At 36.8% G+C, this 72,089-nt stretch overlaps 2 protein-coding genes and 2 long non-coding RNA genes across 11 annotated transcripts; 3 read left to right on the top strand and 1 right to left on the bottom strand.

Annotated features, from left to right (window-relative positions):
• Nucleotides 1-20,541: 20,541 nt before the first annotated feature.
• LOC110808650 (replication protein A 70 kDa DNA-binding subunit E-like) lies at nt 20,542-24,267 on the top strand. The gene is made up of 2 exons (XM_022034214.2): nt 20,542-21,147; nt 21,814-24,267. The coding sequence occupies exons 1-2, from the start codon at nt 20,846-20,848 to the stop codon at nt 24,032-24,034; spliced, it is 2,523 nt and encodes an 840-aa protein (XP_021889906.1). The 5' UTR covers nt 20,542-20,845; the 3' UTR covers nt 24,035-24,267.
• A 960-nt stretch (nt 24,268-25,227) lies between these two features.
• On the bottom strand, nt 25,228-33,009 carry LOC110808651 (zinc finger B-box protein). Of its 3 annotated transcripts, none has more exons than XM_088216165.1 (4): nt 32,921-33,009; nt 26,770-26,935; nt 26,368-26,661; nt 25,228-26,044 (listed from the first exon to the last, which is right to left on the bottom strand). In XM_088216165.1, exons 2-4 carry the CDS (start codon nt 26,908-26,910, stop codon nt 25,412-25,414), a joined length of 1,068 nt encoding a protein of 355 aa, XP_088072291.1. In that variant the 5' UTR covers nt 26,911-26,935; nt 32,921-33,009; the 3' UTR covers nt 25,228-25,411. The 3 variants fall into 3 exon arrangements, with proteins under 3 accessions (XP_088072291.1, XP_088072292.1, XP_021889907.2); XM_088216166.1 differs by having other exon boundaries at nt 26,770-26,892; nt 32,921-32,957; XM_022034215.2 differs by lacking the exon at nt 32,921-33,009 and having other exon boundaries at nt 26,770-31,465.
• Nucleotides 33,010-53,627: 20,618 nt separating this feature from the next.
• On the top strand, nt 53,628-68,950 carry LOC110808655 (uncharacterized). Of its 6 annotated transcripts, none has more exons than XR_015817891.1 (5): nt 53,628-54,222; nt 54,337-54,416; nt 56,306-56,454; nt 56,781-68,592; nt 68,772-68,950. It is a non-coding gene; the product is annotated as an uncharacterized LOC110808655 (long non-coding RNA). The 6 variants fall into 6 exon arrangements; XR_015817890.1 differs by having other exon boundaries at nt 53,651-54,222; nt 56,781-57,804; XR_015817892.1 differs by adding an exon at nt 54,499-54,665 and having other exon boundaries at nt 53,651-54,222; nt 56,781-68,950.
• Nucleotides 68,951-69,031: 81 nt separating this feature from the next.
• LOC110825028 (uncharacterized) lies at nt 69,032-71,567 on the top strand. Its single transcript, XR_002541699.2, has 2 exons — nt 69,032-69,362; nt 69,505-71,567. It is a non-coding gene; the product is annotated as an uncharacterized LOC110825028 (long non-coding RNA).
• The last annotated feature ends 522 nt before the right edge of the window (nt 71,568-72,089 follow it).

The following is a 72,089-nucleotide window of genomic DNA, read 5'->3' as shown; positions in this document are numbered from 1 at the left end:
GTAGGACTTACCTACATTGTTGTAAAGATCATGGGAACCGACCCTAATATCGCCTCAACAATACTTACCGTATATGTGGGAGTGCCTAGCACTATGCGAGAGAGTGCCCAAGGAATTAGAACCAGGTCAGACCTCTTATCTAAGGCAGAGCATACAACCTCACTCAACAAGATGCAAAAGCCAACTTAGACGTGATACAGGACAAACCTAAGAAAGAAATTTATATTCGAGAGATTCAGATTATCGGATGTGTTTTTTGATGAACTACCTAGATTGCCCCTTAACGCATGAGTCGTGTTGAGATGGAAGAGCTGAGGAAATAGATCAATGAATTACAGGATAATAGGTTCATCCGACATAGTGTGTCTCTTTAGGGTGCTGGAGTCACATTTATAAGGAAGAGGGATGAGACATTAGGGTTATGTATTGACTATAAGGGACTAAACAGGGTCACGATCAAACAAATACCCCCTCCCCAGGATCGATGGCCTTTTTGATCAGTTGCAGAGTACCCAAGTTTTCTCCAAATTAGACCTGTATTTAGGTTACCATCAGATAAAGATCAAGACAGAAGACATTTCTAAAATAGCTTTTCGAACCAGGTGCGGACACTATGAGTTCCTAGTCATGCCATTTGGACTAACCAACGCACCAACCATCTTTATGGATTTGATGAACAGGATTTTCAGACAATTCCTGAATCAGTTCGTCATTGTATTTATCGATGATATCCTGGTATATTCAAAAAGTAGAGAGGAATACACTCACCATCTTATTTAAGTTTTGCAGGTTCTTAGAGAAAAGAAGTTGTATGCAAAGTTGAATAAGTGTGGATTCAGACTCGAGCAGACTACCTTCATAGGACACATCATATCAAGGGATGGAGTGTTAGTAAACTCCGAAAAAGTTGAGGCAGTGCTTACTTGGGAGAAATTGACCTCGGTTAAGGAGATGAGTAGTTTTCTGAGAATGATAGGTTATTATTGTAGGTTTATAGAAGAATTTTCTAGCCTAGCGGCTCTTTTGACTCGGCTCACAAAGAAGAACGTCAAGTTTAAGTAGAATGAGGACTGTGAAAGGAGCTTTTCAGAACTAAAGAAGTAGTTGATTACTACATTCGTGTTAGCCTTACTGAGTGGGACAGGTGGATATACAGTTTATAGTGATATCTCCTACCTGGAGTTGGATTGTGTTCTGATGCAGCATGGGAAGATCATAACCTATGGATCCAAGCAATTGAAGAGTTATGAGAAAAATTACCCCACCCACGACTTAGAACTTGTCGCGATTATCCACTCTTTGAAGACTTTGTGTCATTACTTGTATGAGGAGACTTTTCATATCTATACCGACCATAAGAGATTGAAACACATATTTACTCAAAAAGATCTCAACATGTATCAGAAACGATGGATAGAACTCTTCAAGAATTGCGATTGTAACATTTTGTATTACCCAAACAAGGGCAATATGATAGCTGACGCACTCAGCAGAAAAAGTGTAGGTATATTAGCTCACATAAGGGTTTCAGAATGCAGGGTAATAGGGGTCGCACAACAGATACGATTTCAGGACTTGAAGAGAGTTATATGTTTGGCCTACCTGACTGTTCAACCTGAGTTAATCCAGAAAATAAAGAAAACTCGATCCGCCGATTCCACTCTATAAGCTCTCAGGAAAGATGCAGAATAGGGAGTAAATTCAAAATTTTGAGTCTCTGTTGATGGATTGCTCAGATTTTAGGACAAAGTGTGTGTTTCATGTGACAGTGAGCTAAAAAGAAACATCATAATAGAGTCTCATAGTTCAAAGTTTGTCATGCATCCCGGAAGCACTAAAATGTATCAAAGTATGCGACCCCAGTTTTGGTAGAACAGGATGAAAAGAGAGGTGGCTGACTTTGTTTCCAAGTGTCTAGTGTGTCAGCAGGTCAAGACAGAGCATCAACGCCCAGGCGGGCTACTTCAACCATTACTGATTTCGGAGTGGAAGTGAAAACACATCACAATGGATTTTATGACAGAATTGCTTAGGGTACGCTCGAGACATGATGTCATTTAGGTAATTATTGATCAGTTCACCAAGTGTTCTCACTTCTTGGCCATCAAGATGACCGACTCCTTGGATAAGTTAGCAAGAATATATATCCGGGAGATAGTCAAGTTACATGGAGTGCCAGTGACAGTAGTATCCGACATGAATCTCATATTCACTTCTCGGTTCTGATCTAGTTTTCAGCAAGACACGGGAACAAAACTGTCTCTTAGTACCGTATTCTATCCTAAGATCGATGGACAATCAAAAAAGACGATCCACACAATGGAGGATATGCTCTGAGCTTGTATTCTTAATTTCGAGAACCATTGAGATGATTATTTACCCTTAATAGAGTTTGCCTACAATAATAGTTTCCAGGCAAGTATCGGTATAACTCCGTACGAGGCATTATATGGCCGCCCCTGCAGATCGCCGATCTGTTGGAAAGAGCTTGATGATAAGAAATTGTTCAACCCAAATCTTGTGGATGAGACTACAGCCAAAATAGTTAAGATCAGAAAGAACATCTAGATGGCTCAAAGGAGGTAGAAGAGTTATGCAGACACCCGAAGGAGGGATTTGGAATTTGAGGAAGGTGATCGAGTGTTCCTCAATGTCACTCCTTTCAAGAAAATCAGTAGATTTGGCAAGAGAGAAAAACTAAATTTCCAATTTATTAGGCTATTTGAGATCTTAGACAGAATTGGTATTGCCGCCTACAGAGTGACACTATCTCTAGAGCTATCCAGGGTTCATAATGTGTTTTATGTGTCCATACTATACAAGTACAACTTGGACCCTTATCACATCTTGGCCCATAAACCCCTTTCACTCTAAAAGGATTTGTCCTATGCGGAGATACCAGTGGACATTGTAGATCGAAAGAGTAGAGTACTCTGCAATCGAGAAATTCTCTTCGATAAGGTCCTACGGCAAAATCACACACAGAGAGAGGTCACATGGGAGCTAGAATCAAACTTTAGAGCCAGTATCCCCAACTGTTTGATTGAGTGAGAGGGAGACAAATTTAAGAGACCAAATTTCTTTTAAGGGGGAGAGTGTTGTGATACCTGGACCCGAAATTTGGCACAGAATTAATTTTAACATTTTAAATATATAAAAAAATTATTTTTAAATTAATTTATTTTAATTTTTGTTGAACTTATGGAAAACAAATAGGTTAGGAAAGAAATTGAAAACAATTTTGGAAAACAAACGGTGAAAATTTGGGTTCGAATGGTGCTTTTGAAAAAAAAATCAGAAACTAGGGGTCAGAGTACAAATAAGAAAAATTTTACCACGTAGGAGAGCCTAGTCATCAAACCCAACAAACCGAAGCATGTCGCGTGGTAAGGCACGCTGACATCGGTGCCACGCAGGCGATCTACGTGTCCCGTGATTGAATGGCTCAGGATCGATCTCGCACATGTGGGCGATCCAGATTTGTTCCTCCTTTAAACGCGATCAGACGGTTAAGATCAAATCATGATGAATGGTCCAAATTTATTTCTTCCTTAAATGCGATCGAACGGTCGAGATCAAACGTGATGAATGTTCATATTCATTTTTTCTTTAAACACGATCGAACGGTCGAGATCAAACGCGATGAATGGTCCGGATTAACATGAGATGGGTATAAATATTTTGTATCACACTGAACCCAAATCCTAGTCGCCAGCCTCCCGCTAGAGAATAAGCACTAGTCACTGGAGAAGGGAGCCGACGCCGTCCGTCATTGCAATGGAGCCACCATCGACCGCCAAAAATAGGTAAAAATTCTGCTAGCCACTTGGAATTCGATTTCGAGCAACCCTGTGGCCATATTGGAACAAAACGAATGGCTGGTTAGCCAAAAACTTTGGGCAAAGCCCAGCGACGGCACCACTGGCAAAACTCGCAACATCCTCTAATGGATCCCTTTCCGTTTCTCATTTCATATAATTTTTTCACCGTTGTGTTCACCATTTTGTTTTCTACTGATTGACAGATGAAAAAATCTCAGTCACAAAGGTGAGCTGGCGAAGCCGCTGCACTTGGAAAACCCCACCACCAGTAGGTTTTCGTTTTCTAATTTTTTTCGGCCAACCAAAGCCCCCTAACATGTTTTTTCGTAGGGATATGTATAAAGGTGGCCAAAACCAGCTAAAAATGGCCAGGCCGAGGCAAACTGCCGCCCCGAGTGGTGGTGCCGTCGCTGGAGCACGGTGGTGCCTTGCTGGAACTCCAAAATTGTCCGGAAAGGATTTTTGAACACTGATTTTGGATATTTGGGGTATTTTTAAATACATAAAGCATATTTTAATCTCCACAAGAAACTTCAAAAAATCTGGGGACCGCCAGTAGGTGCAGTAGAAAATTTGGTGTTTCGGGTAAGGATCCCTCACATTTTTCTCTGTTATGGCAAATTGAGACTTAATAATTAATAATTATGTGTTTTTAAGAAAAAATTAGAGAAACTTAAAAATAATTACATGTTACTAGTGGAGTCGGGATCGGTTAGTTCATAGTTGTTTTTATTTTTATTTTATTTTCTGTATTGCCTATATTTGTTTATTATTATACTGTGCTTAACTCAATTGATAGTTTTTATGGTTTTTTTTTGTTATTTTATTATTTATTTTCCCTATATTTTATACCGGTATTTTGGTCATTGGTTATTTGACTGTGTTAAACTATATTGTTATTTAAGTGAACGGTGAGTATAAAATGAGATATGGTTATTACATAGTTGATTGTTATGCTGATGGAAATCTGTTTAGGAAAGACTTACTGGGTACCCAGAAAAGGGTGGATGGGCCTGGTACATATGGAACCCTATTGTGAATGTTACCTTAGTTGAACGGGACTAGGAAGTCCCTTACCAATAAGGTTTGGGAGATATGGTTCACCCTCATACCAGACGGGGTATCGAGGTAGTAGCATATTTGGCGCCCATACCGGATGGGGTATGGAGATAGCCAGTTAACTGTTTAATTGGATATTGGGTTCATGAGTATGAGGATATCCCTATGGACCCCCAAGGGTACTGATAAGCGGGTAAAAATGTAAAATAATCGTTTTTTTTTATCTTCTATATGATAAATAATAGTGCATGAATATGAGTTTTCATAAATTATTGTTGGAAAAGACTTGTTACACAAATATGAAATAAATGACTTTCTTTACAGTAAATGAATTTACATTAAATTAAGGGCTCCATTGGTTGTTTTTATGATTTTTACCAATCTTCAGTTTTTCGTATCTATTATTAGTGTGTTATTCTTACTGGGGTAGTGTAGCTCACCATTTCATTAACTATTTTAGATCAAGAGAACCAAGATCCAAATCCGATCAACAAGGGAGTTATGAATAGTTCACAACTCGGACTCCCTTCAAAAGCTAGTGAAGGTCATTCTAGAGTTGTTTAGTTATTTGTCTTTCGTTTAGTCTTTAATTTTTGTTTATTCTTTTAGAATGGACATTCTTGTATCTCTATTGGACATTCTAAAGTATTATGCTATTGTTGATCGTCCTCATCGTTTGAAGTACAAACATATTCCCTTGCCTTTTGAAGCACAAACATATTCCCTTGCCTTTTGAAGCACAACCAACCTCAAAGTGAACCCCTAACCAAAAGCTGTTAGGTTCTCTTTCCTCCATAATTCTTTTTTTTTTTCATTTTAGCCTATGATATAATTTTTTTTTTGTTTAAAGCACAATTATCATAACATCATCATTTTAATGACCTTAAAACTCGAACCATGTGACCCATAAACCCAAAGTTGTTAGGATTTCTCACCTCTATCGTCTTCATCGCTTCATCTCAGTTTAAGGCACATTCTCTTTGTCATTTAAAACATAATCATTACCATGTGATCATTTCACTGACCACGAAACTCGAGCTACGTGACCACACCGAAGCCGTTCATCTCACTATCATCCTCTGCCACTAATTGTGTGACCACGAACTCTATCATTATCATTTCAGTTTCTTTATCAGTCTTTAGAAATCATCTTTCTCTTTGTTCTTGTTGCAAGTTTCATATTGAAATTTTTTTGGGGAAGATTTTAGTGTTTTAAATTAGTAAAAATTGTAGGTTTTTTGTTACTATACTATATTCCTATATTGTAGTGGCATAAAAGATTTTGATGATAGTTTCATCATTGATACTGATAAGAACGTTAGATAAAAGCACAAACCAAATCTATGTTGAGCATAGATTACCAGATAATGCCCTCCAAGTATATGTAAAAATTCCAATTTAAAGAACCACACAGAAGACTTCCGAATGATTACCTGTACATTTGATTTAGAACAAAGAATTGAGTGCGTGTTAAATATAAAGTGTCATTAGACATATATACATTTTTTAAGAGGCAAAATCAAAAGTAATATACAAAATTCATGTGACAATCAATACTATCAAAATAGGAGAAAATGACCAGAAATTAGAGATCTAAAAGATGTTTAAATTTTATATCATATTACTATTCAACAAACATAAATGTTGGAAAAATAAAATAATTGTTTTATGTTATGTGAGCATTCTTATATAAATGTTTATATTATCATTCTTATATATTGGTATTTATGCGAAGTTGTTTTGGCATTTGTAAAGTAACTCACTTTATGACATTAAACATGCAGCGGTTCATATTTGGAACCTATTTATATGTCAATTTAAGTTGTGGGATCTGTGTAAGGCTTCATTTTTCTGAGTTATGTTTGGGCCATACTTTATTTTTTTCATTGTGCTATATGGACCCAAAAGTGCTCATTCATTGTGGTCCAACATGTAATTTTATGATAACAAACATACTTATAATCCAAGATTCACCTGGATGATTCACAAAAGAAAAGTATTATTAGAATGACAAATAAGATGAAAACTATAACAATTTATTTTTTAGGGATGTCCAACATTGCAAATTAATTTGAACTATAATTGGGTATCTTATTTGTCCATAAGCTCGAAATTATTTTTGTCTTACTAACTAAATTTTATTGTAATAATTACTTAATTAATAGGTATGGTTGATGTGATAACTAAATTAAGAATTCACAATAAAGGAAAATTTTGATATGATGAAGAGTTGAAGTATGTGGATGGAGAGACAAACATTTATGATAAGGTTGATGTCCGTGAATTTAGATGGTTTAGGTTGAAGGAATTTGTGGTTGATTTAGGTATGGCATAATGGTTGTTACCTGATAGGACCATAAACGATGGTGGGTTGAAATTGTTAAATAGTAATGGAGCTCAAGAATGTGTTGGGTTCATTAACAGTGGCGACATTATTGACATTTTCCTAGAGGGATGTATTCCATTTGGACTTGGGGTATGTTTACTAGATAATATGTCATGAGAGACATCTATTTAAAGGATGTTTCTCATATTTTCATTTACAATGAAAATTTTGATTTTTGAGTTATAGCGAGCCAAAGGGACAAGTTGTATGAGATGATGAAAATTCTTTAGAGGAAATAAGGGTGGTCAGACATGAGAAAATGCTTCAACTTGCCATAAATGCATGATAATAACATCATAGAAGAATTAGTCAATGAAAGTTCTAGGCATTTGGATATAGATTTAGCATAGAGGGGGTACAAGAGCAATTATATTTACTCATCAAATATAGGGAGTTACCTAGGTAGTGATAAATATTCATTGAATGATGATGCAAATTCTATTCCTAGAAGGAAGAGTTCGTATCCATGGTATGATGCGAACATAATTTGCTTTTATTACCCTCTTGTATATTGTTCAAAGATGCAAATGACTTTAAGGAAGTTGTCATAAAGTTATAACAAAGGGGGTTTAGTTTAAGATATAAAAAGAATGAATTAAACAGGGTACAAATTATTTAAAGAAAATTTGCCCATAGGAGTTGTACACTAGTAGCTCCACATTAGATAAGTCATTCAAGATAAAGACTTATATTCCCCCAACATATGTTACAGGGATATCTAAGCTCTACAAGAGCAAAATTGAAGGAAAACCAAATATTAGATTACATGTGCTTAAATAGCTCTACATTGAATACTTGAAGGTGAATATGACAATCAGTAAATGCAGACAAACAAAAAAAATGGTGTTGGATGAGATTGAGGGCTATGATAAGTCTCAGTATGAAAGATTATATGATTATGCAGAGGTGTCGAATCTTGGGTCAACTATGGCAGTTAAGGTACATAAAAAGGAGATAGATGGAAAAAAGGACCAGTTTTCAAAGACTTATGTGTGTGTTTTATCATTATAAAAAATAGGTGGACAAGTGGGCGTAGATTAATTATAAGTATTAATAGGTGCTTTTAAAAAGAATGAAAAATTACCAGTTTTTATCTCTAATTGGTAGAGACACCAATAACTAGATATTCCAAATCGCATGAGGGGTTGTGATGTTGGAGTCAAAAGCCACCTGGAGATTGTGTCAGCGGCTGTTAAAGGTCAACATTAGTTCACTTGAGGGTGAGGGATTAACTCCAAATTAGATATGCAAAAGGTATGAATTGTAAATTCTATGGATTCCACTTACATTTATTATAAGTATTATAATGTTATAATATCTAATTCTATACAATGACAGGGTCTTATTCGAGATGTTCAAGAGTTACTAATTTTTGTTAACATAAACATTATGCTAAACATGTTTTATATGTGAATTTGCCAAATAAGTGGAGAGGTGATGAGCTATAAATGCAATTTTAGTTATGTATTCAATCGACATACAAGAAACTATTTGTACGACAATAAACATCACTTGATAAGATCGTGAAAGGATCAACTAGTGATGTGATCAATGTCCAATTAGATGGGTGAAGGTTTTTTCAGCATACCCCAAAATGTGATATTATTGATAATAACTTTGTGGAGACATTTAATGCATGGATTTTGAAAGCTAAGTATAAGCTAACTATTCATATATTGGATGAGATCATGGTGATGGTTGTGAATAAGTTACACATGAAGCATAAATCTATTAGAAAATAGGGCAATGACATTTTCCAAACAACAATGACTAGGTTAGAAAAGTCTAAAGTTAATTCATATAAATACCGTGTGGAGTGGAATGGTGACCAAGGATATGAGGTTGTGCACCAAAAAGATAAGCACATAGTAAACTTGAGCCAATGAACTTGCACTTGTAGAGTATGGGACTTATTTAACATCTCCAACATACATGTTTCTGTAATATATTGTGCTAAGAAGAACTCCAAAGATTATGTATCATAGTAATATAAACTAGATGATATGCCAATGGGTTCATATATAATATAACAATATAGGATGAATTATGAGATGATGAGATGATTTAATGTATACTTTGAATTGTGAACTATGCTTCTAACAATGGCACATTTATTTAGATTTTGGAGATGAGGTTTCGTATAATGGATTCAACAATTTGTGTATATTACTGTATTATCTTATTCCCCATTCAATTTTGACATGCTAATTTTATGGATTCAGATGACTAGATGATGAGATATATAGTTTAAAGTTTGAACTATGCTAATGACAGTGACATATTATATGGCTTTAGATGTATATTTTATGGATAAATATTTTATTGATTTAATTTGATGAGATGAGTTCAGGTATAATAATGGAATCATGAGGCAAATAAGTATCTTGATTTGTCATTTCCACAATGTATTTATGTATGATTCCTCTATTATTGAGTTTACTCTTTTTTGTAAGTATATACAGGAGGAGAAAATTATATTGAAAAAATTAGTCATTACATATTTATATTAAAAAAGACATTTAAATCATTTGGAGATTTGAATGAGTTACATTAATTAACAAAATATAAATAACTAAGCATGAACATAACTGTAATACATTGAAATGATTAGTATAACTGCCAAGTAAAAGTCATTACAAAAGCCCTATCATAAAATACAAGTCAATTTCTTGAATATAACTTTAAAATAAAACACAATCTAACACAAGCCTAATCACAACAACCACCATGCTCAATATAATCCAATTGGATAATGCCAATTGCTTATTTAGTATAGATGTAACGACCCCGAAAATTCTAAAAGAAATAAATTATAAATTTACTGCGGAAGTGAAATAAATAGTTAGAGGATCCTGGTCCTCTTGATCTGAAATGATTAATGAAAGAATGAGCTACACTAGCCCAGTAAGAATATCACACTACTCATCAACATAGAAATGAAGGTTGGTATAAATCATAAAAATAACTAATGAAACTCTTAATTAAGCAAAATCATTCATCATAAAAAAAATTATTTACCGTCTACTTACCGTAGCGAGATTTACAAAAATAACCTATAGAGTCAATAATATAACACATCATAATTCTATATGCAATCGGTTGGAATAATAATTTTCTCTTTTATCAGCCTACTGGCATCCATGGGATACATAAGGATGTCCCCAGTACGCGTGAACTATTTCTTTTAACATTTTTAATTAACGGATCATCCTTATACCCCGTCCAGTATGAGCGCCAAATTACTAAATCTCGATACTCCTTCCAATATGAGGGTGAAACGGGCCATCTCCATATCCCGTCCTGTATGAGTGCCAAATTATCAAACATCGATACCCCGTTCGGTATGAGACAACATTCACGGTAGGATTTTTTATGTACTCGGTCCGTCCACCATCTCCCAAGATATCTAGTAAGACTGCTGTTTCATCCATTCACTTAATCAAACAATTTTTCGTTTACCTTTAATTTCTAGTTTTCCAATTCAACCGTAATCACATAAAGCAAGCAATATATGCATTCAAACTATAAAATAAATCAATCAGGTATTATCATGCATTCAAACTATAAAAATCAATCAACAGGATCAACAGTGAATAACTTCCGGTTCTGGCTCCATTAGTAACTTATAATTAATTAAGAATATTTTTTAAATTACACAAAATATCGTATTATTATTAATTAGACTTCAATTCTATAACAGAGAATAAGGTGAGGGATTCTTACTCAAATTGATACTCGAATTGCTAAACTTGTTGACTGTGCCTACTAGCGATCCCCGAGTTCCCTGAATTTTCCTTCGGAAATTAAAACGTGCTTAAAGTATCTAAAAATATCCTAAAAAATCAAAAATCAGTGTTAGGACCCCTTTTTAGCCAATTTCAGAATTCTGGCATGGCGGCTCCGCCGTGCTCCGGCAACACCGCTGCCACCCGTGGCGGTGGTTTGCCTCAGGTCAGCTGTTTTTGGCCAAATTCGGCCGGTTTTGTATCAATTCCTGTGAGAAAATACGTTAAGGGGTCTCGGTTTATCCAAAAAAAATTAAAAACCAAAACTCACCGACGGCAGGGATCTCCGGTGCGGCAGTTTCGCTGGCTCACCTTTGCAGTTGGATGTTTTGCTTCGGTCAACCTATAGAGAAGGAAACGGTGATTACAATGGTGACAGAATTATGCAGAACGGGAATCGGGAAAGCTCTCATCAGAGGCTTTTTTTGTATTTTCCTGCGGCAGCATCGCTGGGCTTTGCCCGTAGTTTTCGGCCAATTCGTCAGTCCTTTTGCTTCGATTTAGCCATGAGGTTGTTTAAAATTGAATTTCAAGTAAAGAAATTTTTTTATACCACTTTTTGCGGTCGAAAATGGTTTCGGTGCATCGGCGATGGCGATCGGCTTCCTTCTCAGCGGCTGGGTCTTCTTCTCCGGCAGGACGGGGGAGGGGGGAGAGGGTTTGGTGGCTAGGGTTAAAGTTTGGTGTGAAGATGGTTATTTATATTCGTCTCTTTTTAATCTGTGTCGTCCATCAGGTTTGATCTGAACCGTCCGATCGCAATTAAATAAAGAGTGAATCTGTACCGTTCATTGCCATTAAATATGACCGTCCGATCGCGTCTGGTGAGGGAACGGATCCAAACCGTCAGTGCGCGTTAGAACAAATCTGGACTGTCCGATCGTGGGCACGCGGATTACTAGTGTGGCCTCCTGCGTGGCACCGCGTCAGCATTCCTTGCCACGCGACGAGCGGTTCGTCGGGTCTGCTGACTGGGTATCCTACATGGCACAATTTTCTTAAATTAAGTTTCGACCCCCAGTTTCTGAATTTTCTTTCAAAAATAACCCTAGAACTCAAATTTTCACCCTTTTTTTCCAAAATTATTTTCAATTTCATCATCCATTTTAATTTTCTCCATTTTTACATTAAATAATAATTTTAAAAATAAAATTTAAATTATATATAAATTTAAATATTACAAATTAAATTTCGGGTATTACAACTCTCCCCCCTTAAAGGAAATTTGGTCCCTCAAATTTGTCTCTCTCTCTCACTCAATCAAACAGATGGTGATATTGGGCTCTGAAGTCTGATTCTAGCTCCCATGTGGCCTCTCTCAGTATGTGATTCTGCCGTAAGACCTTAACAAAGGGAATTTTTTGGTTGCATAGTATTTTGTTCTTTCAGTCCACAATACCGACCAGTACTTCCTCGTAGGACAGATCCTCCTGGAGTGAAAGAGGCTCGTGGGCCAATATGTGAGAGGATTTCGGGTTGTACTTGCATAACATGGACACATAAAAGATATTATTGACCCTAGAAAGTTCAGGAGGTAGTGTCAGTTTATAGGCGGTGGTGCTAATTCTGTCTAAGATTTCAAATGGCCCAATAAATTAGGAATTTAGCTTTCCCCTCTTGCCAAACCTATGGATTCCCTTGAAAGGAGTGACCTTAAGGAACACCCGATCGCCTTTCTCAAATTCTAAATCTCTCTTCTGGGTGTCCGCATGACTCTTCTGCCTGCTCTGAGCCATCTGAATATTCTTCTTGATGTTAACTATTTTAGCTGTAGTCTCCTCTACGAGATCTGAGCCGAACAGTTTTCTATCACCCACTTCTTTCCAACATATCGGTGATCTGTATGGGTAGCCATACAACGCCTCATACGGAGTCATGCCAATACTTATTTAGTAGCTATTGTTGTAAGCGAACTCTATCAGGGGTAGATGGTAATCCTAATGACCCCCGAAGTTAAGAACACAAGCTCGGAGCATATCCTCAAGTGTGCGGATCGTTCTTTCTAACTATCCATCGGTCTGAAGGTGGAATGCAGTACTAAGAGACAATTTTATTCCCATGGTTTGCTGAAAAGTAGACCAGAACCAAGAAGTGAACCTGGAGTCCCTATTGGACACTACTATCACTGACACTCTATGTAATCTGACTATCTCCCGGATATACATGCTTGCTAACTTGTCCAATGGGTCAGTCATCCTGATGGCCAAGAAGTGGGAAGACTTGGTAAGTTGGTCAACAATTACCTAGATGGCATCATGTCCTGAGCGTGCCCTAGGCAATCCTATCACGAAATCCATTGTGATATGTTCCCATTTCCACTACGAAATTGGTAATGGCTGAAGTAGCCCGACTGGGCGTTGATGCTCTGCCTTTACCTGCTGACATACCAAACACTTAGAAATAAAGTCAGCCACATTTCTTTTCATCATGTTCCACCAAATCAAGGTCGCATACTTTGATACATCTTGGTGTTTCCGGGATGCATTGCAAACTTTAAGTTATGGACCTCTGTCATGATGTCCCTTTTTAACTCACTATCACTTGGAACACACCCCTTGTCCTAAAATCTAAGCAACCCATCGACAGAGTCTCAAAATTCTGGATTAACTCCTTATTCTACATCTTTCTTGAAGGCTGCTAGGGTGAAATCGGCGGACTGAGCTTCTTTTATTCTTTGGATCAACTCAGGTTGAATGGTCAGGTAGGCCAAATATGTGACTCTCTTCAGGTCCTGAAGTCGTACCTGTTATGTGGCCCTATTAACCTGCATTCTGAAACCATCAAGTGAGCTAATATAAATGCACTTTTCCTGCTGAGTGCGTTGACTACCAGGTTGTCCTTACCCGGGTGATATAAAATGTTGCAATCATAGTCCTTAAGGAGTTCTATCCACATTCTTTGATGCATGTTGAGATCCTTTTGAGTGAATATGTATTTCAAGCTCTTATAGTCGGTATAGATCTGAAAGGTCTTCCCACACAAGTAATTGCGGCAAGTTCTAAGTCATGGGTAAGGTAGTTTTTCTCATGACTTTTCAACTACCTGGACCCATATGTTATGACCTTCTCATGCTGCATTAAAACACAATCCAACCCTAGGTAGGAGGCATCACTATAAACTGTATATCCACCCGATCTGCTCGGCAAGGCCAACATAGGTGCAGTAGTCAATCGTTTCTTTAGTTCTGAAAAACTTCTTTCACCAGTTCTCGTTCCACTCAAACTTGACGTTCTTCTTTGTGAGCTGAGTCAGAGGAGAAGGTAGGCTAGAAAATCCTTCCATAAACCTGCGGTAATAACCTGTAATCCTTAGGAAGCTATGGATTTTCTTGACCGAGGTCAATTTTTCCCAACTGAGCACGACTTCAACTTTTTCGGGGTTCACTAACACTCCATCCTTTGATATGATATGCCCTAGAAAGGTAGTCTACTCCAGCTAGAACCCACACTTATTTAACTTTGCATACAACTTTTTCTCTCTAAGAACCTGCAAAACCTGAGTCAGATGGTGAGCGTGTTCCTCTCTAATTTTTGAATAAACCAAGATATCATTAATGAACACAATGACGAACTGATCTAGGAATGGTCTGAAAATCCTGTTCATCAAATCCATGAAGATAGCTGGTGCGTTGGTTAGTCTAAATGGCATGACTAGAAACTCATAGTGTCCGTACTTGGTTTGAAAGGCTGTTTTGGGAATGTCTTCTGCCCTGATCTTTACCTGATGGTAACCTGAATGTAGATCTATCTTGGAGAAGACCTGGACACCCTGCAATTGATCAAAAAAGTCATCAATCCTAGGGAGGAGGTACTTGTTCTTGATCGTGACCCTGTTCAAACCTCTGTAGTCAATATATAACTTCAACGTCCCATCTTCCTTTCTTGTAAATGTGACTCCAACACCCCAAGGGGACACACTATGTCGGATAAATCCACTGTCTTGCAATTTATTGATCTGTTTTCTTAATTTCTCTATCTCAACATGATTCATGTAGTAAGGAGTGACCAAAATAGGTGGGTGCCTGGCTAAAGGTCTATGGTGAATTCGACTTCTCTGTCTACTGACATTTCAGGTAGTTCATCTGGAAACACATTTGGAAAGTCTCGGATTATCAGAGTCTCTTGAATACAAATTTCCTTCTGGGGTTTGCCTAGTTAGAGAAAACAGCCAAATGAAAGTACTTGATAAAAAGAAAATTTGCCATGGGAGAACAAATGTTAAATAATTTTATTAATTCGTAAATGACTCCTCATTATGAGGGTTGAATATAACCTTCTTACAAAAATAATCTACGGTGGCGTGATACGTCGCTACCCAGTTTATTCCTAAAATTACATCAAAATCTCTCTGTCAATTTCTATTAGGTCCATATTCAATTTTCTATTTACTATATATGACACAAGCTCTATATATAACCTGCCACAGTAGTGTTCTACTTCCAGAAGTAGATGCAAACAACACATAATCAAGTTTTTCAGGTAATACATTTAATTTTGATGCAAAAACATGTGAAATAAATGAATGCGAGGCACCACTATCAATCAAAATATGTGCAAGATGGTTACAGATAGTGTACGTACCATGTACAACATCTGGGTTGGCTTCTGCATCCTGCTAAGTGAGGTTGTAAGTCTTGCCCTAAATAGGAGGTATGGTCTAGTTCTGGTTCCTCGGGCACTCCCTTGTATAATACTGGGCACTACCACATATGCGGCACGTGTTGTTGAGGCGATAGCAGGGTCGGTCCCCATGATCCTTGCTACAGTGCTGACAGGTCCTACCGCGTCCTGTTATTGAAATATGAGGAGGAGCCTGAGTCATTGGCCTAGGTCTTTTGTTTTATTAAATAGGTGTAGTAGGTGCTGGTTTGCAATGTGGAGCCGAGGGCCTGAGGTTCCCCACTGCTGGAGGGAAAATGCAAAAATTTCTCTCCACTAACTGTGCCTTGGCCAAAACAACCGAGTAAGTACTGAGCTCGAACACGTACAACTGCTGTCTAATTTTAGGACGGAGACCCTATTCGAACCTTCTTACATTTCTGCCTTCATCCATCATGCTCTCGGGGGAATACCTGCCCTACTCTAAGAACTTTTGAGCATATTCTGATATAGTCATGTCACCCTGGACCATATGTATAAACTCTATTTCCTTCATATGTCGGAGATGCTCTGGAAGGTACTCTACATTGAAGGCCATAAAAAATTATTCCCAAGTGACTGGAATAGTCAGGGTGGCCTGCTTGAGTTGTCACAAGTGGCCTGCCTCACCCACTATCATGTAGGTGGCAAGTACGACCCTTTGTTTGGGAGTCACCCCAAGAGTCGTAAAGACCTTTTATATCTCAGCTAACCAGTACTCAATCTCTTCAAAAGAAGATCCCCCTGCAAAAGTAGATAGATTTAGTCTTTTATACCTCTCAATGCAGCCTGGGTCCATCATGGGAAGAACTGGGTCCTGTGGAAGAGGGACTAGACTATGCTGAGGATGGACTGGATGGCACTGCGGTGGTACTGGATCATTCAGTGGAGGCATCAAATTGTATTGTGGTGGCGCCGGGTGATGCGATTGGGGCACCGGGCTATACTATGGTGGTGCCGGGTGGTACTGTGGCTGGAGCACGGGATCATACTATGGTGGTGCCGGGTGGTACTGTAAAGGAGTAGGGTCGTATTGGGGTGGCTCGGGATTCTTTCACTGTAGGGGTGGCTCAACCTGTGGCAGCGGGGGAGGGTCAGGTAGCTCCTTCCTTTCCTCCTAGGTCTACTGGGCAGTGATGAGTCTCTCCAGCATCTCAAATAATCGGCCAACATCCTCTCAAAATAAACTCTCCCGGGCTGCTCAGTTTAGTGAGGATCTTCCTTTCCTCACCTATCTGTACCTGCATTTCACAAGGAATGGTTGAGTGATAATTCATTATTTTTTGTGTTTCCTAAGGATTTTGTGTAAGGAATGGTTCCGAGAAACGCGACTCTAATACTAACTGTAATGACCCTGAAAATTTTTTAAAAAATAAATCATAAATTTAGTGCAGAAGCGAAATAAATAGTTAGGGTTTATATTCCTTACACAATAATTAAAAGTACTAAATAGGGTTTACAAGAATAACCCTTCTAAAAGAACAACTAATAACTAATGAAATAAATTAAAAGTAAATAAACTGAACGTCCTACTCGCAATCTTCTTGTAGATCGAGCTCTGGATCTTGGTCATCTTGATCTGAAATGGTTAATGAAAGAATGAGCTACACTATTCGAGTAAGAATATCACGCTACTCACTGACACAGAAATGAAGGTTGGTAGAAATTATAAAAACAACTAATGGAGCTCTTAATTAAGCAAAATTATTTATCATAAATAAAATCATTTACCGTCTATTTACCATAGCAAAGTCTACAAAAACAACTTATAGAGTCAATAATATAACACATATCATAATTTCATATACAATCGGTTAGAATAACAATTTTCTCTTTTATCAGTCTACTGGTATCTATGGGGGTATATAGGGATGTCCCCACTACGCGTGAACCATTTCCTTTAACATTTTTAATTAACGGGTCGTTCCCATACCCTATCCGGTATGAGCACCAAATTACTAAACATCGATACCTCATCTAGTATGAGGGTGAAATAGGTCGTTCCCATATCTCGTCCAGTATGAGCGCCAGATTACCAAATATCGATACCCCGTCCGGTATGAGACAACACTCATGGTAGGATTTTCTATGTACTCAGTCTATTCACCATCTCCCAAAATATTCAGTAAGGCTGCTATTACATCCATTCACTTAATCAAACAATTTTTCGTTTACCTTTAATTTCTAGTTTCTCAATTCAACCGTAATCACATAAAGCAAGCAATATATGCATTCAAACTATAAAATTAATTAATCAGGTATTATCATCCATTCAAACTATAAAAATCAATCAACAGGATCAACAGAAAATAACTTCCGGTTCTAACTCCATTAGTAACCTGTAATTAATTAGGGATATTTTTTAAATTACACAAAATACCATATTATTATTAATTAGGCTTCAATTCCATAATAGAGAATAAGGTGAGGTATTCTTACTCAAATTAATATCCGAAGTGCTAAACTTGTTAACTGCATCTATTTGCGGTCCCCGGGTTCACTAAATTTTCCTTCGGGAATTAAAATGCGCTTCAAGTACCTAGAAATATCTCACTCAAAATTAATGTTAGGACCCCTTTTTGGTCAATTTTGGAATTCCGGCACGGCGACTCCGCCGTGCTCCGGCGATGGCACCGCCCCCACTATGGCGGTTTGCCTCGAGTCGGCTATTTTCAGCCCTTTTTGACCGAATTTGGTCGGTTTTGTATTAATCCCTGTGAGAAAATACGTTAAGGGGTCTCGGTTGGCCAAAAAAAAAATTGAAAAATCGAAACTCACCGGTAATGGAGTTCTCCGGTGCGGCAGCTCCGCCGATTCACCCTTGCGGTTGAGTGTTTTGCTTCGGTCAACATGTAGAGAAGGAAACAGTGATTACAATGGTAGAAGAATTACGCAGAATGAGAATCAGGAAAGGCCTCATCGAAGGCATTTTTTATATTTTTTCGTGGCGGCACCATCGGGCCTTGCCTCGGATTTTCGGCCAATCTGTTGGTTCTTCTGCTCCGATTTGGCCATGGGGGTGTTTAAAATTGAATTTCAAGTAAAGAAATTTTTTTTTACCCTTTTTGCCGATCGAAAATGGCTCCGGTGTGGCGGCAGCGGTCGGCTTTCTTTTCGGCGGCTGAGTCTTCTTCTCCAGTGGGAGGGGGAGTTCTAGCAGCTAAGGTTAGGGTTTTGTATGAAGAAGGTTATTTATATCCGTCCCCTTTTAATCTGGATCGTCCATCGCTTTTGATTTGGATCGTCTGATCTCGATTAAATAGGGAGTGAATTTGCACCGTTCATCGCGATTAAATCTGATCATCCGATCGTGTCTGGGGAGGAAACGAATCCGAACCGTCTGTGTGCGCGAGAACGAATCTGGACTGTCCGATCGCGGGCACGCGGATCGCCAGCGCGACCTCTCGAGTGGCACCGTGTTAGCGTCCCTTATCACGCGGCGCGGTCTGGTTCGTCGGGTCTACTGACTGGGCATCTTACGTGACACAATTTTTTTAAATTACGTTTCGACCTCCAGTTTCTGAATTTTCTTTCAAAAATACCCCCAAAACTCAAATTTTCACTCATTTTTTCCAAAATTATTTTTAATTTCATCATCCATTTTAATTTTCTCCATTTTTACATTAAATAATAATTAAAAAAATAAAATTTAAATTATATATATTAATTTGAATATTACAAATTAAATTCCAGGTATTACAATAGATGTCGTAGTCCTTACACTAATTTCACCCTTTAATACATGTTTGGTATTAATAATGATATTATTATTATTATCATCATCATCTGAGCCCTTCTCCATGTTGAAACCTAAAAGCCCCAAACACATCACTTAAACTCACTTGCACCAACTTATTTAAACTTAAGTTAAACACAAAAATAACCCAAACTCTTTCTTTCTAAAGCCAAAAAATGGGTTAATCCAAAGCCCTAGGGGAAGTTTGTAGATTGTGTTTGTCAAATTCCTGCGTGTAAAGTTTCTGGTTTTTATTGTAATTTCTCCTCCTCATGATTGGAATTATGGTGGATGATGGAATGGAAGATTAGTTCTTTTAGGATCGTAGTAGTAAGTAAAAAGTGACTAAGAAGCTGGGTTAGGCTATTAATCTGGTTTAAGCAATATTATTGATTTGAATTAAAGCTTCTTCATTTGAAAAATTACTATGGCAAGATTTGTTATCTGTTTTATCTAATGCAAATTTTGTGTTGATGGTTTTATAATATGAATTATTGGCTTTGGATATTTACCTAAATAAACAAAGTTTTGTAAAGAAGTTGGACCAACACATTCATTTTAATATAGCATGTAATTACTTTTTACTGGATTTTACTCATCAAGTATTTGTCACTTACATACACTTTTATTAAAAAAAAAAATTATAATTCAAGTATTGAGTTTATGTGATTAACTCTTTTTTTTATTATGTATAACTTCACTACAAATATGATAAAAAAACATTAGTGTAAAATAGTTTAAGATACAATTCCCATTTTTAATATGTAAAGAGTGAAGAAAAAATTTCAAAATATAAATTTAAATTTTACATATTTATTTCATTAGTCGCATTCCTCTATTTGTGACAATAAATATATATATATATTTGTATCAACTTTTATATTAATTCAATTTTTATGATAGACAAAGGAAATTATTTATTTTATTTTCAAAATTTTTAATATATAATAAAATTTGATATTTTAGCCTATAAAATATAGGAAGGATCCCTGCCACAAAAAATATTAAAACAGACAATGGGGGCCCCGTAAGCGTACTCGGGAAGTCTATGGTTTGTGGGGACACATTCGGAAATTTGTAAATCTTAGGCCGGTTAAATCGGGAATCCGAAATTTCCAGAACATTTGGCGGTTCACCTCTCAAATGATGGCGCTTCACTTTTCTCTCTGCTAGGGCTTTTCAACTCTGCCTCTTTCACTTTCCCTCAAATTACTAACCATTCCCTCTCATTTTCTCTCAATTTCTCGCCAACCAATCACCCAGTTTTCCCTATCAAATCACCAAATTTCCCATAAGCCCAACCTTTTTTCTTCACGCTCTGGTGAACCATATGCAATCTACATTTTCTGATTAAAGCTTTTCTCTCTGTTACTCTCAATTGAGGATAGCGATTTCCAAGAAATTTCTGCCTTCGGTTTTCGATGGCTGTGAATCTGACGGAAGGGGCGGTGGAGAAAATGGCCAAGGGAGAGCTGGCCAGCGAGAAGGACATGACGCCAGTGTTGCAGGTGACGGAACTGAAGCTTGTTCAGAGCAGGCTTCAACAGCAACAACAGCAGGAACCACCTAAGGAGAGATTCAGGTTGGTCTTATCAGACGGGACCAACCTGCAGCAAGGGATGCTCGGCACTAGCAAGAACGAACTTGTCAAAAATGGAAGTTTGCAGATTGGTTCCGTTATTCAGTTGACGCAGTTTGTCTGTAGCGTCATACAAGGCCGCAGGTAACCTTTAACTAATCATCCATTTCAATAACTGGTTATGGCTTCCTTTCTTCAAGAAAAATTATTGAAATTGTTATTAAGGTGGGTTTTTAGTTTTTACGAAATATCGAATACTTTAGAAGCTACTTCATTTGTCGCTATTGAAATTAACTTCATCACAGTTATATCCTTGGATTCAAGCTTGTCTTAACTTCGGTTTTTTGGGGATCGTCTTTGATGAAGTTTGGTGCAGATTGTTTTGCTTGGAGAGGTTTTTGAAATCATTGGGTGCTGAATTCTTTTGGTGATATCAGTAAAATGAAATTCTCCCAATCCTTGGTCATGTCTGTTTGGTGCACGGTGTTGATTAAACTTACACTGCATATTATTATTAATTATCGCTATCTCGTATATTGTGATTAGGCACCCTGTTCCTCATCTTGCCTATTTCTCTGTAACTATAACATTAGTATTAGATTCTCTATGATCTCACTGAAGCTGTATTCAGAGGGATAATCATCATGTCAAATAAATTGATTTTTCTTTTTATAATTCATCCTCTTGAAGGAAATAATTACTAGTTCTTATTAGGATAAAACCCTTTACAACCTCATATCTTCTTTCCATGCATCAATTGTTCTCAATTATATTCAAGCTGATGACCCAGTACTCATGTTTAATTGTCAGGATTGTTATTGTTGTGGAACTAGTGGTAATTCTTGAAAAATATGACATACTTGGGAATCCTGTAGCTATGCCAAGGCCTGCTGAACCTGGACAAGCCTTCACTGAACAACCAGGAAAACTAACAGGGAATCCTCAATCTTTTGGTGGAAGTTCACTATCTGGTGGTTTAGTTGATAAACCAAATGCAGGTGGGTCATCTGTACAGCAGCCAAGAACAAACCAATTGCAGAGTAATTATCTCAACAATTCTGACTCAGGCAGATATCCTCCTACTAGTTCCCCCCTTGCTTACCCTAAAGCAGAACTTGGCTCTAGGTTTCCCGAATCAGCTCCACCCCATGGGGTGTATGGTGATCAAAGAATGGGTTTCAGGAATCCTGGCCCAGATGTATCACGGCCTCTTCCAACCACTTATAACCGTCCTCCTGACACCTTCCATCAGCGGGCAGTGCAACCAATGTATGTTAACAGAGGGCCAGTAGCCAGGAATGAAGCCCCAGCGAGGATAATTCCAATTGCTGCTCTCAATCCCTACCAGGGCCGGTGGACAATCAAGGCAAGAGTAACATCAAAAGGGGAACTTAGGCACTACAACAATCCTCGTGGTGATGGGAAGGTGTTTTCTTTTGATCTTCTTGATGCTGATGGTGGAGAAATACGGGTGACGTGTTTTAATGCCGTGGCTGATCAATTCTACAACCAGATTGAAGCTGGGAAGGTTTATTTATTTTCGAAGGGAAGTCTCAAACCTGCTCAAAAAAATTTCAACCACCTTAACAATGATTTTGAAATATATTTAGAAAGCACATCAACTGTCCAACCATGCTTTGAGGATAATATCTCAATTCCACAGCAACGCTTTCACTTCCGGCTTATAAGCGATGTTGAGGGCATGGAAAACAACAGTGTTGTAGATGTAATTGGTGTAGTGTCATCTATCAGTCCTACTTCTTCAATTATGAGAAAAAATGGTACTGAAACTCAAAAGAGAATTCTCCAATTGAAGGACACATCTGGCCGAAGTGTTGAATTAACTCTGTGGGGAAACTTTTGCAATGCTGAGGGACAAACGCTACAAAATTTGTGTGATTCTGGGGTATACCCAGTTCTGGCTGTAAAATCAGGTAGAGTTAATGATTTTAATGGCAAGGCTGTGGGGACAATTTCTACAAGTCAGCTATTTATAGAGCCAGATTTTCCAGAAGCTCACAAGCTAAAGCAATGGTTTGATAAGGAAGGAAGGAGCACTCCTTCTATCTCTATTTCTAAGGAAGTATCAAGTGTGGGGAAAGCAGATGCCCGGAAGACTATATCACAGATCAAGGATGAGAGGCTAGGGACTTCCGAGAAGCCAGATTGGATCACAGTCAGTGCAACAATTATATACATGAAGTCTGACAATTTCTGTTATACAGCTTGTCCTATCATGATTGGGGATCGACCTTGCAACAAAAAGGTTACCAATAATGGAGATGGAAAGTGGCGTTGTGACAGGTGCGATCAATGTGTAGATGAATGTGACTATAGGTATATAATACAGTTCCAGGTACAGGATCATACGGGCATAACGTGGGTGACTGCCTTTCAGGAGGCTGGTGAAGATATTATGGGGATATCTGCTAAAGATCTATACTATCTGAAATATGAGAATCAAGATGATGAAAAATATGCAGAAGTAATTCGTAGGGTTGTCTTTATGAGATATGTATTCAAGCTAAAAATAAAAGAAGAAACATTCAGTGATGAACAGCGTGTAAAAGCTACAGTGGTGAAAGCGGAGAAGGTAAATTATTCGTTTGAGACCAGGTTTCTTTTGGACATGATGAATAAACTTAAAGAAAGGGATTCTAGTTGTTTTTCCATGAAGGTGGATGATGGTAGCAATCTGAATCCTGGAATGAGTAATACTGGAAACCTGGGAAGAAGGCAACCCGCTGTTGGTGGATCAACTGCAAATCAAGCTGGTCAATATGGTAACGAGTATGGTAGTTCTAGGATTCATGGTGTTGCAAGTCCTGGGTTCACGGGTTGCAACCGATGCGGGAGTAGCAGTCATAACCCAACAAATTGTCCAAGTAGTATGAGTAGTTTGGGACAATCAATGGGAGGTAGTTATGTAAATAGGGTATCTCCTGGTGGAGGTTCTGGAAGCAGCACCGGAGTCTCTTTCTCAACGGGAAGATACGGAGGTACGCCAGGGCAACAGGTCGGTGGCTATTAAACTCTTGTACAGCAATTTTCATCTGTGTGAAGACTTGCATAGCTGTGAATTTTTGTTAGGATCACGTGTCATGAGTTCAAATTGTGTGCAAGAATTGGGAGGTTCGTCCATTGGTTCCTTCTTTTATCTTACACTGATGTTTAATATTATGCTTTTGGGGTTTTAGTCACTTGAAAGTTGAACCTTCTGCATAATAATATGAAATTAAATGTTGCTACATTCGTTTCGTTTCAGCATTGGCGTTCTTAGTAATGAACAAGGTTTAACTGAATTGCACTTCAGAATATTTGGAAGAAATCATTATATTTACTGATGAAGTTCACATGAAAAAGAAAATGGAATTTGTTTGAAAATGAAATCTCTTCTTTGTGGGAATAAATAGTTAATATTTAATGGAATTCAATTGAATTGTTATTATAACAGACATTAGAAATTATATAATATAAATACACTAAGGGAATATTGAAGAGGAGATGTTAAAAGCGTAATTAATTTTTTAAAAATAATGTATTTTTTATTTGTATTTAATTTTATTAAAAACACTTTTTTTTTTTTTTTTCTGTTTGCCTGGGTGCAAAGTACTTCATCATTAGAAAGAAACTAATTCTTTTATAATTTTTTTACGTATCAATAACTAATATTTTGCTTTTCAGTAATTTTAAATTTTTACGGGTTTGGTAAACATTTCAGAGGTTAAAAAGGTATAAGAAGTTTTTTAGGTTGTCCACCAAAATCTAACATAATATATTTCTCGTAGAAGAAAAAGAGTAAAAACATTTAGTTTATGTTTTAAAATATAAATCACAATTTTATGAATTACAAATTTATCATTTTCACTGGCTCAAACACATCAGATATCATTTTAAAAGCTTATTTACTACTCTTTAAAATTTAATATTTATTATAATTTAATTTTTAATTTTTTTATTACAATTTAATCCTTAATATTTATTTCAAATACTTAATTTTTTTTTTATATTTTACAATAAAAAAAACTAAAATTATAAAAATATGTTTTGAAGTTTCAAAAGACAAACACAACAAAAATAACTTTAACTAATTAATTAAATTAATAAATTGATAACAATGAGAACATGACCTCATAATTTAAGTTTTTTCTGTTAAAGAATAGAATAAATTTGATATTTGAACTAAATTAAAAAGTTAAAGATTAAATTTTGAGAGCTTATAAGTTGAATAATGTTATAAATTCTTATAAAATAAGCTAAACATCCTTTTGTTCATTCTAATGTAAGAAATGCATTTGGACAGTTATTCGATATCTATAAAATATGAATGCTCATATTTTATGGAGTAAAGATCTGATCTTAGAGATGATTACAGTCTATTTCTTATTTCAGCCTCCGAACCTTTGATTCAAAAGCAGACATTGGTTGACGAAGAAGCAGGTCGACTAACCTTGGCAGGAAGTTGATCCCACATCATTCCCTGTGTACCACAGTTAAAACCTGGAATGTCATTTTCCTGCTTTGCAGCACCACAATCAATTGTTGTCTCAGCTGGCACCTTCTTATCAGCCGCTGCTTTGAGCCGATGCTGCTCAGCTCTTGATCCGATAACCTGTCCTAAGATGGAAGCTCCAATTGTCAAAGCTATAGCTGTTTTGGGCATAATGATAGACTTCCTTAGCATCACTATGAACGGCACAGCCGCATGCACTGCTGCAAACCATGATACTGAAAACTTTGGAGTGTGCTCCTTCCACATGCCTAAAGGCACGTTAACAGCCATCCCCAAGAGAGCAATCACTAACATTTTTGCAGGTAGTGGCTGAGGGCGCAAGGTCTTAACCAGGGCAGTCCGAGCCAGGGCCGCCCTTGCAGCAACAACAGCAGGTGGGCATCTAAGCTTCAGGCCAGGTGGTGGCTGAAGAGCTGTTACCACAAGGGGGAGGACATGGCTCACAGCTCTGTAAGACTTTGCAATTGGGCAGTTTCCACTTTCTAACCACTCATTTCCTAGCGCTTCATGCTTTGAGGAATTTCCAGTCTAGAGAACAAAACAGAGTGAAGTCTAAGTTTTTCTATAATTTCTTAACCATTCATATGTACATGACAAAACCAAATTCACATTATCTGCAATATTCAATTATATATCAATGGTAATTTGAAAGAGCTTCTAGTTGGTTAATTACCTAGGCAAGACTATTTCCTGTTGATTATTTCTTATTGTCCATGAATGCCCAATGCATGCCTATAAGTGCATTCTTTCTCAACATGCTCTTATTGATTCGTTTTACTACATCTCATTTCTCATGAAGAAAAACTCACTTTCTTTTCAAGGTAACTTCTTGTAAAAGAAAGTATCAGTACCTTAGAAGAAGGTTCTCTCTTGTTAGATGGCTTGGATTTCTGTTGCTGTTTCTTCCACTTGTCGCGAAAGAAATAAAAGCCAAATGGTCCTTCAGGACCAAAAGCTGCCAAACTAATGGTTGCAGTGTGTGCTGCCAGGGGGTTGAACGGCGGTACAGGCACAGACTCTGGTTTTTCAGTACAAATATTTGACCTACCTGACAGTGGCACAACCCCGTCCTTCCCATGAAAGAGTTTAAATGCGGTGCCAAAGTTTGGCCCATCTTCAAAAATTGGACCTTTGGCTCCTCGAACCTGAAGAAAAGAAATCGAATAAACATATCATGCAAAAACCAAAGAGAAAAGACAAAACTGATACTGATCATCCAGATGGAGGAGCAAAGGGGGCAAAGAACAAATTACAGGAACAGGGAAATTCACTGAAGAAAATGAAAAGCTTGTGGGCTTGTTGATATTCCTCAGAAATGGACATCTCTGAATGTCACTTGCATCAAAAGGACAGTCAGATGTGTCTTCATTCATTCCCTGAAACAAAAATTCCATTGCTTGCTTATCTATAAGTAGCACCCTGAAAAGGAAAAAACTTAATAGGATAAATAAACAATAATCTAAATGTGTGCAAGGTTATTTACTAAAGTAGTGACATTTTCTTCGCTCATGAACAACAAAAATAGATCAGTCAAAAGTTCTATGCTGCATGGAATGTAAAAAAATTGCACTGTGCCCAAGTGTCTGCAAGTACATGTAACTCTTTGCATGCAAGCGAAAATACTAAACCATACGGCCATTTTATACCCTTCTTGGCCATAGTAATTTAAAATTAAACCACATGTTAACTGTTCTAGCTGGGACTAGAAACGAACTTCTCTAAATGGAGGAATCTGCCCAGCCAACTAGGCTAGCCCTTCTGCCAAGGGCAATTTTGTACTTAGTGAAGCTAGATAAATTACGCATTCAACTTGAAAACAAGAAAGTTATGCATCGTTTCATAAGGCATTTTAATATAGGTGGACATTTGCTTCATCCAAAATCCATCCCATTGCTATCTCTAAGTTGAGCATATCTAACCAATCTTTCAGGGATCTTGTTAAAAATTATATTGCTCTTACATGTGCTTCCATGTAAAATAATAATATAAATCTTGGAAAATGATGTAGTATGTAAAAAGTAATAATAGAAACAACTGCAGCATGATCTCATGCAAAAACCAACAAAATCAATCCTCGGAGGAGGAGGAAGAAACAAACAGGAACTCCAAAATACAAGATACTTTTATTTAACAATTTAAAGCATTCAATTGAATGAACATTTTCTTTTGGTGATTACCTAACATCAGATTCAAAAGTATTTTAAAGGTTATTATGCTACCAGAAAGACAAACTATGACACAGAGAAAAGAAACATAATTCCACAATAAAATTTCAAGTTCAGGGGTTTCAATGAAATCATATCAGAAAAATAATAAATATTCTTTTCTTACAGGACAAAGAAATATGATTAAGGACAAGAAGAGAGAAAATACAATGGTAGAGGATAAGATATCCTACTAACTAATTCGTGAAAACCAAAACATTACAGCAGTATAAACCAAAAAGGGAAAAAAATCAATGTATTATTGTCTCCAATTTCTATGTATCAGAGCAATGGAGATATCAGTAAATTGACAATGGATCTTAACCCATAGGGGAACCAAAAAGGTCATCCTCTCCACTGGAACTGAAAAGGGAGGGATCAGTATTCAAAGATGATGTGGTTGGGCTCTAACCACATTATCCACAAGCCTGCAAACAATGCATCCCTATTAGAACTTTAGCTTCCTTTCTCACCCCCTCCCCGTACAACAAATGAACATGTAGCCTTTCCTAAGTCAAAGGAAAATAAGACTTCATTGAATAAGTGAAGCTTCTCAAGAACTACATCATGCAAAGGTATTTACTAACAAATTAGAAAATACTACTCTAATAAAAATAGGAAAACCAAATATTAAAAAGATAAAACCTTAAATTACTAAAAATATAATAATAGACTCTTAAATAGTACAATCATTTTATATCTAAGAGAATTATACTTTCTAATCTATTTAAGAAACCTAAATCTAAGCCATTCTGCATCACCATCCTAACAAACACCAGCTTATATAATACATTTTACACCAATACATTTGGGGCAGACATCAACAACCAAGATCCTCTCCTGAACAAGTCTCAGAAGAAAAAGAAAAATTCTCTATTGAAAAATAGATTACGGAAATAAAGAGAATAGTAAAGTGAGCGCAAACGTCGCCCAATTGCTATGCCAGGTAACAAACTTTAGTTTAATGTTAAACACTGCAGAATCAACACTATAGTAAAAATACTGTGGGATAAGCATAACAATCAGTCATATGGAACTGTCATTTAGAATACATGGGATTCTAGAGTTTCTTACAAGTCTGATGATAAGTCAAGTGAATGTTAATCAAGAAATAGCAAAGCTAAGGGCAATACACTATTTATTTTAGATTTATTTTCCCTCATGCGTCAGTTCTCTCTTAAGAGCCCTTATAACCACCATCAACCACAGGCACAAAATAAAGAAACACCCAAAAACCAGCATGCTGACGACTACTTTGACAAACACGGTGTTCAAGCTTACACTTTAATTTAGGCAACATGTTAGTAACTAAATACATCCAGAGGTTTGAAGTACTAAAAATTCGAAGTAAGTTGGTACAAGATAATAGTCAAACAACATCTTGATTTAATGCAGGATTAAGAGATGATATTAAAAGAAAGTTAATTCGGCAGTCCCTACAACTACAACTACATCTACAACCCAAACTTAACAGAGCCCTGGACGTGGAAGAATATTTTGAAATAATCATTTCCAAGAAATGATCAGTTTTCGGTTATGGAAACCACTCCCAAGGAAAGCTTTGAATCAAAAAATGAGCTGAAGAATAGATCAATATCAATTTCCCAGACTTTCTTTAAGAATAAGGAATTTGTTTGCTTTAAATGTGAATAAAATGGACATATGAGTTAAGAATGCACAAAAAAGAACAACTCTAACGTTGCAATGAAATAAAAGATGAAGATGCATGAAAGAGATGGTGGTTATGTATCTCATGAGAATGATGATTTAGCTCCTAGTGCACAAGTACCTCTCTTTTTTCTACGGTGAAAAAGGAACACCATATGTCCCTATTGCTCAAGGATTTTCCCAAAAGACAACCCTATGAAAGTTCAATACAAGAAAGAACCTAAATCAATAATTGAGTCTAATGATGTTCAGCTCAAGGATAAAGTTGAGGTGCAAAGTGGTCAATATGTTGATTTCATCATACTGCAAGGATTTCACACTCCTAAAAAATATTGTGTTTCTTATTTTTATTTTTTTCAAAAATTTATGTTTTTATTATTTTCAGCATTGACGAGAATGACCAAGCAGAAAGGTTGTTAAGTTTGCAAGGTGAAGCTTGAAGATAAAAACTTTTGCGTCATTTGCCACTTCAAAACTCATGGACAAGTTTTATCCAACCAGAAGAGAATGATGCATAATGGAGTAGCTACAGATTACCTAAACAGGTTGGAAATCATAATATTATGGAGGGTAAATTATCAATTTATTCCCTAAATTTGGGCTCATTTTTCATTTTAATCATAAATGCTTTTTCATTAAAAAGTCTCTGAACTATCTACTGTTCTTCAAAAGCTTAACGCTGTTAAGAAATGGATGGAAAAAATGGATTTTGCTTAAGGCTTGTGTGGAGATTTTTTTCTTAAAAATCTTATTTTGGCTCTGCTCATCTCCAATGGTTGAATATATCTTGACAATTTTGCTTTTTACTTAATAATAATGCAACCTTATAGGCTAGAGCACATGAACATTATCCCGACACAAACATCTTGGAGCTTCACCGAAACTGGGAAGCAATTATCTGCAGCCCATAGGATATTCACGTTTTTTTGCATTTTTCTTTTGCTTTGTTCGATACTTTGAGAAGGATGTCTTATTCTCTGTTTTTATATAACTCTTTTTCGATCTATCCCCATTAAAATTTATTCTTTTATAAAAAAAATAAATAAACTCCTAAAAATAGTATTAAAAAAATGGTAATTCTAAATAGTATAATAATTTAATATTTGAAAGAATTATAATTTCTAATCAATTTTGGATATCTAAACGTAACCAATCTCGCGTCACCATTGCTTAATTTAATTTTCAGCTAATCTATGACTGTCTTCGACCTACGATTAAGATGCTTTCAGTATTTCCTGGTGTTGCTTGCAAGCCACGCAATTTGAAACTAAAAGTGCTCATGAAAGTTATCAGCTTCACATAGTAGAAAGAAAATTATAATTTAATGAAACATAAAACATAGTCCAACCATTTCCAACTTCACTTATTGAAACCCAACACCAAATTATTACAAACCTACAAGCCAATCCATCTGAGAAAATATAACGAGGATGTAACTAGTTTTTTTTTTAAAGAAAAAATGAAAAATATATAAATAAAATGCACCAAGTAGGTGCAACCCGTATTTAAAACGTATTTACATCTCAGTAATACTATCTATGACATGTCCCAAATCTTCAAATCTATATATGTTATGTCCCAAAAAAATAGAACCAAAATAGTGTAATCAACTATCCCTAATCTTTACAATATCCCTTTTCACCCCATCAAATGCCCTTGTATTCCTTTCTTTCCAAATCAAACACATCAAACACCTTCCTATTCATTTCTTTCCAAATTACATAACGAGGATGTAACTAGTATTAGTAGTATGTAACTCGTTTTAGTCCACCAAAAAGAAGACAACCTAAATTTACAAATGAAATGCAATAACTAGAGGAAGGAATGTGGATGGAACATGTGAGTTAAAATAGGCAATGAAAATATGCATGTTTAGCTTGCAGGAGAAAAACGTAAAACACTTAAAAATATAAACATAATTATGCTTAATAGGAAATTGAGGAGACAGTAAAGAGAATACATAATAAGAGAGCAACAACATGTAACTATGCTTTCAAATATTTATGCTCACTGCTCGAGAAAATACCTGCGTTTATGAATTACTTTAGCTAACACAATATAGTATACATTTAGCAGAAACAGAATCAAGACCTAAATACACTGCAAAGCCGAGTAACATTGTTCAGTAACTCCTTTAGGGATCTTTAAAAGCTCCCCACGAATGTAGCATCTAATTATAAGATAATATTTTTTTTAAAAAAATCAAATAAGAAATCGTGAAAATCAAAGTTTAGCTATATAAAATTATAAATCCTACTCGAATTCAGATATATCAATGATAATGAACATTTTTTGCAAAGCAATCCAATCTGCGACGATAATTCATAGTTGATTTGAAATTTGATCAAATGAAAATTCGATAAAAGAAAACCTAACTTCCAGATTGCTACCTAGCAACCAAATTAGCAAATTCAAGGAGATAAATAGCATATAGACATGTCCCAAATCTTCAAATCTATATATGTTATGTCCCAAAAAAATAGAACCAAAATAGTGTAATCAACTATCCCTAATCTTTACAATATCCCTTTTCACCCCATCAAATGCCCTTGTATTCCTTTCTTTCCAAATCAAACACATCAAACACCTTCCTATTCATTTCTTTCCAAATTACATAACGAGGATGTAACTAGTATTAGTAGTATGTAACTCGTTTTAGTCCACCAAAAAGAAGACAACCTAAATTTACAAATGAAATGCAATAACTAGAGGAAGGAATGTGGATGGAACATGTGAGTTAAAATAGGCAATGAAAATATGCATGTTTAGCTTGCAGGAGAAAAACGTAAAACACTTAAAAATATAAACATAATTATGCTTAATAGGAAATTGAGGAGACAGTAAAGAGAATACATAATAAGAGAGCAACAACATGTAACTATGCTTTCAAATATTTATGCTCACTGCTCGAGAAAATACCTGCGTTTATGAATTACTTTAGCTAACACAATATAGTATACATTTAGCAGAAACAGAATCAAGACCTAAATACACTGCAAAGCCGAGTAACATTGTTCAGTAACTCCTTTAGGGATCTTTAAAAGCTCCCCACGAATGTAGCATCTAATTATAAGATAATATTTTTTTTTAAAAAATCAAATAAGAAATCGTGAAAATCAAAGTTTAGCTATATAAAATTATAAATCCTACTCGAATTCAGATATATCAATGATAATGAACATTTTTTGCAAAGCAATCCAATCTGCGACGATAATTCATAGTTGATTTGAAATTTGATCAAATGAAAATTCGATAAAAGAAAACCTAACTTCCAGATTGCTACCTAGCAACCAAATTAGCAAATTCAAGGAGATAAATAGCATATAGATTGATCAGAAGGTGAATTCTATCATGAACATATGTTTAGGGGAAAGAGAAGAGATATAATATTTTAACAATTTATAGAATCCTGCCGAAAAAAGAAGAAACCCTTTCTTATCGCTTCAATCAAATATGAGTAAAAAAAGCAAAAAGAAGAAAGAAACGGTAGAACGGTGGGGTTGAGGAGAAGCTTGGAAGTGAGAAAACTTACCTGCTTCCCTGAGCTGCCAGAAAGTACAGAAGAGAGAATTGGCAGAGATTGTGGCGGACACAGGCTCGGTACGTAAATTAGTACGCGGGATAATTAATCTATTATATATATAAATATATATTAACCATAACGGAAAGACGTTATTCCACGGTTTTTAATTTTTAAAATAAAATTTTAAATATAAAAATAAAATCAAAATAGTAATATATACTATTATTATTTATTTAAAAATTTTAATATGAAAATAAATTTTAATTTTTAGTTGACTATTAATGTATAATATTATTTTTTCTAAGTTTCCTAAATATGTAAAAGTTAGTTTTTAGTTAATTATAAATATGTATAATAGCCATCTTTTAAATTTTGTAAATATTAAAATAAATATTAATTTTTAGTTGAACATAAACATATATATGATAGTTATTTTTTTGTTAATTATATTGTTGAAGTATATAATCTAGAATTTTAATTTTAAACACAAAAATATAATTAAAGTGACTGTATATAGTATTTATTTACTTAAGTATGAAAATGAAATTAAAATAATAATAATTATAATAATTGTCTACTTAAAAATAAAAAATTTAATTTTTATTTAATTACAAATATATATAATGATTATCTAGTTTTTAAAATAAATATTCTAGCATCTCAATTATTGTTCGTATGTAAAGACTCGCGAATTTAAAAGGAAATAAAATAATAAATTAAATGCGGAAGTGGAATAATAAAGTTAGAGTTTACATTTCTTACACAATAGTTTAAAATATCTAATAGTGTTACGAGAATATCCATTTTAAAAGAACAAACAAAATTAAGGAAATAAATAATAGATAATATGTTGAACATCTTAGAACGACCTTCACTAGCTTTTGAAAGAATCCGGGTAGTAAACTATTCACAATTCTGTTATTGATCGGGATTTGGATCTTAGTTCTCTTGATCTAAAATAGTTAATGAATGAGTGAGCTATACTAGTACAATAAGAATATCACACTACTCACTGATATAGAAACTGAAGGTTGGTAAAAATCATAAAAATAACTAATGGAACTTTGAATTTAAGTAAATTCATTTATCATAAGTAAAATTATTTATTGCATACTTACTATTATGAGATTTTCAAAACTGACCTATAGAGACAATAGCTCAACAACATCATAATCTCATATTTAAGTAAGCAAGAATAATAACTTTTCTTTTTTATTTGCCTACTAGTATCCATAGGGGTCCATAGGGATGTCTCATTACGCGTGAACTAATATCCAACATTGTCAACTAACCGGCCATCCTCATGCCCTGTGCGGTATGAGCACCAAAAATATCATCCCTCAATATCCCGTCTAGCATGAGGGTAAAACGGGTCATTCCCATACCTTATCCGGTATGAATGCGAAAAATACCAATAATCAATATCTCGTCCGGTATAAAGGTGAAACAGACCGTTTCCATACTCTATCCAATATGAGCGCCAAAAATACCAATCCTCGGTACCCCGTTTGGTATGAGGTGATGTTCACAGTAGGGTTCTCTATATACCCAATCCGTCCACCATCTCCTAGGATATCTAGTAAGACTACCATTCATTTATTCATTTAACCAATCAATTTTCTGTTTATATTTAATTTTCATTTTCACAATTTAACCGTAAATCAACGCAAGACAAACAATACATGCATCAAGAAAAACACAACTGAATCATTTTACTAATTCTGGTATATTATCATGCACTTAAAGCTGTAAAATCAAATAATCAGTTAAATAGGATAAACAATAATAAATAACTGGTACTACCTCCATTAGTAACCTGTAATTAATTCTCGAGGTTTTCTAAATTACGCAAAATACCGTCTTATTGATAATTAAACTTTAATTCCATAACAGGGAATAAGGTGAGGGATTCTTATCCGAATCGGTGTCTAAAATACCGAACTTTCTACTGCGCCTACTGGTGGTCCTCGGGTTTCCTGAATTTTTCTGCGGAGATTAAAACACGCTTCACATATATAAAAATATCCTAAAAAAATCTAAAATCGGTGTTAAAAATCTTTTTCAGCCAATTTTAAAATTCTGGTACGGCGGCGGTTTGCCTCAGACTGGTCGTTTTCGGCCAATTTTGGTCGGTTTTATACCCATCTCTATGAAAAAATACGTTAAAAGGCCTTAGTTTGATGAAAAAAGTTGAAAAATAAAAACTTATCGGCGGTGAAATTTTTTGGTGCGGCGGCTCCGCTAGCTCACCTTCACGGCTGAGTATTTTTCTTTGGTCAACCTGTAGAAAACAGAATGGTAAACACAACAGTGAAAAAATAGCACGAAACAGAAAAAAGAAATGGGCTCATTAGAGGCAATTTTGGGTTTTTTCTGTGGCAGCATCGCTGGACTTTACCCGCAGTTTCAAGCTCATTCGCCGTTTCTTTTGCTCCGATTTGGCCATGGGGGTGCTTGGAATCAAATTCCGAAAAAAATGGAAAAATTTTTAAATTTTTTGGCAGTGGGAGATGGCTCCGACGCGATGACGGGTGGTGGTCGGCTTTCTTCTTCAGCGATTGGTTCTTTTTCTCCAGCGGGAGACTGATGACTAGGGTTTGAATTTGGTGTGATGTGAGATATTTATACACGTCTTCCTTAAATCTGGATCATTAATCGCGTTTGATCTCGACCGTCCGATCATATTTAAAGAGAAAATAAATTTAGACCGTTCATCGCGTTTGATCTCGATTGTACGATCGTGTTTAAAGACAATATAAATCTGTACCATTCATCATGTTTAATTGTCACCGTTCGATCATATCTGCGGAGAGAACGGATTTGGACTGTCCACCCACACGAGAACACATATGGACCATTCGATTGCCGACACACGGATTACTAGCGTGGCCTCCCACATGGCACTGAGTCAGTGTTCCTTGCCACGCGGTGCGCTCTGGTTCGTCGAAACTCCTGGCCGGGCAGTCCTACATTGTGCTATTTTTTAAATTACGTTTTGACCATCAATTTCTGATTTTTCTTTTAAAAATACCATCCGACCCCAAATTTTCACACTTTTTTTCCAAAATTATTTTAGTTTCATCTTCAACCTATTTTTTTCTAATTTCACATTAAATAAAAATTTATAAATTATAAAATTATATTTTTATATACTTTTTTAATTTTAAAATTAATTCCGGGCCAAATTTCAGGTCTGAGTATTACAACTCTCCCCCTTTTAAAAGAATTTGGTTCCCCAAATTTATCTCTTTCTCGCTCAATCAAATAGTTAGAGATACTGGGCTCTGAAGTCTGATTCTAGCTCCAATGTGGTCTCTCTCTGTGTGTGATTCTACAATAGGACCTTAACGATTTTTTAGTTGGCGAGTACTCTGCTCTTTCGGTCCACAGTACCCACCGGTATCTTCTCATAGGACAAATCCTCCTAGAGTGAAAGGGGCTCGTGGGCCAAGATGTGAGAGGAGTCTAGGTTGTACTTGTGTAGCATAGACACATGAAACACATTATGGACCCTGGATAGTTTTGGAGGTAGTGCTAGTCTGTAGGCGGCGGTATCGATTTTGTCTAAGATTTCGAATGACCCAATAAACTGAAGATTTAGTTTTTTCCTCTTGCCAAACCTACTGATTTTCTTAAAAAGAGTGACCTTAAAGAACACTCGATCACCTTTTTTAAATTCCAAATCCTTCCTTCGGGTGTCCGCATAACTCTTCTGCCTATTATGAGCCATCTAGATGTTCTTCCTGATCTTAACTATTTTGGTTGTAGTCTCATCCACAAAATCTGGGTTGAACAATTTTCTATCACCTATCTCTTTCCAACAGATCAGTGATTTGCATGGGTGGCCATATAACGCCTTCGTACGGAGCCATGTCGATACTTGTTTGGTAGCTGTTATTGTAAGTAAACTCTATTAAGGGTAAATGATCATTCCAATGACCTTCGAAATCAAGAACACAAGCTCAAAGCATATCCTCCAGTGTGTGGATCATCCTTTTTTATTGTTCGTTAGTCTGATGGTGGAATGCGGTACTAAGGGACAGTTTTGTTCTCATGGCTTGCTAAAAATTAGATCAAAATCGAGAAGTGAACTTGGGGTCCCTGTCTGATACTACTGTGGCACTCTATGTAACCTTACTATCTACTGGATATACATTCTTACTAGCTTGTTCAAGGGGTTGGTCATCTTGATGACCAAGAAGTGGGAAGACTTAAAGAACCGGTCAACAATTACCCAAATAGCATCATGTTCCAAGCATGCCCTAGGTAATCCTGTCACAAAATCTATTGTAATGTATTCCCATTTCCACTCCGAAATTGATAATGGCTGAAGTAGCCCGCCTGGGCGTTGATGCTCTGCCTTGATTTGCTGACATACCAAACACTTAGAAATAAAGTCGACCACCTCTCTTTTCATCTCGTTTTACTAAAATCGGAGTCACATACTTTGATATATTTTAGTATTTTCGGGATGTATGATAAACTTTGAGGTATAAACCTCTGTCATGATGTCATTTTTTAGCTTACTATCACATGGAACACACATTCTATCCTGAAATCTAAGCAACCAATCGACAGAGACTTGAAATTCTGAATTCACTCCATGTTTTGCATCTTTCCTGAGGGCTACTAAGGTGAAATCGGCAGACTGAGCTTCCTTTATTCTCTAGATCAACTCAGGTTAAACAGTCAGGTGGACCAAACATGTAACTCTCTTCAGGTCTTGAAGTCGTACCTGTTGTGCGGGTCCTATTACCCTACATTATGAAACCATTAGGTGAGCTAATATACCTGTACTTTTTCTGCTTAGTGCGTCGGCTACCACGTTTTCCTTGCCCAGGTGATACAAGATGTTGCAATCATAGTTCTTGAGGAGTTTTATCCATATTCTCTAACGCATGTTGAGATCATTTTGAGTGTATATGTGTTTCAAGCTTTTATACTCGGTATAGATCTAAAAAGTCTCCCCATATAAGTAATAGCATCAAGTCTTCGAAGTGTAAATAATCGCGGCAAGTTCTAAGTCATGGTTGGGGTAATTTTTCTCATGACTCTTCAACTGTCTGGACTCATAGAGTATGACTTTCCTATGCTGTATTAGAACACAACTCAACCCTAGGTAGGATGCATTACTATAAACTGTATATCTATTTGTCTCGCTTGGCAAGACCAACACAGGTGTAATAGTCAACCACTTCTTTAGTTCTGAAAAGCTCCTTTCACAGTCCTCGTTGCACTCAAACTTGACCTTTTTTTTGTGAGCTGAGTCAACAGAGCAGCTATGCTAGAAAATCCTTCCATAAACCTACGATAATAACTTGCCATCCCCAGAAAGCTACGAATCTCCTTGATTGAGGTCAATTTCTTCTATCTGAGCACTGCCTCAACTTTTTAGGGGTTCACTGACACTCTACCCCTTAATATGATGTGCCTTAAGAAAGTAGTCTGCTCGAGGCAGAATCTACACTTACTCAACTTTGGATGCAACTTATTTCCTCTGAGAACCTACAAAACCTGAGTCAGATGGTGATCATGTTCTTCTCTGCTTTTTAAATAGATTAGGATATCATCGATAAATACAATAACGAACTGATACAGGAATTATCTGAAAATCCTGTTAATCAAATCTATAAAGATGGCCGGTGCATTGGTTAGTCTAATGGCATGACCAGGAACTCATAATATCTGTACCTGATTCAGAAAGTTATTTTCGAAATGCCATCTGCCTTGACTTTTATCTGATGGTAACCTGAATGTAAGTTTATTTTATAGAAGACTTAGGCACCCTAGAACTTACCAAAAATGTCATCGATCCTAGGAAGGGGGTACTTGTTCTTGATCGTGACCATATTTAGTCATCTGTAATCAATACATAACCTTAACATCTCATCCCCATTCCTTGTAAATGTGACTCTCGCACCCCAAGGGGATACATAATGTTAGATGAATCTACTATCCTGCAATTCATTGATCTGTTTCCTCAGCTCCTTCATCTTAACACGACTCATGCAGTAAGGAGCAACCGAAATAAGCTGGGTGTATAACTGAATTTAACTTCTCTGTCCACTAGAAGTCTGGATAGTTCATCCGAGAACACATTAGGAAAGTCTCCGACTACTGGAATCTCTCGAATACAAAATTTTTTCTTAGATTTACCATGCATCATGTTTGGGTTGGCTTTTACATCTTATTGAGTGAGGTTATAAGCCCTGCCCTAGATAGAAGGTTTGGCCTGGTTCTAATTCTTCGGGCTCTCTCTCGCGTAATACTGGGCACTCCCACATATACGACAAGTATTATTGAGGCGATAGTATGGTCGATTCCCATGATCCTTGCTACAGTGGTGGCAAGTCCTACCGCGTCCTGTTGTCGGAATCTGATGAGGAGTCTGAGTCATTGGCCTAAGTCTCTTGTTATACTAAACAGGTGTTGTGAGTGCTGGCATACAGTATGAAACAGAAGGCTTGAGGTTCCCTATTGCTGGAGGAAAAATGCAAAAGTTTATCTCCACTAGCTGTGTCTTGGCCAGAACGGCCGAGTAAGTACTGAGCTCGAACACATACAGCTGCTGTCTAATTTCAAGACAAAGGCCCTAATCGAATTTTCTTGCCTTTCTACCCTCATCCATCATGCTCTTAGGGGAATACCGGTCCAACTTTAAAAACTTTCGGGCATTTATGATCTAATCATATCACCCTAGGCCAGGTGTGCAAACTCCATTTCTTTTAGATGTCGAAGATGCTCTAAGAGGTACTCTACATTGAAGGCCATCAAGAACTGTTCCCAAGTGACTGGAACGGGCAAGGTAGCCTGCTTGAGTTGCCACCAGCGGTTTGCCTCTCTCGTCAGCATGTAGGTGGCAAGTATGACTCTCTGTTCAAAAATTACTCCAAGAGTCGTGAAGATCTTCTCTATCTCAGCTAACTAGTACTTGGCCTCTTCAAATGAGGATGTTCCTGCAAAAGTAGATGGATTTAGTCTTTTATACTTTTCAATGTAATCTAGGTCTATCATAGGAGGAACTGAGTCCTGTGGAAGAAGGACTGGATTGTGTTAGGGATGGACCAGATGACCTTGTAGTGGTACTGGATGATACGGTAGAGGCACCGGATTATACTGTGATGGTGCTGGGTGATGCAGTTAGGGCACCGGACTATACTGTGATGGTGCTGAATGATGCAGTTGGGGCACTGGACCATGCTATGGTGGTGCTGGATGGTACTGTGGAGGAGCAAAGTCGTACTGGGGTAGCTCAAGATCCTCCCGCTGAAGGGGTGGCTTAAACTGTGGCAGCGGAGGAGGGTCAGGTAGCTCCCTCATTTGCTCTCGGACTTGCTGGGCAGCGATGAGTCTCTCCAGCATTTCAAATAGTCGATCGACATCCTCTCGAAGCGAACCCTCCCAGGCTGTTCAGTTTAGTGGGGATCTTCCTCTCCTCATCTATTTGTACTTGCATTTCACAAGAAGCGATTGAGTGATAATTCAGTATTTTTGGTATTTCCTAAGATTTTTATGTAAAGAATGGTTCCAAGGAACACGACTCTGATACCAACTATAAAGGCCCGTGAACTGAAAAGGAAATAAAATCATAAATTGAATGTGGAAGCAGAATAATAGAGTTAGGGTTTACATACCTTATACAATGGTTTAAAATACCCAATAAGGTTACGACAATGTCCTTTCTAAAAGAACAAATAAAATCAAGAAAATAAATAAAAGAAAAATATGCTGAGCATGCTAGGACGATCTTCACTAACTTTTGAATGAGTTCGGGTGGTGAACTATTCACAACTCCCTTGTTAATCGGGATCTGGATCTTGCTCCTCTTGATCTAAAATAGTTAATAAAGAGGTGAACTATACTAGCCTAGTAAGAATATTACACTACTCACCGATACAGAAACTAAAGGTTGGTAAAAATCATAAAAATAACCAATGGAGTTCTTAATTTAAGTAAATTCATTTATCATAGGTAAAACTATTTATTACATACTTACCGTTGCGAGATTTTTAAAACCAACTTATAGAGACAATAGCTCAACAACATCATTATCTTATATTCAAGTAAGTAAGAATAACAACTTTCCCTTTTCATTTGCATATTGATATCCATATGGATCCATAGGGATGTCCCATTACGCGTGAACTAACATCTAACTTTATCAACTAACCGGCCGTCCCCATACCCAGTCGGTATGAGCACCAAAAATACCATCCCTCAATACCCTATTTTGTATGAGGGTGAAACGGGTCGTCTTTATACCCCGTCTGGTATGAGCGTAAAAAATACCAATACTCGATACTTCGTCTGGTATGAGGGTGAAACGAGTCGTTCCCATGCCCCATCTGGTATGAGCGCCAAAAATACCAATCCTCGATACCCCGTTCGTATGAGGCGACGTTCACGGTAGGGTTCTCTATGTACCCGATCCGTCCACAATCCCTCAAGATATTCAGTAAGGCTATCATTCATTCATTCACTTAACCAATCAATTTTCTGTTTACATTTAATTTTTAGTTTCACAATTTAAGCATAAATCAACGCAAGACAAACAATACATGCATCAAGAAAAATACAACTGAATCATTTTATCAATTCCATTATATTATTATGCATTTAAAGCTGTAAAATCAAACAATCGGTTAAACATGACCAACAATAATAAATAACCGGTTCTAACTCCATTAGTAACCTGTAATTACTTCTTGAAGTTTTTAAATTACGAAAAATATCGTATTATTGATAATTAAACTTAAATTTCATAACAGGGAATAAGACGAGAGATTCTTACTCAAATCGGTGTCCAAAACATTGAACTTTCTACTGCGCTTACTGGTGGTCCCCAAGTTTCCTAATTTTCCTGCGAAGATTGAAACACGCTTAACGTACCTAAAAATACCCTAAAAAAACTCAAAATTGGTGTTAAAAATCTTTTCAAGCCAATTTCAAAATTATGGCACGGCGACACCACCGTGCTCCAGCGACGACACTACCGTCCACGGCGGTAGTTTACTTCAAACTGGCCTTTTTTGCCAGTTTTGGCCAGTTTCGGTCGGTTTTATACCCATCATTACGATAAAATACGTTATAGAGCATCGGTTGGCCAAAAAAGTCGAAAAATAAAAACTTATCGGCGGTGAAATTTTTCGGTGCGACGGTTCTGTCAGCTCACCTTCGCGGCTAGGTATTTTTCTTAGGTTAATCTATAGAAAACAGAATGGTGAACACAATGGTGGAAAAATCATACGAAACAGTAAATGGGAAAGGGCTTATCGGAGGCGATTTTGAGTTTTTCTTGCAGCAGCACCGCCGAGCTTTACTCGCAGTTTTTGGCTCATCCGCCGTTCTTTTTACTCCGATTTGGCCATGGGGGTGCTTGGAATCAAATTTCGAGTGGATACGAGAATTTTAATATTTTTGGCAGTCGGAGGTGGCTCCAGTGTGGCGGCAGGTGGCTGTCGGCTTTCTTCTCCAGTGACTGGTTCTTCTTCTCCAGTGGGATGCTGGCGGCTAGAGTTTGGGTTCAGTGTTATGCAAGATGTTTATACTCGTCTCCCTTAAATCTTGATCGTTCATCGCGTTTGATCTCGACCGTCTGACCATATTTAAAGAAGAAATGAATATGAACCGTTCATCGCGATTTGATCTCGACCATACGATCGCATTTAAAGAGGAAATGAATCTAGATCATTCATCGCGTTTAATCATGGCCGTCTGATCGTGCCCAAGAAGGGAACGAATCCGGACCGTCTATGCGCGCGGGCACGCATTTGGACTGTCTGATCGCAGGCATGCGGATTCTCAGCGTAGCCTCCTGCGTGGCACCGATTCAGCGTGCCTTACCACGCGGCGCACTCCGATTCGTTGAAGCTACTGACTGGGCGGTCCTACGTGATGCAATTTTCTTTAATTGCATTTTGACTCTTAGTTTCTGATTTTTCTTTCAAAAATATCATCCAAACCCAAATTTTCACCCAATTTTCTCAAAATTATTTTCAATTTCATCATCAACCTATTTTTTTTTCCTAATTCACATTAAATAAAAATTTATAAATTTTAAAATTATATTGTTATATACTTTTTTAATTTTAAAATTAATTCCGAGCCAAATTTCGGGCACGGGTATTACATCGTATATAGATATAATATAGAAGAAAAATTTTAAAACATTTATTTTGTTCTTAATTGAATGATTCAAATGGAGATAGAATCATAAAGTAATTGAATGGTGAAGGATATAGTAATGGGCTAATCTAAGTATGGTCTAAACATGTGAGTTAATTAAGAAAAGATAAAATGGGCCAAACATAGAAATGCCAAAGTGGGCTATATGGAGACATTGGGAGATGTAGAGAAAAGAGAGAAAAAGTGTATCAAAACTTAAGTTAAAACAAATGTCGATTATGCAACCACTACAAATACAATTAAATAGTATTTAATATACAAATCTCATAAACATGATATTACGATAAAATAAAAATTAAATGTAAAACGACAAAATTAATTGATAGAAGAAGTAAGAATAACCAAACAAGTATGATTCATTGTTATTCATATTACTAAAGTCAAAGGTAATAATAAAGAATTCAATCAAGTACTGGAAGCAAATCAAGTCAATGTAAAGTGTAGATTTAGGTGTCACGAGTCATTGTTTTTTGTCAAACTTTTTAAACCGTTTGATCATATATCAAGGAGGAGTATGTACATATGTGGCTAGGATTTAATCGGTGTGGTTGATGGTGAACCATATCACGTGGGCAAAAAACCTATTGTTATTGTTATTATGCATTGTATCTGCTGTGTGATTTGGTACATATGTAATTATTGTTATTATGATTGTGTCCACATTGATAGTGCCCTACTACTCTTCTTGATAGTGATTAAAACAATATCGTACGATGACATACTAGTGTGTGATTGTAAAAGTGAATCTTACTGTTATTGTAAATGATAAAATTATTTGTACTATATTGTAAATGGTGATGTGTTAATGTGTAATGTAAAAGTGGAATATACTGAAAACTGTGAAAGTAAGACGTTAATTGTAACCGTGGTTATTTAACTTTACTATCATCCCTGATCGCTAAGACTAAAGCACTAAAAGAGAAATGAAAATAAATGAAGGAATGAGTAAGCATGATGAGATAAATTATATATAAGAACTTTATTCGTAATAAAGTTCATTTGTAGTGAGATTAAGGGGAATTTAAAGTCTTATCGCTAATTCTATAGATTGTGTCGCTAAGTTATTCATACTAAGCATGTATAGCTTACCCTTATCCATTATGTGTAGAACAAGAAAACGAAGGTCAGGGCCAAGATCAGTTAGAGCAGTGAAGGGATGCATATATTGCTCAGGTTTTATAATAACTTCTATTAGTGTTGATTTAGTTTTTAGACTCTAAACTACTATATAATTTTTTGAGTTTAGTAGTATTTCACGTAACTTGTTAAATGTTTTATTTTTAATTGATGTATGCAAGAGATGACTGTGTATAGTGAAGTTAAAATTCCTAAAATTTAGATTAATATGACATAATATCTATTAATGGTTAGTCAAAATGGACACTCTTGAGTCCATCAATAGCACAGGTTGTTACAAGGGTGGTAATAGTGTTTAGAATTTGGGGGTATTTATTTATAGGGGGAATTATTTGGGGGAAGGGGGAATATATGGCATATGAGAAGGAATTTAGAAACTTCAACCAAATAGTAGAGGTATCAAGGAATTCACAGTTCTTGACATTGTCATTTTAGGGATTTGTTGAATGGTAAGACATTGGCATGTCTGGTAGCTCTATAATGACAAAGATTGGAAATCTTTTGTTGTTTTCAAGAGTTTGCAAGGGATGTTTGATATCATTTTTAATTATTTCATTAACTTTTCACAATGGTCAATGAAGTAATGTGTGGGAAGGTATTCAATCTTTTATTAGGGGTCCATGCATAAGAAATACAAGTGCACTGAACCCAGCAAATTTAGAAGAAATATAAAATGTCTTGAAGAGTCCAAAGCTTAGTGGCTTTGGTCACTGACCCTTCCAAACTTAAGGACTATGTGGGAGAACGTGTCTCCTGACACAGCACAAAATCTTTAGAAGAATTAATAATAAAACTTGTATGCAATTTACAAATTTTTTTTCAATCAAAATATTATGTTTCTAAACTCTCATGTGGCCTTTTGGATTAATAATAACCTTTCAATTTCTATCTCAAGGATTTGACACAATCGAGAGTCATCTTTCAAGACTTAATAATGCACCTGAGTAGGTCACTTTTTAACATGCACTTGCTAAAATATATCAAATAAAAAAAAATTAAAGGATATCTTGACAACAATTAAAAGATTACTGTTGAAGTTGGATTGATTTTTGAGTGACAACAAACGTTACTAGTATATCATACATTAGTTAGTGGGTTTAATCATTTACATTTGAAATTTATATATATACATATATATTTGAAATGCAACTCAAAACAGAAGTTGTAAATATTTGATTTATTTAAATAAGATTTTCATATTCAAATTTAAATTAAACATTTGTGTTGTTTTTATATAGTAAAATATTTTTATCACAGTGAATTTGATATGTAGTCTAAATATATGTTTGATGAAAATAATTATAAAAAAATTTCTAAATCTCTTTCTTTCTGGTATTATAGCACCATGTAGAACTTCAATATTCACCCAATCTAAGCTCAAATCTGGTGTCATAATTATTAATTTAATTTTTGTACTATATACATTAACCAATACAAGCTACTAAATCTGGTGATATAGTAAGACTACCAAAAAAACAATTTGAAGATATCCAAAGAAATCACAACTAATCCATTTAAGACTGGAATTAGACATCAAATATACACTGATCAAATTAAAACAAAAAAACTTTAGGTTCACACGACACCCAACTGATGCATATATTTGCTGATTTTGTTTAAGAGTTTACTAGTTTAATTTAAATAAAACTCGAAACGTAATCAATGAGAAAATAATACTTAAAAAAGAATAAAGTAATAGACTAAAATTAACAAACATAAATCTTTAAATATGTGTATACCCACATCAAATTAATACTTTTGATGTTTATCATAGGGAGAAATTTTGTTGATTTATGATTTTTCTTTTCATTCATTTGCTTTTCTGTTAAATTATATACAATAATAGATGTCATTCATATCCAAGTTCAAAAAAATATATTTTTACATCGAAAAAAGTATATTCATAAGATCTTAAAAAATAGAATATAATAATAAAATAAAATTTCTAAAAAGATTTTATGTTTATAATTTTTATTTTGAACTATGTCTTATTTTTTAGCCTTTAAGAAATTTTTTTTAGAGGCAATTCATGAATATGATTAAAGAAGTAGTTTAACTTCTTGTGTGAATGATGAATTTGAGGACAAATTAATTAGTCATTAGAAATCATTGAATATTGTTGTGTTAAGGATTTATCTTGCTCAATAGAAATTTCATGCTAGTAGGATACCAAAAATTTAATACACATAACAATTGACACTTTAGTTAAATGAGAAATAAAAAAGTTTTATGTAAGTTGAATACATAAATCAAAAACCTCACTGTCTCTAAATCGTTTATATAAGATATTAAGCGAAATCCTACAGAATATACTAATGAGAAGATGAAAAAATATTCTTTAAATTGTTTGGGTTTTGCAGCTAACCAAGAAAAAGTTGCATTCCTAATTTAAGCCTAAAAGCTTAAATTTTAGTACACACCTTAAAAGTTAAACGATTTAAAATGCAAATTGAATAAAACACCTATTAAGCTTAGATACAAATTGCATAATGTATTCTATCTCATAGAATAAGTATTGGTGTAATGGGGTGATAAAAAGAAAAAAAAAATTCCAAAAAGAAATTTCCTAATCTCTCAGTAAATTAAAAAAAGAGAAAGTATGAGAAGAAGAAAATGCGATAAAAACATGATAGTTGCTTAGTTTGTACCGATCTCAAAAAGGAAAAAAAAAAAGAAAAATTCATAAACCCGAGGAAGAGATAAAAGCAACACAAACATGAAGGTTGCCTATCTTGTATGGATATTTGTTCGAGTTGATAAGTTTGGTGAAAACTTAGGGGGGATGCATTTGCATAATGTGTCTAAGGGTAATTTAGCCATATATACATCTCATTTATCTACCCCCAAACTAAGCTTACAAGAAATGGGCATAATAAACCTCCTATCAATTCTAGGGTTATATATCCTGCATTAGTGTGGGAATTGGAAAAAATGAGTCTATGGATTTGAGTTGAATATATTATTTAAAGTTTATGTGGATATTATTCACTTATATAAAATTATTCAAGAAACAACAACTAAGTAGAAATAGTTACATCTATAGAATCTAAAATCTTAATAATGTACAATTCCTTAGTTATGGGTTTGATGTAGTTTGAAATTAGTATGTGCAATTGATTTAATAAAAGTGATATTAATTTTTTTTTTAATTTTTTATATTCTTTTTATTATTGATAATAAGTTATTGGTAGAATTTATTTGATGCATATGAGATTATATTAGAAAGAATTAATAACATATGTATGGTCTAGGATTAACAACCAAGACGAGTTATTTTATCTACTTGGAGATTTTTGTATCATTTCTTAATAGTTGATTTTATAACTAGAAACACGATGTTTCTTGAAATTGGATATTCAAATATTTTCCATGTCAAGGAAAACTTGGTAATTATGGGCTATGCTTGCTCGAGATTGTCAAATTAATTCTCTTTTATGTGTAGTCCAATCATGATTTGAATCGAGATAATACTTGCCTATTATCTCCCACTAAATGATTTTGAATTTTTTAATTCTTCAAACTTCTATTTGAACTAAGTTACTAACATACTGCCTTGAATTAAAACGCATACTTGGTTATGAAGCTCACCAAAGTAGTTGAGAGGTAAAACTTTTCCTGAAATAATGATTTTTTATCTCATCCCATGATTCAATTTTCAGTTGTCTTCTTCTTAAATTCTCATTAATGCTTTACCACCACATTTTTTCGAGTCTAACCAATTTTGTTTTGGTAGATTTGACTTTTCATGCATTTAATATATTTTTCCAATGAAAACATTTATCTATTAAATTAAAACAATTGAAGAAGAAATTGAGATCTCTTCTTCAACAAAATTAAGAGCTCCTATTTTCACCAACTTGGTAACATCTCTAACATTACTTAATATATCTTCTATTAGGGTAGCATCTTGTGCAATCTACAGGTTTTGAACTGGTGAGGCTACTTATGCAGTAAATAAGTGTCCTAATTCTTATAATATTTTACTAATTATGTTTTAAGTTATCTCATATGTGGTATTGGTGTCTGATTTATCTTGTTTAGCAATCAATTTTGCATTAGTTGTTGTCATCATTAATGCTTGATAAACAAAATAAGAGACAAAAATAAATAGCCTTTGAACCAGTTATGAACTAGCTTAACTAAGGCATTAATAAGTCAAGTGAACTTGGTTTGGTAGAAAATAAAAACATGACTTTGTAATGTCTAGTTGTGGGTTATAGATGTATGGAGCCCACGTGTAATTTTCTATCATAGGAGGGCATTTAGGTTCTGACAATAACTTCAACTTAAATGGAGGTTGCACGTTGGGTGATAGTATAAACTTACATGATAAATGACATATTTTCTAGTAGGGTTTCTTGATAAGATTTTCTGATAAGGGGTATTTGGTGCATGTGGACGATAATAAGTCAAATTCTTTACAAGTTTTGCAAAACCTAGACTTAATCTCGTTTTATAAATACTATAAATTGTATTGAATCTGTAGTAGGTTTGTTCAAATCACATTATTTTCAGCCTGACCAAATTTTCATGAACTAGATTAAACTTGGATATGTGGAAGACACAATGAGTTAGAAGAATCAAAGTAAAGTACTCATAGTGCTTTTTAAGTAACTTTTTCTAAACAAAATATAATCAAGATATATTAATATTAATAAAAAAACGAAAGCTAAATACTAAAGAAAAATAAAACTGAAATTACTAAGAACATGTTATTTGACTTCTAAATAGTAAAATAATTAGAATTTATAATTTTTGTAAACAATCTAAATTTAGGTTGTTCTTAATCACTGTCACAAATTCTTGATTATTGAAAATCTCATCAAGACGATCAAAATCATGATGAAAATCAGTGTTTCCTATTGTTAGACCTATATTTTGTTATGATAATTTTTAATGTTTAATAAAATTTAATGTAAAAGTTATATCATTGTAATAAATATTAAAATAATAAAGAATACAATAATAATAAAAATTAATTATAAATAAATGATTTAGTTAATATTATTATTTAAAAATTTAAATTATTTCAAAATGTAATTATCTTATCAATATAAATATCAATTTTAAATTGTTGTCATTTAATTTTATAATAACATTTATTGATAATAAATTATATATACTTCTAATAGGTTTAAAATAGAAGCTACTATTTTTTGAAAAATAACTTAAAACACAAGAGTTTACTTAAAGAAAATAATTAATTACTCCCCCTTTTTTTTCTTTCTAGGATGCCGTCACCCACTTCGTGTATATATATATATATATATATATATATATTTCTCTCTCTCTCTCTCTCTCTCTCCCCTTAATCTTTCTGTTTTCACACGTATTGACTCTTCTCTTTCTTTTTCTTTTGCTTTTTTTTCTCCTCCCGGCTTACATTTCTCCACTTTAAGGTTTTTTCTTTTATAGGCGAGAAGAAGCCGTGAACATTAATTTTACCACCCAAAAAATCTTTCAAAAATTCGGTGAATTAATTTTAACCATGCTGTTCAAAATCTGTGAGAGGTCACTCACATATCTTTTTCGATTGCGTGTACAGGTTTCTCCTTATCTTCTTTTTGATGGTGATGAGCTAGAACTAACACAGACCACTCTCCAACATCTGCCATTTATCAGTTGCCCTTAGTCTGTCGTATGTCGTGCGTCACTCCTTATGTGCATTCCACCACCAATTAACCATCGTCTGCCCCCCTACCAACTGTCTTCCACTGCCACCAACCATCATCCGCCTCTTTACCACCCATCCTCAACTCCTCGCTAATTGCTGGTCACTTTTGTATGTCATTTCTCATTCGCCACCTACCACTATTGACTTTCTTCTTCTCTCGGCTTACACTTCTCCACTTCAAAGCTTCTCCTTTTATGAGCGAGGGAAGCAGTGAAGATCAAACTTTCAAAAAATTCAGTGAATAAATTTTCTTTTCACTAGTCAGGTAAAAATATGCAAAATATACAACTTCTCTTTATCTTCTTCTTGATGGTGACGAGCTTAAACTAACGTCATCCATTCTCCAACGTCTACCCTTTGTTAGTCGCCTTATTCCCTTAATCCGTCATCCATTGCTCGTCACTCCTCACATGCCGATCATATTCCATCACCAACTAATCGCCTTCTGCCCCTTACCAGTTGTCTTCCACTGCCCACCAACCGCCTTCTGCCTCTCGTTGGCCGTCATCTGCCCCCTGACCGCCCGTTCTCTATCTACTTGCTGGTTGCTGGTCACCTTAGTCTGCCACTTGCCATTCGCCACCCATCATTATTTGCTTTTTTCTCATCTTGACTTGCACTTCTCCGCTTTAAGGCTTCTCCTTTTATAAGCGAGAAAAGCCGTGAAGATCAATTTTTCTGCACAAAAAATCTTCCAAAAATCTGGTGAATTGATTTTTACCATGCTGTTGAAAATTCGTAAAATATCACTAACATCTTTTTTGGTTACGTTTACAGCTTCTCCTTATCTTCTTTTTGATGGTGATGGCTGAAACTACCATCACCCATTCTCTAACGTCCAGCCTTTGTCAGTCGCCCCATTGTCTTTGCCCATCGTCCATCGCGTATCACTCCTCACATGCTGATCACATTCCACCACCAACTAATCGTGTTCTGCCCATTACCGACTGTCTTCCACCTCCAGCCAACTGCCTTATATCACTCGTTAGCTGTCATTCGTCTCTTGAATACTCGTCCTCTATCACTCGCTGGTTGCTAGTTACCTCTGTCTGCCACTCGCCATTCGCCACCCACAACTGTTTGTCTGCTTTTATTTCTCCGCTTCAAAGCTTCTCTTTTTAAAGACGAGGGAAACCGTAAAAATCAATTTTTCTATCCAGAAAATCTTCCAAAAATCCAGTGAATTAATTTTCACCATACTGCTGAAAATCTGCAAGAGATCACCAATATATTTTTTCCGGTTTCGTGTACAACTTCTCCTGATCTTCTTTTTCATGGTGATTAAAACTAAAATCATCAATTCTCCAACGTCAGCCCTTCCTTAGCCCCTATTTTCTTTAGTCCGCCATCCAGTGTATGTCACTTCTCATATGCTGATCGCATTCCACCACAAACTAATCGTTTTTCACTACTAGTTGTCTTCCACCGCCCACAAACCGCCTTCGTCTCCTTGTTGGCTGTCATCCGCCCCTTGACCGTCTTCTATCCCTCGCAAGTTGCTGGTCACTTTTGTCTGCCACTCATAGTTCACCACCCAACACTATATATTGTTTTCTCATCTCGGTTTGCACTTCTCTGCTTTAAGACTTCTCCTTTTATAAGGAAAAAAAGTTGTCAAAATCAATTTTCCTGCCCAGAAAATCTTCTAAAAATTCGGTGAATTGATTTTTACCATGCCTCTGAAAGTCCGCAAGAGGTCACTGACATATCTTTTCCAGTTGGGTGTACAACTTTTCCTTATCTTCTTCTTGATGGGAATGGGGTAGAACTAACATCACCCATTCTCCAACGTCTACCATTTGTCAATAACCCCATTGTGCTTAGTCCGTCGTCTGTCGCGCGTCACTTCTCACATGCTGATCGCATTCCACCACTAACTAATTGCCTTCTGCTCCCTACCAACTGTCTTCCACCGGCCACCAATCACCTTCTGCCCCACCTTGGCCGCCATTTGCTCCCTAACCACTCGTCCTCTATGCCTCGTTGGTTACTGGCCACTTTTGTCTACCACTCGCCATTCGCCATTCGCCATTCGCCACCCACCACTATCTGTTTTCTTCCCCTCTCACCTTGCACTTCTTCGCTTGAAGACTAATCCTTTTATAGGCGAAAGAAGCCGTAGAGATAAATTTTCTAGCTCATAAAATCTTCTGAAAATTCGATGAATTGATTTTCATCATGTTGTTGAAAATCCGCAAAAGGTCCCGACATATCTTTTTCGGTTACGTTTACAGTTTATCCTTTTCTTTTCCTTGAAATTTAGTTAATACCGTAATAATAACCGTTTAAAATTAAATTTTTCATTCTAATTGAATCTATAATTTTAATAAAAAAAATAAAAAAATTAAAAATACAACGACTTATCAATAAGTTGATCCTCATGCTTGGTTCAACAAAACTTTCATTTTCCGAAAAATTTGAATAAATTAATTTTAGTAAAAAAATTAAATCTCTCAAAAATTCTCTCAAATTTATTTTAAAAAAATTATTGTTACATCATAGAAAAAAAAAATTATTTATAATATTTTTTGAGTAATTTAGATAAATACAAAATTTTTGAAATAATTAATAAAATAATAATTTAAATAAAATTTTATCTTAATATAAGATAATTATATAATAAAATAATTATTATATCACAAATAAATTAATTAAATAATCTTAAAGAATAGAATTATAATAAAATAATGAATAAAATAAGTTCATACTTATTCTATGTAAAATTCATGTAAAAAAAATGTGAAAATTATATTAAAATAATATAATAAATAATTAAGATTAAAAATATAATAAAATAATAGTTTAAGATAATTGTAAGATTAAAATATTATATAATTAATTTTTAATTTAAATAATAATAATAAAATATAAAGTGATAATTACTATGTGAATTTTGAAAATTTTGGGCTGAAAAAAATCATATGGGTCACTTAAAAAAAATTCAAAAAAACTTACTACATCTCAACCTCATCCGGGTTAGGAAAGCCCGCGCACGTGCGCGTGGCTTAGGTTGTGCGCCCTCGCGCACAACCTTCGAGCCTTACAGGTTGCGGCCTGCGCAGGTTCCACCTTAGCTGGGCCCACGGTTGTTGCTGGGCCCACGTCTACTCTGGGCCAAGCGTTCGGCTCGATTTCTCCTCCCTCGGTTGCGAATCCACCAAATCAGCCTGATGTGGGCCAGTCTTCAGGCCTTCCCCATGGGCCTCAGTCGGCCCACTTGCAGGGGCGTGCGACATGGGCCACATATTTTTCTCGGGTGTGCGGCTTGCTAGGCTGCGAGTTGGGCCTAGCGGGCTGGGTGACTCGGGTCGCCCGCCTGCAGGCACCTCCTCTCCCTACATTGTTTCGGACACGCCTTCTTCGCCTTCTAGGATCAATCCGAAAGCCCACAATTCGTCATTGTTGATGCTTTTTTGGGACAGTTGGCTCAGCGGCCTCATAAGGCTTCCCAGTCTTGATGGCATTGATGATCCATCTGACCTGATTTAACCTTGCATGAATTGGATCATTGGGCTTCATAGAGTTGGGCTTTATCGTCGAATCTCAACTCTGTTTTTTTGGTCCAGACTTCTCCTGGGTCTTGTTTTCGAATTGGTGTGAAATCTGATGGTTGCCTCTGGATAATTGAAACGCCCTCCTAGGGTCACATAAAAACATGTAGAAAACAAAATTTTAAATCAAATAAGAAAGTAATTAATTAATAAATTATTATTTTTTTCTAAAATAAAAATGGGAAAAGGGAAGGGAGAAATGTGCGTGCCTTGCTGCTGGGCATCGAATTGACACCACCAAGCTGAAAGCTTGTGGTGGAGTTCTAACCACCTTGCTGTGGAGACTGAACCTGCCAGCTGTCGCAACCCAGCTCTTCCCTTAAGCTGCTGCTGGCCACTTTGATGCATCAAGGGCCCCAGTTGCTTGCATGCAATCAGGCGGCCTTGATCTTTCCTTGGAGAGAATTTAAAAGCCACTTAATGTGTCATTCTTCTTCTTCATTTCCTCCATTGAACCATTCAGTAAACCGAGAGAACAAAGAGAGAAAAGAAGCAAACGAGAGAGAAGAAAAGATAACAGACCCATGAGGTGAACTAGAGAGAAGAAAAGATAGCAGACCCGAGAGGAAGTGAAGCAGACTTGCTTCGTGTGGCATCTTCATCCTCTCACAGTTTCTCTAATCGTTTCGTAGACTAAAGAACGTTAAAAATTACGAAATTTGGTGAGTGTTTATGGTTATATCTTAGCTAAGTTTCAGCAAAAACAGAGGACTAAAAGCTTTCTCCTTGAAGGAGATATCCAAGGACGAACACCAATAGCTCAGGTATGTATGGTGTGACCTCTGTTTTAATTTTATCCATTTTGTTTATAACTTAAGAATTCATAGAAAATTCTAAAATTTTGTGAAATTATAGAGCCACATCTAACAAATATTTAGAATCAAGAATCAGGGCAAACAGATTATCCTAGAAGGAGAAAAAATTCCCCAACCACCGACTGATCCTGCATGCAACTTCGGTGAGTAGCGTCTTCCCTAATACTTTGGTTTTTTAATCAATTGAACACTTAAATGATTTTTAAAAATCATGAAAATTTACAGAGTAATAGCCTTATGCGTTAGAAAATTTTTGACATATTAATCGAACAAAATCCTTCTGTATTGAGGGAGAACCGAAAGCAAAACTACTCCACACTCAGGCTATTTCTAGACAGAGGCTGTGAGTGACGAATCTTTGAATTTCCAACAAATTCTTCGCGCATTTGAGGGTAAGAGGAATGATAGTCTAATCATTATAAGTATAAAATTTTGTAGAGCATCTGAACGGTTATTTGTGCATATAAACTCGAATTGGTTGCTGTGTTTATGAAAGTGAAACCATGAATCTATTCATGCATATTTGAGTGAATTAAAGGATGTAATTATGTTTAATGTCTGCTGCTTTGTGTTTACAATGATGGATTATCATGTCTAGTATTGTCTTAAGTAATCATAAATGGATAAAATTGAAGAACTGGTGATGGAATCGTTGGGAGAAGGCCAAGGCTTTTTGCTGTGCATGCCTAGGCTTATAAGCGCCGATAAAAATGGGCAGCACGTCTTCTGCTGTGCATGTGAGTGCACCCAGGGTGTTGTCCTGGCACGCCAAGTGCCGGGGCATGTCCTCTGACACTTTGCATACGCGCTACACGCCGCGCGCTGGAGACCGGGCTCAACCAGGCACTGTGCGTGCCCAGAGGGCCCTGGGATAGGCACCGAGTGTGCTATTCGCGCTGTGCGTGCTTGGACATGCGTCTGGGCGTCCGTGCACCTGGACACATACCCCATGGGCGTGCTGCTGTGCGTAGCAGGACAAGGGCGCTGTGCAGGTTCGCTAGGCATGTGTGTGCTAAGGGACTATGCAGGCATGCGGGTCTGACCGCGAGTGCAGGTGCGGGAAAATATTCCCTTTTGCAGGTTGAGGAAAGAAATTCCCCTTTTAAGGAGTTCTTCAAAATCTAATTTTAGATAAATAATTGGTTTTATTTAAAAGTGAAATTTAGAATTTAAACAGTAAAATTAGAAGAAAGAAATTAGGAAAAGAAAGATGGAAATATTGCATGTGTGGATTTTATCTGTAAAAATTTGTAAACTGGAATTAGGGATTTAATTGAGATTTTTAGGTTTTAATTTAACTCAAAGTTAGTGTAATTTCATTGAAAGAAAATAAATAATTGAAGTCTAAGACTTAATCAATCTAGCAGTCCACTTAAATCCGTTGTATCTAATTTTCTGGGGGTATTGTTTATCTGAGGAGCCAATTTCTAGGCAGTGAATGGTAGATCTGTTTGTTTAGGATCCTTTACGAACTAAATGCAGTTCATACCCACGACCAGGGGCATGGGCTACGACAATTCGAGTGAATTTTGAGAGTTTGCGACCTGAATGGATTTTGAATGGTTTATTTGCACGTCAGTTCTATGTTATCTGCATCTGCACCCATTCACGTAGTAGGTTAGTTGTCCTATATCTGGCTCCCAGGAAATAGATGACAACGGTTGCACACGTAGGTATGACAACAGTTAAGCTAAATAAAAGAATGTAAAAGACTTAAAAAGAAGAGTTAGTCTGTGTGCGTGTGTTTGCTTGTGTTTGTATTTGCTTATGATTGAGGTTGAGCACTTTGAGGGGCATTTGTATGATTTAATGGGGGACATCAACAACGGTTTCTCAACAGATATCGGTATCAAGTACATGTAAGTTGATTGCTTTGATATGATTGTTTGTTGTTTGTCTGTAATATGATAAAAGAATTGTAGAAATTGTATATAATTATGTTTTCAAACATAATTGTGAGGTTTTAATACTGTTTCTCTTATTGAGTTCATTGGAGCTCACCCCCTTCCAAACTCTTATGTTGATCTGACAGGTTTACTAACGAATCCGTGTTTATATTTCTTCAAAGAGACTTTGGAGCTAGAGAGGGATTCTTGGAAGTTGTCTTCTGATCTTTTGTATTTTGTATTTTAGAGGCTCGTGGGATTGACATGAGGAAGTAGGGATGATTATATTTCAGAGGTTGTAAATAAATAGATTATCAAACCCTGTATATTTCTGTTGATAATCAGACGCCTCAGTTGTTTTTGAGTAACTTTTTGCATGAGATGTATATTTATGTTGTACTCTAGATAGATTATTATTTGCTCTTCAGATGTGAGTGTCAAGTTGACACCAAGACGTTACAGGTGGTATCAAAGCAATAGGTTCTAGGACACATCCCATATTATTAAGGCTTAGAGTTTAGGTACTCTTAAAATAGGATGTCATTTGTTTGAGTACTTGAAACCCTAGTCATTTTTAAAGATATTCTATATGTCTCTAAGTCTTGTTTTCCTTGTGTGCAGTATGACACGAGGAAGAGAGGAATCTGTTGAACGTCTTGATGAGGGTCCCGCCAGGGCTGAGTTCCTCAAAACGATTCATAGTTGTCCAGAGTATGGTTGGTACCATGACCCAGTTAGTTTAGTTGCATCATAATGATGATCATCTCTGTCCTGAAGATCATATTCGCTGCAACCGGACCATTGCAGTGATATCTTAGATTTCCATAAGCTCAATTCTTTCCATTTTGAGGGCGGTACTAACTCGATGATCGTCAAGCGTTAGGGGATGCAAATTGAGAAGATTTTCTCTGTCTTAGAGATGACTGAGAAGCAGAAAGTTCCTCTTGTTGCTTTTGTCCTGATTGGAGAAGTAGAACATTAGTGGAGGCTGAAGAGAGATCTGTTGCCTACTCCTACTATTTGGGCACACTTTTTGGAGGCTTTCTACCAGAACATTTTTCCTACTTGGGTTTGCGAGAAAAAAGAAGTGTTCTAAGATCTCCGCCAGGGAGGTCTTTTTGTGAGCCACTATGCAGCTCGTTTCATTCATTTATCTTAGTTTGAACCATAGTTGGTCTTTACTGAGGCCAGAGAGCTAAACATTTCCTCAAGATTGAGGGCAGATATCTAAGATAAGGTGCCCATGCTTAGGCTAACCACTTATGCCTTAGTCCTTGAGCATGCTCATCTCGTATAAGAGCTCCTTTCTGGTAGGTTCCATCGTACAAACAGTTCTCAAGCTCCTCATGATTTGAAGAGTACACATCCAATTCAGCACGGTCCTGTGGACAAGTGTCCCCATGTTTTTCTTGCTTCACCACCACCACTTCCATCAGGTACTACTTCTGGTCAAGATCCCGTGGACATTGTGAGGGTAAGCACGGTGATCGTCCTTGCTACAAGGTGAACAATGTTTGCTTTTGGTGTGGCAAGCCTGACCACTATCCAAAAGACTATCCTCAGGGAGTTCGTAGACTGCCCACCAATGGACGTGTTTATGTTATGATAGAGCTTGATATTGAGGCTACACCTACAGTCATTGAAGGTACGCTATCTATTTCTGATTTATTTGCACACACTTTGATATCTTCAGGTGCTAATGATTCTTTTGTATATGTTGATTTTGCTAAGAAGTTTTTAAACTAGTATCCTTAGATAAGACTTTGTTAGTAGAAACAACCACACGTGATATCATTATATCCAATCTAGTATACAAAGCTTGTAGGGTTAAGGATGTAGGTAGGGAACTATCTGTGGATCTTATACTCCTAGACTTCCTAAATTTGACGTACTCTTAGGCATGGACCAATTATCCGTCTATCATGGCACCTTGAATTACTTCAACAAAACAGTTGTATTTAATCCTCCAAATGATAGATCTTATAAGATGTAATCTATTTTAAAAATTAATAAATAATATTTCTTGCTTTAATGTCTTTTAATTTATTACAATAATTTAATGATTTGAAATATTTTTAGAAATGTTTAGTCGGTTCAGGATATAAAGGTACATATGTTAGAATTTTAAGGATATTTGGATAGTTTCAAAATTTGGAGACAAATTTCTTAAGGGGGGTAGATTGTGACATCCTGCATGTAGAAAAAAAAATTTTTTTTAGTACAAGGAGAGGCAAAAGTGAAAAGAAAATTAAAAAATTGTCATGCACATCCAGGACCAAGAGACACCAATGATATTGTTAGTGAGGAGCTATTGGAGATCATTTGGTACTTAAACATGAGAGTGGAGACCCATCGGTAGAGAAAAGCCACCATTTGCCAATCAGTCAGCACATTTATTTTCTTCGCAATAGACATATTAGATCCGGACCAGCAATAACAAGTGCTTGATTTCACAAACGAGGGCGAGATGCACATTAATGCCGTAATCCTTCTTAGTAAATAACTACACTGCCAGAGCACTATCCATTTTCAGAATAATACTATAGAACCCAGCATTCCAAACGAGTTGAAGGCCATCGAAAACACTCCAAAGCTCGACCTTAAGAACAGAGCATCTGTCAATCTTCCTGCTGAAGCTTCTCAGGTAAGCACCATTCTCATCCCTAATAAGTCCACCACAACAGGTGAGATTAGTTGCAGCACGATAAGCACTATCAGCGTTCAACTTCCACCAACCCCTAGGTGGTTTCTGCCAAGCTACAAGTTCTTCCGACCTGTGCACCATACCTAAAAGAAAACAAATATTTATATTATTAATCATAAAAGTATAATCAGTTATGAGGGATACATCCTTAGCAAGTTCATCGATACTGTTTTCACTCCATTGGAAAACAAATTTATTTATATGGTTCCACAAACTCCACCAAGACCAAATGTCACTCTCAAATCCTGAAATGTATTGCACCAGGGCCAATTGTTTTTGAGGTTCAGCACGAAGCACTCATCCACAATACCACAGAAGAACATTGATTGGGCTTCAGCATGTACAATCTTCAACCACAGCAGCTTAGCCACGCTTCAACTACGGAGGACATGATCCACATCCTCAATAAGGTCGCCACACCTATTGCATTCTACAGTAGAGGATATGTGATGTCGGTATCTCTTCCAATTCATCAAAAGCTTCCCCTTAGCATCCAGCTAGAGGAACGTACGCATCCGTTGAGCACCTGGCCAACGCCAAATGTCTCTCCAATTCCTATCCTCCGGGTGCTAATGATCGCTCTCTAAGAGGGCATAAGCCGCGAGCTAACCGAGAATACCCAGAGCTCGTCATATCCCAAAAGTAGGAGTCTGGGATATTTTCATCTCTAAGGGTCAATACTATTGCCATCTGAAGTAGTGTACCCATCGGCAACACCCGATGCAAGGCCTCCCAATCCCATTGGCCGGACGACACCACGTAGTTCCTAACACATCTATAGAGATCCTACTCATCTATAGGTGCGAAAGCCAAAATCTTAAGCAGCCCCGAGTCTCCTAACCAGTAGTCTTCCCAAAACCTAACATTTCTCCCCGATCCAATAGACCATTTGATGCCAACTCGAAGATCCGTCCAGAGATGGCTAACGTTACGCCAAAGATGGGTGGTCGGTCCTGTCAGTTTATAATTTCGCGATAAGGCAGACCATTTGTACTTGTGGGTGAGGACCTGGACCCACTTTGCAACCATAACAAAGCCCAATTTCATCAGGAAAGCTTGGTTTTGCTTGTGAATAGACCGAATGCCGCTTCCCCTAGTGTCGTAAGGCATGCATATGTCATCGTAACTGACAAGACTGATTTTCCAGTTACCATTCCCCTGGCCCTAGAGAAACTTCCTGACTACCGCTTCAATATGATCACATAGGGATTTAGGCAAGGCTGTGGTCTGCATAGCATAAGTAGGGATAATCATGAGGACGGACTTGACCAAAGTTAAACGCCCTGCAAAGGAAATGAGGTTAGCATTCCAGTCAAATAACTTTTGGTTAATCTTCTTAAGGATGTAATGATAAATATCTTTGTTGACTCTATCATGTAACAATGGAACTCCTAAATACTTATCAAGTTCATTGGAGACTTGAAAACTAAACATCTTGCTAATACGACTAGCCTCGCCCATGGTAACATTGTGAGAAAAGAAAAGTAAGTGTTTTGGTCACACTCACTTTGTGGCCCAAGCTCGCACAGAAATCCTCTTAGACCTTCTTTATGACCTGAGTTTGGTCCTCAGTGGCTTTCCCAAGGATTACCAGGTCATCCACAAAAAAAAAAAGGTGTGAGAGGGCAAGACCTTTCTTACCAAGGCAGATCGACTTCCATATACCATTTCTTACCCAGTTGTTGATGCAATGTGATAGCTGTTCCATGCATAACACAAATATGTAGGGTGAACGTGGGTTCCCTTGTCGAATGCCTTTAGTTGGCCAGAACTCTTGGGTGAGACAATCGTTCCACAACAATTGCATGGAGCAAGAGGAGATACACTACATGATGACTCTGATAAGGTTAGGAGGGAGACCAACATCAAGCAGACTATCCTCCACATATTCCCAACGAATGCGATCATAAGCTTTTTCTAAGTCCACTTTAATGGTCATCCACTTGTCTTTTCACCGCAAATGTCGTATAGAGTGAACCACTTCTTGGGCAATAATAATGTTATCTGTGATATTCCTACCGACTACAAAGCTAGCTTAGGTAGGGCTAACCAAAAAAGATACTAGGTTTTTGAGTCTATTAGCAATGAGTTTAGTAACAATTTTATATAACACCGTCAATAAACTGATCGGACTAAATTCTTTAATAGTCTCTGGTCTATCAACTTTATGGATGAGGATAATAAAGGTCTTGTTAATCTCAGCAGGTAACTGTTCGCCATGGAAGATACCCTTAACCATTGCGCAAACCGACCTGCCTACAGTATCCCATTGGTTATGAAAGAATGCCGCGTGAAGGCCATCCACTCCGGGGGCCTTCAACAGGTGCATGCTAAATAAAACGTCATAAATTTCATGGTTCGTTTTCTCAGAGTTCATTTGAGCAACCATAGTAGCTATTAACTTTAGGAACAAGCCTCTAACAGGGTAATGTGGTGTGGGTCCCTCTTTGACCGTATAAAGGTGCTCAAAGAAGGTAGAGGCTATTATCCAAAGCTGGCCTTCATCAGTACTCCAATTACCATCTCCATCCTTAAATATACTAATTTTGTTCTTTTTCCTTCTAGAGATGGTTTGACCATGAAAGTATTTTGTGTTCCTGTCCCTCAGAGAAATCTAATTACATTGGGATTTTTGCTTCCAAAGAATTTCTTCTTGCAGTAACATCCCCTCTAATTCCTCTTTCAAGGATTTCTCCAGCTCTTAGAGCCTAATAGAGTGGTGTCTTTCCAGTGCCTATTGAATCCCATTCAGTCTTGCGAGGAGGATACGTTTTCTCTTAGTGATATGGCCAAACACATTTCTATTCCAGTCCTGTACAGTCTCACTGAAATTACTAAAGGAAGATGGTTTTGCCAATTTCTCCTAACCAAGTTAAGAAAATCAGGGTGGGATAGCCATGCAGCTAAAAATCAAAAGTGTTTGGGGTCTTTATTTTGAGTGTGACAGATGTAAGGGATAATCAGGAGAGGTCTATGATCATATTGCACTTTTGGAAAGTGGTGAACGATGGCCTCCGGGAATCGGTTGAACCATATTTGGTTATAGATAGCTCTATCAAACTATTGAAAAAGGGTCCCACGTCGCCATATAAAGTTAGGTCCTACATAATCAAGTTACTGCAAGGAATTGACATCAATGAAGTGGTTAAAGAGAGCACAACCTTTAGTCCGTTTAGCCGCTCCCCTTCTTCGGTTGTCCGAATCCAAGATGGCATTGAAATCCCCAACAAGGAGCCAAGGGCGATCCATGTGATGTCCGATAATGGTGAGCTCCTCCTAAAGGTCTTTACATTTATGAGAATTTGGGCTCCCATAGACAATATAGAGGGAAAAATCCTCCCGACCATCATTCCTATTAATCCTGAAATGGATAAACTGATGGTGATTGTAGTCCACATTAACTTGGATAAACTCTTTCTACATCATTCAAATGCCCCCAAAAAATCCAACTGCCTCAACTGTGTGAGAGTAGTCGAATCCAAGGTTCTTGATCACTTTATTCGCTTTCTCGCCTGCCGTCCTAGGCTCCAGCAATGCAACCAAGGCAGGGTCGTGGATATTGACAAAGGACTTTAGGGCACGTCGGAAACCAGCTTTTGCTGCACTTTGACAATTCCATACAAGAAATGAGCAATCTATATGGTAAGGATAAGGGAATAGAGAAGCTGATGCTCAAAAGAAAGACTATGCTTGCTCCTTTTAAAAGGCATCAACAGCGCTCGAAACGAGGCTTACATCCTTGTTAACAAGTTCTTGAATTTTGGACATAAGGGGGTTGATCGTAGTGGAAGTAGTGGATGTAGGTGCCTCATCCCCTTTTTTGGCATTTACTTGTTTTTTAAAGGTCTTATTAATTTTTATGCCTTTGTTGATATCAAGTCTATCCGGCGGTTTGACTGCTGGCTTGAGGTGATCTCTCAAGGAGATCGTTGGTGGCATGGAGCTATGGGAGGAGGACCGATTGAGTTCATGGTCTTGGTCCGCCTTATCTTTAATTATTACAACGGTATTTCTTGAAGGTTCTAGCGTAGTAGTACCCTGGCTTATTACAAATTTCTCATTGTAAGTCATTCCTGCACCAGAGGGGCTGATGCGTTTCTTTGTCCTGCTAGATTCTCCGGCCATATTAGTCATGGGCATCACACATCCAATTGTGGGCTTAGTATTGGCCAGCATGGTAGAACCCATGAATTCAGGGAGGGTATCCATCGTCTTCTGATCACTTTCTTCCACCACAAGCACTTTTCCTTTGTTCCTTAGGGGTTGTCTCTCATTTGAGACCCCCACCTGTTACGTCCTTCTAAGGCTCTCTTTATGTCTGTAATCATACTAAATCTTGATCCATTCTTATTATTCTCTCTTGGGATATCTGAGCCTTTGCTTGGGAAGATAAGACCCTTACTTCCAACTTTCTTCCCCTTGCGTTGGACTTGCATTTAGGGACCATAATTTTCATCTAACACTGCCACATTATCTTGTTTACTGGGACTTGTGTTTCCACTCTTAACTGACTCAATCTTCGTCTCAGCATTTTTCTTGCACTGGTCTTTAAGGTGTCCATATACTCCGCAGTCGAAGCATATAGTAGACAATCCCTCATATTCCACTCTCTGTAGGCTCCCATCTAGCATGAACTTAGAAATGAGTGGTTTGGTCTGATCGATCCCAACACCAATCGAGCAAACTTGCCCCGTTTAGTGGATTCAGTGTTATAGTCAATGCGAAATACCTTCCCTATCATCCTAGAGATAGCTCCGAGCACACTCTTGTGGTAATAATGGATGGGAGGCTAGGAAATCGCACCTAAGCCACCACATTAGTGACATCAGGATTTGTAGTAGAGAAATTAGGGGACCAAGGCTGCACCGTGAAGTAATGGCCATATATAACCCATGGGTCATCCGTAAGAATATGCAGGTAGTCCTCTGTCGAGTGGAACTTGACCATGTAGTAATCATTATCTAGGTCAATCAAGTGTAATCTATCAGTAGGCTTCCACAGGCTATGAAGTTTTGTCTAGAGTGCTTTATACCCAATCGGCTTCCCAAATAGTCGAATAATCACTGTAAGTTTCATATTTTGTCTTAGGAAGTTATGCACCTTATCCGAAAAATTGATTTTCGGTATTATATTCTCCATGTTAAACTTAACATCCTGTCCCTGATCTCAATTTCATCTCGTCTATTGGCAGCCTAATGACTATTGATGAATTTATCTCTAAAAGAGAGTTTCACATTCGGTGCTTCCTGCAATGAAGGAGATTTCCCAAGGTGTGTGGTTTGTGGTTTCTTGCCTGTAAGTTGCCTAAGATTCACCGCCTCTCTCCTCATTTTATAGGACTCATCCCTAATCACAGCATCTACCATAGTTTCATCCTCAACATTCAACTTTTCCACACCAGACCGGAGCAAGGTTGGGGTTGTTGATCGGGTCGCACTAGAACAGGGGAGAGCCGCCTCTATTGCCGACTTACCTTCAACCAGCGTTGCCTCCATCATCGGCTCGTCCTCCGCAACCACCCTCTGGATCATGCTCGGCCATACTCGGGCATGCAAATAGAGTCGCGCCAGAACATTCCACCGTCCTTGTTTTCACATCCCCTCCCATTGGCATTGTGACTAGGCCTTGTTCGCCTGCCATTGACGCGAGGCAGTTAGCCCCAGATCGAGTTGCATCATTCCACCTTAAGAGGCTCGTTTTTGGGTCGAGCGGCGTCTCTTCTGCTTCCATCGCTCCTTCTGCCATCCCTTCCTCCATACACTGTTGTTCATCAAGAAACGGAGAGTGATTTTCCTCCGACCTTATCTTAACCTTCTTCGTGGATCGATTAGCTTCCGGGCAAGGTGGCGCCTCCCTTTCTCTGTTAAGGCAATGTCGAGAGAGAGCAGCATTTTAGGGTTTCGGCAGTTTAGAATTTTGGTGGTTTAGGGACGGCAGCTGAGAGAAGACTACGATCGTTAGCCTTGGCTTCCCAAAAAGCTGTAGAAAACAAAATTTTAAATCGAATAAGAAAGCAATGAATTAATAAATCAATTTTTTTTTCTGAACTAAAAATGGGAGAAGGGAAGGGAGAAATGTGAGTGTCTTCCCGCTGGCATCGAATTTACACCACCAAGCTGGAAGCTTATGGTGGAGTTCTTATCACCGAGTAATGGAGACTGACCCCTGCCAGCTGTCCCAACCCACCTCTTCCCTTCAGCTGCTGCTGGTCACTTTGATGCATGAAGGGCCCCAATTGCTTGCATGCAATCGGAGGACCTTGATCTTTCTTTGAAGATAATTTAAAAGCCACTTAATTCGTCCTTCTTCTTCTTCTTCATCTCCTCCATTAAAGCCTTCAGTAAATAGAGAGAACAGAGAGAAAAAAAAAAGTGAACGAAAGAGAAGAAAAGATGGTAGACCCGAGAGGAAGTGAAGCAGACTTGCTTGGTGTGGCGTCTTCATCCTCTCGCTGTTTCTCTCATCGTTTCCTAGACTAGAGAATGTTAAAATTACGAAATTTGGTGAGTATTTAGGCTTATATCTTAACTAAATTTCAGCAAAAACAGAGGACTATAAGCTTTCTCCTTGAAGGAGATTTCCAAGGACGAATACCAGTAGCTCAGGTATGTATGGCGTGACCTCTGTTTTAATTTTATCCATTTCGTTTACAACCCTAGAGTTTATAGAAAATTCTAAAATTTTGTGGACTTATAGAGCCACATGTAAGGAAGATTTAGAATCAAGAGTCAGGGCAAACAGATTGTCCTAGAAGGAGAAACAATTCCCCAACCGCCGATTGGTCCTACATGCAACTCTAGTGAATAGCATGTTCCCAAATACTTCGGTTTTTGGATGAACTGAACACCAAAATGATCTCTAAAAATCATGAAAATGTACAAACTAATAGCCTTATGTGTTGGGAAACTTTTGACATATTAATCGAATAAAATCCTTCTGCCTTGAGGGAGAACTGAAAACAAAACTGCTCGGCACTCAGGCTGTTTCTGGACAGAGGCTGTGAGTTACAAATCCTTGAATTTCTAGCAAATTGTTTGTGCATTTAGCCTTCTAATTCATGCAATTTGAAGATAAGAGACATGGTAATCCAATCAATACAAGCATTAAATTTTGCAGATGCATCTAAACTGTTATTTGTGCATCTAAACTCAGAATTGGTTATTGTGTTTACTAAAGTGAAACCATGAATCTGTCCATGTATATCTGTGTGAATTAAAGGTGTTTTTATTATTATGTGAACTCACCTATTAAATGCACTAGTTCGAATCAGTACTAAATTCAGATATTGTTCTATGAAGGCTAATATAACAAATATTAGAATCTCAATTTATTAATATTATTTGACTAAGGATTAAGAGAATAAATATAAATTAATGTTTAATTAAAAAAATAATAAATTAAAATTGATTAATAATTGAGATATAATAACCATTAAGATGTTCATCTATAAATTTTCTTAATTTATTCTGTAACAAGAAATTTTCACTCAATTTCATTCAATTATGTATTAATTTTTTTTTTCAAAATTAATTACCTTACCTAATTCATAATAACACATACATTTTTATTGATTAATATGAATTGGTGCGTTAACATTCAATTATTATATACATAGATTATGCCAAATATGTCTACTTACATTCAATTTTTATACTAACTTGATATTCTAATAAATAATCGATCTTTCAATTCAATCATTCATTATAAATCAATAAATAGGTAATTAATTTATTTATGCATTAAGTCATAAGATAATACATAAAAATTGGAAAAAAAAAAGAATTTTCATAAATTAAATAATGAAATAACAAAGTATCCCTTACAGTTTTATCAAAAATCCTAACAAAAGAGTTTAGCTACTCATTCTAAACAAAAATACAAGAATCAAATCTAAAAAAAATCTAAAATAACTCACCAAATGATTGAAAATAAACCCTAGAGAAAGCTCTTGTTGTTTGCAGCCATTTTCCTTCTTTTCTTTTTTCTCCCCCAAATTCCTTGATAACTTCAAAACCTAGTTAGTTATAGAGTTCAAATCTGGTCTAGCACGTCCAACGGTCGTGTCGAAATGAGACATGACCATGTCACCCTCAGAATAACATCAATTTTCGATTTGTAGATACGACAAAATTGTGTCTCCCAAGCACACGACTGTGCATCTTTCACCAAAAGAAGCATAAGCATTTTGTTAATAACACACAACCGTACACTTTTGGCTATCTTAGCCTAGTATAAGGCACACTGTCGTGTCTCACTCCTCCTCAAAAGCAGAAACATTAGCTTCTTAACACATGGCCGTGTGTTATGGTCATGTCTCCCTTATCTTCATGCTTTAACCATTTTTTACCCAAATCTTGCTTCAATCTACTCTAATTTGCTTATAAGTCCTAAAATCATTCCTAAGTAATGCCAAGAACAATTCAACAGTATATGTAGCAAAAATCAATCAAAATCCACTCAAATAAAATAAAAAGATACCTATAAAATTCAATTATATTAGTTTTTATGTTTAATTTTTGCTACTTTGTGTTTACAAAGATGGATTATCATGTTTTAATTAATCACATATGGGTAAAATTGAAATATTGGTGAAGGAATCGTCGGGAGAAGGCCAATACCTTCTGATGTGCATGCCCAGGCGCATAAGCACTGACAAAAATGGGTAGCACGATTTCTCCCATGCGTGTGAGCGCACGCGGGGTGCTGTCTAGGCACACCAAGTGCCGGGACATGTACTCTGGAACGTTGCATACGCACCACACATCGTGCGCGAGAGACAGGGCACTATCAGACGCTGTGCACGTTGAGAGGGCCCTGGGACAAGTCCAAGCTTGCTATGCACGTTGTGCGTGCTGGGACAGGTGTCTGGGCGTTTGTGTGCTTGGACATATGCCCCATGGGCGTGCTACTGTTAGCAGTAGGCCAAGTGCGTTGTGCAGGTCTGCCAGGCGTGTCTGCGTGCTGGGGGACTGTGCAGGCATGCGGGTTTGACCGCATGAAATTCCCTTTTTGAGGATTTCTTTAGAATCCGATTTTAGGTAAAATAATTGGTTTTATTTGAAAGTGAAATTGAGAATTTCAAGAGTAAAATTGGAAGAAATAAATTAAAAAAAAATGGAAATATTGCATGTGGGGATTTTATCTGTAAAAATTTGTAAACTGGAATTAGGGATTTAATTGGAATTTTTGGGTTTTAATTTAATCTAAGTTAGTGTAATTTTATTAAAAAAAATAAATAATTGAGAGTTTAAGATTTAATTAACCCAACAGTCCTGTTAAATTTATTGTATCTGATTTCCTGGAGGTATTGTTTATCTGAGGAGCCAATTGCTAGGCAGTGAATGATAGATCTGTTTGTTCAGGATCCTTTAGGAACTGAACGTAGTTCATACCCTCGGCCAGGGGGTATGAACTACAACGACCCGAGTGAATTTTCAGTGGTTTATTTGCACGTTAGTTTTATGTTATCTGCATCTACGCCCATTCACGTAGTAGATTGGTTGTCTTACATCTGGCTCTCAGGGAATAGATGACAGCGGCTACACACGTAGGTATGGCAACAGCTAAACTAAATAAAAGAATGTTAAGCAATATAAAAGACTTAAAAAGAAGGAGTCGATTCGTATGCGTGTGTTTGTATTTGCTTGTGATTGAGGTTGAACCCTTTGAGGGACATCTGTATGATTTAGCGAGGGACAACAGTGCTTTCTCAACAAATATCGATATCAGGTACATGTGAGTTGATTGCTTTGATAGAACTGTTTGTTGTTTATCTGTAATTTGATAAAATAATTTTAGAAATTGCATATAATTATATTTTCAACCGTATCTATAAGGCTTTAATATTGTTTCTCTTATTGAGTCCACTTGAGCTCACCTCCTTTCGTACTCTTCTGTTGATCTGACAGGTTAAACTTCTTCAAAGAGACCTAGGAGCTAGAGAGGGATTCTTGGAAGTTATCTTCTCATCTTTGGTATTTTGTATTTTAGAGAGGTTGTAAATAGATAGGTTATCAAACCTTGTATATTTATGTTGATAATTATATGTCTCAATTGTTTGTTTTTTCCAAGTAACTTTTTGTATGAATGTATGTTTCCACTGTACTCTAAATAGATTATTATCTGCTCTTCGGATGTGGGTGTCAAGCTGACACCAGGGCGTCCCACATTTGTCAGTCGCCCCAATGTCTTTAACTCGTCGTCCATCACGTGTCACTCCTTACATGCCGATTACATTCCACTACCAATTAATCGTTTTAGACTCCCTACCAGCTGGCTTCCACTGCCCACCAATCGCATTCTACCCCTTGTTGGTTGTTATCCGCCTCTTGACCACTCGTCATCCACCCCCCCTTGCTGCTTATTGGTCACCTTCGTCTGCCACTCGCCATCCGCCACCCACCACTATCTACTTTCTTTTTCTCTCACCTTGCACTTCTCCGCTTCAAAACTATTTCTTTTATAGGCGAGGGAAGTTGTGGAGATCAATTTTCCAACTCGTAAGATCTTCTGAAAATTTAGTGAATTAATTTTTATCATGTCACTAAAAATCTGTAAGAGGTCACTAACATATCTTTTCCGGTTATGTATATAACTTATCTTTATCTTTTTTTTTTTTTTTTTTTTTTTTTATGGTGACAGGCTGAAACTAACATCACACATCTCCAACATCTGCCCTTTATCAGTCGCCCCAATGCCCTTAACCCGTCGTCCGTCGAGCATCAATCCTCACATGTCGATCACATTCCACTACCAACTATCTTCCACCTCCCACCAATCGCCTTTTTGCCCTTCGTTGGTCGTCATCCGTCTTATATCCCTCGCTAGTTGCTGGTCACTTTTGTCTGCCACTCACCATTTGCCACCCACCACCTATCTGTTTTTTTTCTCTTATCGGCTTGCACTTCTTCGCTTTAAGATTTCTCTTTTTATAGGCAACGGAAGCCGTGAAAATTAAATTTTCTCCCTAAAAAGCTTCCAAAATTTCGGTGTATTAATTTTTACCTATTCGCTGAAAATCCGCACGAAGTCACTGACATATCTTTTTCAATTGCGTGTACAACTTCTCCTTATCTCTTTCTTGATGGTAATGGGTTGGAGCTAATATTACTCATTCTTTGATATTTGCCCTTTGTTAGCCGCCCTATTACTCTTAACCCGTCGTCCATCGTACATGACTTCTCACACGCCGATTGCATTTCACCACCAACTAATTGCCTTCTGCCCCCTACTAGTTGTCTTCCTCCGTCTGTCAACCGCCTTCTACCCCTTGTTAGTCATTATCTGTCCCCTAACCACCCATCCTCTACCCCTTGCTGGTTGCCGGTCACCTTTGTCTGCCACTTGCCATCTCGCTTTATACTTCTCCGCTTCAAGGCTTCCCCTTTTATATGAGGGAAGCTGTGAAGATCAATTTTTTGCCCAAAAAATCTTCCAAAAAAATGGTGATATGATTTTCACCATGCCGTTAAAAATTCGCAAGAGGTGATTGACATATATTTTTCAGTTGCGTGTACAACTTCTCCTTGTCTTCTTCAAAATGGTAATCAGCTGGAACTAGCATCACTCATTCTCCAACCCTTTGTCAATCGCTCCATTGCCCTTAGCCCGTCATTTGTCGCGCGTCACTCCTCGCATGCCGATTGCATTCCACAACTAACTAATTATTTTTTGCCCGTTAAGAGCCGTAAAGATCAATTTTCATGTCCAGAAAATTTTTAAAAATCCTGATGTGATCCCAGGTAGGCCAAAATCAATTCCAGAAGTTCAAACTGAATCCACCATTGAAGGGGCCGAGAATCTTGCCCCAAAAAGTAGTCCAATGACGGCTCGACTCCTAAATTCGCCTAAAGAGAGACTTGAAACTAAATCTAAGTGCCCAAGAGAGCAAAACTCAAAGCCCTTGTGCATGGGGCCAAGTACCTAACCCAATGAGCACCGAAAGAGGTCTAAACATTATGATCAAGTTTGAGTCAGGAAGGGGGCATCCTTGGAGGTCTAAAAGTTGCCAAAAGAAATGTTCAAGCTAGATCCAACCGGGCCTGAAGATCCAAGGCAACACAAAATAATGGGCTTGAGGCCCATGAGAGAACCCGTGGGTTTGAAAAATTGCCAAAAGAGATCAAAAATCGACATTTGGTCCAAGAAAATACGAGTTTAAGGACTTTTCGACAAGGCAAGATTCAGCTTAAGAGACGACCTAAGAGAGGCCAATCGGCATTGAGGAGAATGGTTGACAACATGTGTCGCGCATGTGACATTCAGGACATGTGCGGACCTTCACACGTGCGAGAGAGCCTACTTGCACATGTGGGTCCCTCGCTCGCGTGAAACAGCACACGAGGCATGTAGACAAGCAATCCCGCATACCCGACGCGCAAATGGATGTGCGAAGGAGGTGCCCCACATATGCACAACAGACGACATGCATGCAAGCAGCAAAGGCCACACCCAGCAGGGGCGCACGCTGCGGCCTAAGACCATGTAGCAATGCGCGCGATCTAGGTCCAAGCAACAGGCCAGCGCGGCCTGCCCGCAGCCCACATCCATCAGCCCATGTATGCAGCTGGGTCTTTCTGGTCCGTTTTGGACTCCCTTTTTCCATTTTTCTTAATTCTACAAGGTGTCTAAGCTTTCACAATTATCCTATGTGCAAAATATGCTAAAATTAAAGGACTTAAAATTGAAGAAAGATTATTCTTAAAGATTTGGGAGAAGGAAACTATTAATTATTAATATTTTAATGTAAAACCTTATTAATAGGATTATTCAATTATTATTTTAAGATAATAATAAGGATTTTTATTATTTTATTAATTATATATTTATTTTCTAATTAAATTAAGAATTAGAATATTGATAGGAATCTTAATTCCTATTCCATATAAAAATAAAAATCAAGAGCCTATATAAAAACCTTAACTCAAACATTGTAATCATAACTTTGAAAATTAATGAAAAATTAAAATTTTGAGCTTTTCTCTAAATTAGCTTAGTGCTAATTTTTCTTTTCAAGTTCTTCGAAGGTAGGTGAGCTTTCTGAAGTCTTGATTGAATTGAGGAGTTGGAATCAACTTATCAGTTAAGTTCGTGGCGTATTTTTTTTATCGTTTTGGTTTTTGCATTCCTAATTTTAGCATTATAAATTCAATTAAAAGAAGAGGTTTAATTAGGTGGTTGAGTTTTGATATTGTATGCGATTGGATTGAAGTTCCGAGAGTCAAAAC

This window comes from Carica papaya, chromosome 3 (assembly GCF_054855325.1).
Source record: "Carica papaya isolate Zhongbai chromosome 3, ASM5485532v1, whole genome shotgun sequence".
Lineage (NCBI taxonomy): Eukaryota > Viridiplantae > Streptophyta > Magnoliopsida > Brassicales > Caricaceae > Carica > Carica papaya.
The sequence above is the reverse complement of the archived record's forward strand: the minus strand, read 5'-3'. Positions and strand labels throughout refer to the sequence as shown.

Excerpts from the sequence above, each read along its gene's own strand:
- LOC110808650 (XM_022034214.2), top strand. The coding sequence starts at position 20,846 with ATGGCTGTGAATCTGACGGAAGGGGCGGTGGAGAAAATGGCCAAGGGA. Across the intron at positions 21,148-21,813 it reads AGCGTCATACAAGGCCGCAG|GATTGTTATTGTTGTGGAAC; the intron begins GTAACCTTTAAC and ends TTTAATTGTCAG.
- LOC110808651 (XM_088216165.1), bottom strand. The coding sequence starts at position 26,910 with ATGGAATTTTTGTTTCAGGGAATGAATGAAGACACATCTGACTGTCCT. Across the intron at positions 26,662-26,769 it reads CAGTGAATTTCCCTGTTCCT|GTTCGAGGAGCCAAAGGTCC; the intron begins GTAATTTGTTCT and ends TCTTTTCTTCAG. Across the intron at positions 26,045-26,367 it reads AGAGAGAACCTTCTTCTAAG|ACTGGAAATTCCTCAAAGCA; the intron begins GTACTGATACTT and ends TTTGTTCTCTAG.